Here is a 72,089-nt window from a genome sequence, read left to right on the forward strand (position 1 = left end):
TAATGGATGCCTGGAAGTTAAACTTCATAGTTACACCTGGTAAAGCAGCAATGCTGATCGTTTTATTAAAGATGAAAGAATTTAGACAGTTTTTAACGCTCAGTGATGCTGCAGTGTTCGTTTGAACTGAAGTATAAGGAGTTTAGGACCCAGATTACTCCCAGATTTAAGAGCATCTTAGTCCGACAAATACGACAATAACGACGGCCGCTTGCATGTTCTGCAAAAAAATGTGCTTTGTCGTGTATCTGACGGACAAACACCAAACCAGTTCCACATCACTGAAGTTGCACCATTTTTACAAACCAATTCTGGTTCATCTGTTTCACTCAACAATCGGCCATGTGCGTATGAAAACAAAGGCACTGCGCATGCGCGTTTTACTCATATTCTATCGCGATATTTCATTTTCCTATTGTTGCCTAACATTATACCGGTATTACCGTGAACGGTATAATATGGCCCAGCCCTACTCAGTACATGTTTTACTGTAGTCCATTTGTCTTCAGTTGGCTCAGTAAAGTACTGTGAAAGTTTACTGACTATAAAACTCAAGTCCGGTCTTGTGCATGTAGCCAAATAGATCAGACTACCAACTGCCTCTCTGTACCTTTTGACATCACTCATCTTTTCTGCATCATCAGCATAGTTCCGTTTTTGCTCACAAGGTGTCTGTCTTTCTTTACAATCCTGCATGTTGAATCTTTCAAGTATTTTTTCCACATATTGTTTTTGTGACATTTTTACACAGTTATCACTCTGGTCAAAATCTATACCAATGAAATGTCTCAGTTTACCCAAATCCTTCATTTTGAATTTTGCTGCAAGCATTTTCTTCACAACAGTTAGTTCACTTTCATCACTAGCAGCAATGATCAGGTCATCTACCCATACAATCAGAATCACCTTCTTATTTTCTGTCATTTTTGTGTAAACACAATGGTCAGCGGGGTTTTGCACAAAGTCGTTCTCACTCAGATATTCATGCAACAACTTGTTCCAATTCCGGCCTGATTGTTTTAGCCCATATAGCGACTTTTTCAACTTGCACACCAGTTTTTCATTTGTGTCGGATTTTACCTCATAACCCTCAGGTTGTTCCATGAATACCTCACAATCTATTGGTGCATGAAGATAGGCAGCTTTAACATCCATCTGGTGTAAAAGCATGTTTTCTTGTGCTGCCTTTTGCATCAACACTCTGATACTAGTCAGGTTAGCAGTAGGGGAAAATGTTTCTTCATAATCCACACCTATCCTCTGACTATATCCTTTAGCAACATAACGTGCCTTGTACTTCTCAGATCCATCAACATTGTTTTTGACTGCGTACACCCATCTACCCCCCACTGTCTTCTTACCCTCAGGCAAAGTGGTTAAGGTAAATGTGTCATTTTCTCTTAGTGATTGCATCTCTTCATCCATTGCACTGACCCATTTCTCTGAGTTAGATGAAGTTATTGCTTCCTTGAATGTTTGGGGAATGTTACACATTGCTCTGTAACAATAATCCATGTTTGTAAGTACTTGATCACAATCCTCCTTATCAGTAACATATTCACTTAAATACCCAGGCCTCTTTCTCACTCTGGAAGGATACCTTGCAGCCTCGCAGTCGAGTTCATTCTCCTGTGACTGGCTGCTCATCTCAGACATGCTTACTGGGATCTGTTCCTGAGTATCTGTGTGTTCTGTACTCACATCAGTCTGTTCTCTGGTCTTGGTGAACCTGTTTGGTGTCTCAAAGTCACCCTCATCATCTGGCACCTTGTCAGTCTGTGTTTGTCTCTCTACTCTTGTTTTAGTCTCAAACTTCACCAGTCTATGCTTCTGTACTTTCCCACTGCCCGGGTAGTAGACCATATAAGCTGGACTGTTCTTGTCATATCCAACAAAAATTCCTTTCTCACACCTTGAGTCTAGTTTTCTCTTGTTCTGCCTGTAGGCATAACACACTGACCCAAATGTCTGCATCCTGGAAAGGTTTGGCCTTCTTCCTGTCAGCATTAAATATGGTGTCTGTTCTGTGCGTCTGTTAAAACATCTATTCCTCACTACAGCTGCTGTTTGCACTGCGTAAGTCCACAACTCTTTAGGTAACTGTTTCTCTATTAACATACACCTGGCCATATCAAAAAGAGTACGCCAATTGCGTTCTGCAGTACCATTTTGGTGTGGTGAGTATGGTGCTGAGGTCTCATGCCTGATTCCATTTTTGCTAAGGAGTGCCTGATACTCATTTCCCATAAACTCTGTTCCATTGTCAGACCTGATACATTTAACTTGCCCATACAGGGCTGTATCAGCCAAAAACTTCTGTGTTGCTTTTGCTGTGTCACTCTTATTTTTCAGAAAATACACAAACACTGCACTGGAATAGTCATCAGTGAATGATAGTGCAAATCTATATCCATCTCTGGACTCTGAGTCTACTGGACCAGCTAGATCTGTGTGTACCAGCTCTAAGGCGGTTTTGGCTCGTGCATCAGGGTCCCTGTTTCTAGTTTGAACAAACTTTCCCTGTGTGCACACTTCACAATGCAAGACAGATTTGTCTGTTTTTCCTTTGATTGCCATACCATCAACAACCCCCTGTAATTTCTGAATGTCATCATAATTACAGTGACCAAGAATTTCATGCCATGTTTGCATGTCATAGCAACCCTTACACTAGAACAACATGAAAGCATGGATCCATCCTCCCTCACATTCACAATTCAGGCTGCTGGTGTAATCGTGCGGGGGATATTTTCCTGGTACACTTTGGGACCTTTAAATGCTACAGTCTGAGTATTGTTATGACCACAGTGTACCCTCTTCTGATGGCTGAAAGTAAAAAGGGGTCCAGTACCGGTTCCGGTACCAGGCCTACTGACAATTTAACATAATGTAAAATGGTAACATCGTAAACATAATGTTACAATTTAACATAATGTTACAATTTAACATAATGTAAATGGTAACATTGTAAACATAATGTTACCATTTAACATAATGTAAAATGGTAACATTGTAAACAGAATGTTACCATTTAACATAATGTGAAATGGTAACATTGTAAACAGAATGTTACCATTTAACATAATGTAAAATGGTAACATTGTAAACAGAATGTTACCATTTAACATAATGTGAAATGGTAACATTGTAAACAGAATGTTGCCATTTAACATTATGTTAAATGGTAACATTGTAAACAGAATGTTACCATTTAACATAATGTGAAATGGTAACATTGTAAACAGAATGTTACCATTTAACATAATGTAAAATGGTAACATTGTAAACAGAATGTTACCATTTAACATAATGTGAAATGGTAACATTGTAAACAGAATGTTGCCATTTAACATTATGTTAAATATAACTAACGGATTTACTTTACCAAATGGACCATCCCGGCCTTGCCGTATTGGTCTATTTGATTCACCTTTGTTTTTATTGTTTATTTTATTTTCACTTGCTACACATAGGACAGACATGACTGGGGGAAAGAAAGGGGAGAAAGAAAGAGGGAAAGAAAAACAGCAGGGAAGAGGAATGGTGATAAAGGGCAAAAAACAAAAACCAACAAAACAAACAGATAAAAAATATATATATCAGTCACTTCAACTCAAAGAAGTCCAGACGCTTTTCTTTTCAAGCTCCTTTGACTGACTGTTAGGACAACTTATTTATTGCAAGCATGCAGTACAAGAATAACTCGATGTTTCTGACTTTGCATTACGAATTGTTTACCCACTGACAAACATTTCAAATGAAATTAAATTAAAAAACAATTTGTGGTAACCTGATTTTAATTCAAAAAGAATCATTAACAACACTTCTTGTAATGGTGTCAAAATCAGCCCAACTTTTATTTTCAAATGCAAAAAGTAAAAGAAAATGAGCCAACATACTGGACACATATAATTGTAAATATAATTGTTTATAAACAATTATACTGTCATCATTGTTACAGATATGGAAACTTTATTAACAATTTGTCCAAGTAAAAAAATGCCCTGCTAATTGTTGGGGTTTTCTCTCCTCTAGCCCTTTCCTTTAAGCTCTTCTTTACATCCCCCCAACCCCACCTTTTCTTTTTTCTTAATAATATAACAATAAAAACAATTGGCTGCATTTTAAATGTGTCAGATCAATGTCTTTATTCAAGAATACAAGAAATGGTAATAGCTGCATGTGTGTTTGTGTGTGTGCATAATATGCATACTTTACTTGTTGGATCCAAATCCCACAAGGAATCAAATAAAACAAGAAGACAAACAAAAACAAAACAAAAATATATTTCTCTCCCTTCCCAGGTCAGGTTCACAAAAGCATTGCAGCTCTTTATTCCTCTTGTACAGCTCCAGAGTCTGTCAGCCAAAAAGAAACTACTGAGGTTCCAACACCCAGTGTTTCTGTAAACACAGATGAAAATGAACAGTCATCCACATCTAAAAGATTTGTAGATTCGAGGGACCGGTATAATACATCTAGTACATCTTTGTTTAAACCTCAGAACACAAAAAGGGAACAAACCATTGTATACAGATTTAAAAGTGCGCAAAGCAACGAACAGTCACCCTCTGAAACAGCTGAGGTTATCACAACCATTGTTTCTGTAAATACACAGGAACAGTCACCCACCTCAAAAAGATTAGTATATTCAAGGGACCAGTGTATCTACTCTGGTCAAAAGAATCCATGCTTCGTACTGATGTCCACAATTCTTTTTTATTCCTCTCACAATCATGGAGCACCGTGAAAACTAGAAACGAGTAAAATAATATCAATAGCACATATGACATCCATCTCAGCCACTTATTTCTTTTCACAAGATGCACAAGTGCTTAACAAATAACAGCATAATGTTTTTACCGTGTACGCCTTGTAAAACCAGTAGTAGAAAAGTTGTAGGTTCGTGCTCTTGTGGGGGAGACGTATGTTATCCACCACCTCGATAGCTAGCCGAGAGTTCGAGGGTCACTAGAGCCGCTGAGAACGCATGAACTACTTACGGTAGGACGCTTTGCCAAAGTAAGACGTTTTGTCAGAACACCGAGTCCTCAGGAGGATGCAGCCCATGAATTTGGACACGATCTCAGATGCACTTCTGGTGTTGTCATGGCAACCCACACAAACATTTCAGCGTCAGCTACAATGAGGCGGAGCCCTTACTGAAACACTGAGCTCAGGTAGAGTGAAAGACAACATTTTTCCACATCCAAAACAGCAGCGCTGTTCCTGTGACCTCTAGTAAAGCCTCTACTTGGGAAAAGGGAGTCTTTCATCAAAGCATCCTGCAGAAGTTGAATAAAAATATGCAAATGTTTAAATGATGCAACTTAATGAAGGCTGACAGCAGTTGTACTATTTTACATTGCAGCGAACAGGGGTGACCATTATTTTCAACGTTTTTACAGCATTTTTCACATTGAAAGTGAAATAATATAAATAATGTCTCAATTAAATTGCGTTAATATTTAAAAATACAAAAACTACAGCTTTGTTCACAAGCCAATAAAAATGTACTTGGGCCAGTGGTAAATGAAAATAACACTTATTCAGCACCTGGTTGTTGCGGCTGCATCAGGACACCAGATGTTCAGCCTCCATCCTGTAGGCAGACTTATCCCCGTCTGAGAGGAGTCCAATAATGGTGGTGTCATCTGCAAGCTTAATTAATTTGACAGACTGGTGGTTGGAGGTGCGGCAGTTGGTGTACAGGGAGAAGGGCATAGAAGAAAGAACACAGCCCTGAGGGGAGCTCGCGTTGATGGTCCGGGAGTCCAAGACATTCTTCCCCAGCCTCACTGGTTGCTTCCTGTCCGTCAGGAAGTCAGTGATCCACCGGCAGATGGGATCAGGCACATTCATCTGGGAAAGCAATCCTTGAAGAAGGTCTGAAAGGATGGTGTTGAAGGTAGAGCTGAAGTCCACAAACAGGATCCTAGCATAGATTCTGCAGGACAAAGTGTAGGGCCATGTTGATGGCATCGTCTACAGACCTGTTGGCTCTGTATGCAAACTGCAGGGGGTCCAGGAGGGGGGCCGTGAGGGTCTTAAGATAGGAGAGAACCAGGCGCTCAAAAGACTTCCTGACCAGATGTCAGAGCCACAGGTCTGTAGTCTTTTCGTCCAGTGATCTTTGGCTTCTTGAAAGCTATATATGATATAAAAATTATATAAAAACTGTTAATCAGCAAAAGAAATGATATCATAGTTCTTATAAAGAAAGCCTCTATCAATCAAACACCAGCAGTGTAGCAATGTTGTTCACTTACACTGTATATAAAACACTGATTTTGGCTACATCCAGTTTTTACTGTATTATAAACATTTTTTACCATGAAGAGTAAAGTGTTTGGCATTTTTGTCATTGTTATTGAGCTCAGAGATCAGGCCCAGCCCAGTATCTACCTGGTTATGAGCAAGGAGCTGGAGGTGATAACTCAACAATAACCAGGCCATGCATGCATGCATGGATGCATGGATGGATCAGTTTGTAGGCTGTGTGTGGTCAGCAGCAGGCTGCTGGGTGTGGACCAAGAGGGAAAGCCCAGCATGTGAAACCCATCAGCAGAAGGCCAGAACAAAGGTGCACAGACAAACGCAGCCCAGACACTCAGGCAGGACGAGTAAAATAAATGGCAGCAAACACAGTATGATGTGGTAAAATGTGCTTTCTTTCACAAACAGATAGCACAAACAAGAATCACAAGAATCTCCTTTGTGGTTCTTGTTTTTCTTTTGAGTACATTAATAAAAAGTTGAAATAAAGTGGCAATAAAATTCATGCACTGAAGACCACACGAAACCCTAATTCACCCTACTACCTGTTGCCTTCACATTCCATTTGCATCCCTTGTCCACAGAATCAAAAATGACCCTTCTTCACTAAAGATCGAACATAAAGCAATTGCATTTTAAATGGAAGCCCATTTTGCATTAAGAAACACTATCAGCAATCAGAAATTGTGTATATCAGAGTTCTCTGTTTTTACTGTCCTGAAAACTGCATTAATTCAGTGGATGCGGTTAGGTTCAAAACAACGTAATATAAGAGGGCAACCAATTCAATCTAAGAGGGATCCAATTTTTATCCATTCATGTACCAGCTACTGGCTTTTTGCTGTTATGTTCTCATATCGCGTGAGAGTTTATTTGCCAGGTGTCAGAAGTCTAATAATAAAGCTCCGGCACAACGTGGTCGAAGTTACCCGCATATCGGATCGCATCATGTCAGTGAAGATCGACGCCGACCCGACCGTCCTACGGATTATCTCCTGCTATGCACCACAGACCAACTGCCCCGACGAGGAGAAGACAGAATTCTGGCGCGCCCTCGACGACCACCTGCAAACGATTAGCCCTGAGGAACACGTGGCAGTAGGCGGCGACCTAAACGGACATGTAGGCAAGGGGAGAGACGGATATCACCGATTCCATGGCGGCCAAGGATTTGGGACCAGAAACGACGAGGGTTGCCGGGTACTGGACTACGCAGAGGCCCACGATCTTGCCGTGACCAACACCTTCTTCAAAAAGAAGCCGGCACACCTCATCACGTACTCCAGCGGCGGCAGAGACACCCAAATCGACTACTGGCTAGTCCGAAGACCCCATCTCAGCCTAGTCACGAACGTAAAAGTCATACCATCAACCAATATTGGCCCTCAACATCGGCTACTTGTGATGGATCTCCGACTCAACCTTGGCCAACGACGACGAAGAACACCAACCACGACGGTGGAGAAGATCAAGTGGTGGCGCCTCCCTGAGGGATCCAATTTTTATCCATTCATGTACCAGCTACTGGCTTTTTGCTGTTATGTTCTCATATCGCATGAGAGTTTATTTGCCAGGTGTCAGAAGTCTAATAATGAATAAAGTTCAGGATATGCTTAAAAACTCACCTCAGTATAGCCGTCATCAGAAGGAAGTGCGCTTCACTGACTCATCAACTTGTCTCAGGCTTTCCACAAAGTTTCACAGTTGACCTTAAAGTAAGATGCTGCAAGCTTACCTTGCAGTGTATTACTTTTTAAGGTCTAAAGACCTTAAAGTGCGCTATAGATTGAAGTGATTTGAACTGACAACAGGGCTAATTCAGCACTTCAAGTTAACATCAATAAAAGTTTTTAAATTTATTCTGATTTCCGTTTGTTTTCATTGCCTGTGCTATCTGTTATTTAGTTCAAATTGTGGGTAGATAATGCTGTGCTGTCATGTGACCTGTTCTCTCATGTGTGCCTTTCTCTTGTTTTGTATGTATTTCTCGTTTGTTATTTATTCCTATTTTATTCCTGCAATTGGTATGGAATTCATTTTTTTTTAAATTGATCAGTGTTTTGAAATTAGATGTGATGAAGATGTGACCTTAATTTACAAAATCAACATCATGTTGGATTCAATGAGACATGAAACTAGTGCATGAAACAGGTCTCAGTAAATGTTCTCATAGACTGCAATACACTGCCCCCTGCTGGTCATTATAACGTCTGCAGATGTCATTTGACATGAATGTCATATTTGTGAAACAAAATAAAGGACTCTGTAAAATAAATGAAAATCAAATATTTATATACAGAATATTTATGTACAAATGCTGAAAAAGACATTTGAACAAGATGCACACCCAGTAAAATTAAAAAAAAAAAAGAAAAGTCAGTTTTATCATGTGACTATCATGCTGTCATTTCTGCACAATGCACTTTACACCAGATCAAAATAAAACACTGTGAGGTCGTTCTAACCGGAAGCCCAGAGAGCGTCGACAATGCAGCACAATGCCCTGAAGCATCAGCATCAAAATATACTTCAAGTACCAAAAAGTACTCATTGTGCAGAATGCCCTATTTTTGAATAGCTGGACATTTAATTACTTTATCACCAGCTGTGACTACAGGTGATAATCAACCATGTTTCATAGGGATGTGACTACATTTAGAAATGTCACGCATTTTTAGGTATAAAGCAAAAGATGCAATGAAATAAATAAGCTATCACATATTAATCCAAATGAATTCACTGAAATACATCTGCACATTTCTGCAGCCTGACTTATTACACACGTGAACACAGTACACATTTGTTTACTGCAAGTTTGTTTCAGAGATGTGATGCAGTTAAATCTGTATGCGTCTGTTTCCTTGTAGTGTTAGTAGAGATGGTGAACCTGACACAATCCTGTGTTTGGTGTGAAGGAAACCAGTTAACAGCCGGTTTAGTGAAATTCTCTTGAACTCATGGAAAACTCATCGTCGTCTCGAAGTGAGCAGCTGAAGCGTCCCGTGTGATCAGAGGTCCTCGTCGTCCTCGCTCACCATGACGTCGAGCTCTTTGTCTTTCCGTACGACGCTCTCGGTGATGAACTCCTTCTGCTGCTCCTCCAGCTCACGCAGCTCCGCCTGCAGGCGCTCCAGGTGGAGCACTCGCCGGTTCCTCAGCAGCCGGCTGGGGAATGGGTTCATGTCGTTGAAGGCGATGCTGGTCAGCTTCCTGCATGGACACACGCAGGTGGAAAGGACTCGATCACCAACACAGAGGAACTGGAAACTGATCAGCTTGAGTGTTTCTGTTTTATGCTGCTTGATACTTCAGGTACTGCAGTTTGAGCAGGAAATACTGGACTGACTGGACCACATGTATCCGAGAGCTGCAGATACTTAAAAATCTTTAAATCGTTGTTACTGTGATCAGGGAAATTTAAACTTCCATCCATCCATCCATTCGCTACCGCTTATCCTTTTCAGGGTCGCGGGGGGCGCTGGAGCCTATCCCAGCTGTCATAGGGCAAGAGGCGGGGTACACCATGGACAGGTCGCCAGTCTGTCGCAGGGCTAACACACAAGGACAGACAACCATTCATACTCACATTCACTCGCAAATTTAAACTTCTCACAAAATTTCAGTAAAAAGGGTTTGAAGCTCAAAGATTCAACAGCTACATCCGCTTCACTTCTGAGAGTGTAACAGCTCGTAGATTAAGGCGGGTGGAGGCGAGTGCGTACCTGGCATTGGAGACGGTCTTTGTGAAGAAGCGTAGGTACTGGTAGATCTCCACGCTGTCGTGAATCTTCAGGATGTCGTCCTCTTTGTATTTGAACAGAGCCAGAGTGTATCTGAAGATCACCTGCAGCACAGACACGCATTTCATAACAGGACACTCACGCCACACAATTAATTGGAAACTTTGAGGAGGTGAGTCATAAAATTACTCTTTCAGTTGTGGTGCAGTTGGGCCCTTTACTCATTACAGCTCTGATCGATTTCCAATAAGCCACTTGGTTCCTCAGTTGCCAGATAATATTAACTTACTTGGTAGTTGAGCTTTAAGTTTAAATTAAACTTTTGGGTTGGATCTACGTGGCTGAAGCTGTTGTCAGCATTTATCCCTGTGTGGTATATATTTCTGTGTCTGAACTGTGATTTTATTTCCTGAGACAAACGATGTAAAAGCTGTGCTGCATTTGTCACATTGCAGAAACAAGCCCAAAGCCATTGTCCCGCTCATCGTCTGGATTTACGCTGCTTGTGGTAGACTGTGAGGTCGTTACTAGAATGATCTGCTTTCCCACTCCTATTTCATGTCACATGACAGTTCCCCATGCTTAGTAAACAATGTCTTATTACTCCTAAAATGTAAATAAAGACATCTAAAGGTCAAAACAAAATCATTTTTGTTTCCATGGACACTACTGTGGTGCATTCAAGTGTTGTCTGCATTTCTGTCATGGTGTGTTCGGGTGTATGGTACCTTGGTACCCTCATACAGGAAGGCGTCCCACAGAGGCATCAGGATGTCGCTAGGCAGACTCTCCACAAAAACCACCAGGAACCAGTTGAAGGTGACCAGAGAGACATCAATGTTGTGATCCTCAAAGTGAGATGCCAGGCGAGGAAGCTTCTCCGCCATGAAGTCCTTCAGCACGCGCTGGTCCGCCTGAGCACAAAGACTCACAGAGATCAGCCTCACTGATCACTAAAACAGATCACAGCAGGCAAGCAGGTGAGTGTGTCTGCTGACCTGAGAGGCCACCAGATTCTTGGTGTAGTAGTCCTGAGGCATGATGGCTTCCACCACTGCCACCAGACACCAGAAGGCATCTTCTTCACTTTGGAGGACCAGCAGAGCGAGGGCCGCTAACCTGTGGACATTAATGGAAGGTGAGGTTCTGCCTGGAAGGCGGGTCCACATAAGAACTCAGATATAAAATTTATATTTTTGTTCTGACCTGTTTAGTCCCTGGCAGTAGCCAATGGCAGGGTTATGCCAGGAGAAGGCCAGAAGGATGCGGCGGAGCTGCTGGAGGGCGGGGCTGGACGGCGAAGAGAAGTGCTGATTGGTCGTCAGGGTTCGGTGAAGGTCCAGCTGGATCTGCCTGGAGGCAGGATTAGGAGCTGTCCGACTCTTCTCACACAGCTGGAAACAGAACAGGATTACTGAGTGCTCGCCAGCATTCCCAACAGGAAGAAGGAGGAGCCACCTGTGCTCAGGTGGGGATAAAGCACTCTCTCTCTCTACAGCTGTACCTGCTGATAGCGTTGCGGGTGGCGCTCTTGGCTTGTCAAAGTTCTGGCTCGGACCAAACAGCGCCACACTCTCTGCCGATACTCCCGAGGGACGCCTTCACGCACCAGAATTTTGAGCTCAGGTGTGATGATGAAGTCATCGTTGGACCTGCCTGCAAGGTACTGAGCCCAGCGGCTCAGCAGGGGGTGCTCTAGACACTCCTACAGGGACAAACGAGATCGCCAGTTACTGAACATCGTAGCTCTTGATCAAAACTGGAAAAAGTTTCTTTGTAGGAAACTGCTTTCCGGTTTTGGACTGTCGGTCGGCTCTGAACAGGACATGATGGGCAAATAACATAAAACATAATTAATAAATAGCATTAAACATACAAAATAATGTTGATTATGACTATAAAGACTAAATCTTTAATAGGGGACATGTAACCACGGTAACTTCTGACCCCACTTCCGCCAGTCCCTTTATTGTGGCGGGAATGAACCCTGTATAAGTTCCAGGTCAATCAGCTGCATGTCCCTGCTCCTCTGGCTGCTGTTGTCCCTGTGGTTGGCGTACTTGTGAGATATCGACAAATTTTACACTACAGACCAGTTGACAGCGTGCAATAACCCGGCCGATTCATCCATCTTTACACTACCTTACAATCGACGAGGTCTTCACCTCCTGCCGGACAGGTTTCCACTGACCAGCAAGGGGCACGACCGCGTCAAAGCCAGACTGGACCAACTCCAAGAGTATAACTCACAGCCCATGATCTCAACCCACCACAAATACAAAGGGTTGTTGTTGAGCATGTGGTCCGAAACCCAGACATAGGCACCACAACTTCACTACGTCTCCGTGCTTTTTCAGGAAGGATTCCTAAGCCAAGTAGTGAAGCACATTTTGAATCATGGCGTTCCCAAATTGATCTACTGCTTGCCGACCCCAGTTTGTCAGCTCTATACGTCGCCAGACGTATTATAGAGAGCCTGTTGTCACCTGCTGCTGATTTGGTTAAAGGTCTAAGTCCCAACACATTGCCTTCAGTCATACTAAGTGTACTTGACTCCGCTTTTGGAACAGTTCAAGATGGTGAAGAATTGTATGCTCAATACTTAAATATTCTTCAAAATCCAGGTGAACGACCATCCGCTTACCTCCAAAGATTGCAGCTAACCCTCAGCACTGTTGTAAAGCAAGGAGGACTTGCAGCTGCTGACATGAATAAACATCTGCTGAAGCAGTTTTGTCGTGGGTGTTGGGATAACACTATACTAACCAAGTTACAATTAGAACGGCAAAAGGACAACCCACCACCTTTCTCTGACTTATTGTTGTCGTTACGGACAGAAGAAGACAGACAAATTGCTAAGGAGTCACTTATGAAAAAAATACATCGGTTCATCAAAACAAAAAGCCAACATCCAATCCCAAAGCACTTGTTCTTGTTGGCATTCTACAGCCAATGAAGAGCTAAAAGAAATGAAAAAACAACTCCAAACCCTCCAACAGCAAATGTCCCAACTTTTGTCCCGAAAAAGTCCAACCGAGTCAAAGTTTAAGCCATGACAAAACAAGTCCAGTCATTCTTCACCTCAGTCAAATACCAAACCCAAGCCATGGTACTGTCTTAACTGTGGAGAAGATGGCCATGTTTCTTCCACCTGCAACAACAGAGCAAACTCCAGTCTTGTTGAACAGAAAAAGAACCAATTAAGGAAAAAACAGCAAGAGTGGGACGCTAGAAATACTTCATCTTTAAAGTAGAAGGAGCTTCTGCGGTGGGACACACAGGAGCTGCGTGCACTAACAGTCCCAGAAACCACAAAAAATTTCCATTGCTGCCAAAAGGGCTTGTGGGGACCAAAAGCACAGGACAAATTCAAATCAAGGGCAACCATTTCAACTGTCTTCTTGATTCTGGCTCTCAGGTTACTACCATTCCTTATTCCTTCTATAACACCTATCTTTCAGACCATCCAATCAAACCACTGAATGATCTGTTGGAAGTAGAAGGAGCAAATGGACAAGCCGTACCTTACCCGGGATACATTGAGATTAACATGACGTTCCCAGCTGATTTTCTTGGTTCATCCATTAATGTTGATACACTTGCTCTTGTCGTGCCTGACGTCCAGCAATCACCCCCAATGATACTTGTTGGTACCAATACTCTTGACGTTGCGTACAGCAAACACTGTGATACCCTCTCTGAGCAGTCATTCCTGCCAACTGGTTCCGGTTACATTGCAGTTTATAAAATCCTCGCCACGTCCAGAATTCGAATGACCAGTATGCTCCTTGAAGTCAGACCAACCACATACCATTACTGCCGGCCAAACCACTGTCCTTGAGGGATGCCTGGTCACAAGGCTATTCCAAGGTGAGAAAGCAGTTATTCTGGAACACCCCACCTCCAGTTCTCTGCCTGGTGGACTCCTAGTAAAAACCTGCCTTGTGGACTTACCTAAACATCAGCCATGTTTTCTGCCTGTTGTAGTGAGTAATGAGTCTGACCATGAAATCCACAATCCAGCTCGAGCTATTATTGCAGAAATCAGTGCCTTCCAGGAAGTCATTTCCAAAGAGCAACATATCCAGTATTCAGACCAGTCTATAGAGTCGTTACCTCCATCTCAACCACAATACAACTTTGGAGATTCCCCTTTAACTCCAGACTGGAAAGAACGCATTGTTCAAAAACTCAACAGTATTCCTGAAGTATTTGCCAAACACGATCTGGATTTCGGCAGGACCGACAAAGTTAAACACCAAATCAAATTGTCCGATCCAACTCCTTTCAAGCAAAGACCCCGACCAATTCACCCTCAAGATCTTGATGCTGTAAGGAAACACCTGCAAGAACTTCTTGACTCTGGCATTATCAGAGAATCCGACTCACCATTTGCCTCTCCAATTGTGGTTGCACGCAAAAAGAACGGGAGTGTACGTCTTTGTATTGACTACCGCAAACTCAATCTGCAAACAATCAAAGATGCTTATGCTCTGCCTAAACTGGAAGACATCTTCTCCGCACTTGTAGGATCAAAGTGGTTCACGGTGCTAGACCGCAAGTCAGGTTACTACCAAATTGAAATGGAGGAGAAGGATAAGACAAAGACTGCCTTTGTCTGCCCATTAGGATTTTGGGAATTTAATCGGATGCCACAAGGGATTACCAATGCACCAAGCACATTCCAACGGCTGATGCATGGGAGAATTAAATCTAAAAGAAGTCCTGGTTTTCATTGACGATCTCATTGTTTTTGCACCAACTCTTGAGGAACATGAAGCTCGCCTGCTGAAAGTTCTCACCAGACTCAAAGAGTTTGGCTTGAAGCTTTCACTTGAGAAATGCATGTTCTTCCAGACATCTGTGAAGTATCTGGGCCATGTAGTGTCCCAGGCTGGTGTTGAAACTGATCCGGACAAGAGTTCCACACTCACTTCTTGGCCAGTGCCAAAAAACTTGAAGGAATTAAGATCTTTCCTTGGTTTTGCTGGGTACTACAGACGTTTTGTCCAGGGATATTCGGCCATTGTCAAGCCGTTGCATGATCTCACTGCTGGTTATCCACCTTCCCAGAGGAAACTGAGACGAACTGCAAAGCCAGAGAATTACCTCAACCCCAAAGAGCCATTTGGAGGACGATGGGCGCAAATGTGTCAACAAGCTTTTGAGTCCATTATTGACAAACTTACTTCTGCGCCAGTTCTGGCATTTGCTGATCCCCGGAAACCATACACACTCCACACTGATGCCAGTGCCACAGGTCTTGGTGCGGTGCTGTATCAAGAGCAGGATGGAAAAAACAGAGTCGTAGCATATGCCAGTAGAGGTCTTTCCCGGAGTGAGTCAAAGTATCCCGCCCACAAATTGGAGTTTCTTGCTTTGAAATGGGCGGTGACTGAAAAATTCCACGACTATCTTTATGGTGCTCAGTTTACAGTTGTGACAGACAGCAACCCATTAACATACCTCTTATCATCAGCAAAACTTGATGCTACCGGTTACAGATGGCTTTCAGCTTTGTCCACTTTCACCTTCAAATTAATCTACAGAGCAGGAAAGCAGAACTCGGATGCTGATGGTTTGTCTCGCCGACCTCATGGTGAACTGTCTGATGATCCTCTGTCACAGAAAGAACGTGAGCGAATCTGGAGATCTGCATGGCGACATCTCAATGAACCAGATCATGTCTCTATTGACCAGCATACCATCAAAGCAGTTTGTGACTGTCATCTGGTGTACAGTTCAAGCACTGATCCTGATCTTGCTCTGGTGTTATCCATGTCTGTCAATGTCAACAGTCTGCCTGACAGTTTCACGGACGACATCCAGTTCACCTCCATGGTACTCCCCCAAATCTCAACAGCTGACCTTGCAGCCAAACAACGCCTTGACCCTGTCATCCGGCATGTCATAGCTCAGGATGAGCAAGGAGAGTCACCACCACCATTCCTGAGGGAAGAACTTCCCGATCTACCTCTATTACTGCGAGAAGTAAATAAACTGGAGCTCCATAACACCCTTCTCGTCAGGAAGAGACAAGTGGGAAGTGACTTCACATACCAGCTAGTGCTACCCGAGGAATATCGACCAGTTGTACTACACCACCTACATGATCAAATGGGTCACATGGGAATTGACAGAACGCTGGACTTGGTCCGTTCCCGGTTTTATTGGCCTAAGATGACGAGTGATGTGGTCAATAAAATAAGACACTGTGAAAGATGCGTGAGATGCAAATCTCTATCTGAACGAGCCGCACCTCTCATCCCATGGAACTGGTGTGTGTGGATTTTCTCTCTGTGGAACCAGATCGTGGAGTCAAAGACATACTTGTCATAACTGACCATTTCACAAAATATGCCATTGCTGTGCCAACACCAAACCAGAAAGCCAGGACTGTTGCCAAATGTTTATGGGACAACTTTCTTGTGCATTATGGTATCCCAGAACGCTTGCACAGTGACCAAGGCCCTGACTTTGAATCCAGAATCATCCGAGAGCTTTGTGAAATGGCTGGGATCCACAAAATAAGAACCACTCCATACCATCCAAGAAGCAATCCTGTTGAACGGTTTAACCGAACATTACTGGATATGCTAGGAACACTCACAGCTCAACAGAAATCCCATTGGAAAGATTTCGTAAAACCCCTGGTGCATGCATACAATTGCACAAGAAATGATGTTACAGGTTTCTCACCATATGAGCTTATGTTTGGCCGCCAACCTCGCTTACCGGTGGACTTGGCCTTTGGACTACCCCTTGCCAAAGAAGGATCAACATCCCACAGACAATATGTGGAAAAACTAAAGTCCCACCTAGAAGAAAGTTACAAGCTGGCCATCGAAAACTCTGAAAAGGTGATGAAACGTAACAAAAACAGATTTGATAAAAATGCCACTGCATCACAGCTGAATGTTGGAGACAGAGTTCTTGTGAGGAACGTGCGGCTAAGAGGCAAACACAAGCTTGCAGATAAATGGGAGTCATCTGTGTACATTGTAGTGAAGAAAGCCGGCACTCTTCCTGTGTATACAGTTCGACCCGAAGGCCAAGACAAGCCCCTGAGAACTTTACATCGAGACCTCCTATTGCCCTGTGGGTATTTACCACCTTCTGAAAAGGAAAGGCTTACTAAGCAGAAGAGAAAAATGCTTGTCTTACCCGTGTCTCCTGTACGTGCTGATGATGCTGATGACAATGACGAAGAGGAACTCGTCTCATACCTACCTGTTCCTTTCTCTGCTGAACCGGTCACCTTCACAACAACCATTGACTTACCCAATACTCCGCAACCTGTTCCACTTATCAACCAGCCAGATGTCCCCGTAGTATTGGCTACAGAGTAAGAGAATGCTATTCTCCCAGAGGAACCTGTACCTGTTGAAGAGGAACAAGTTATTGCTAACGGAACCTTGGAAGCTGGCTTTGAGCCAGTTGATCTTGCAGAAACTTCTCACGATGAAGAAAGTCTGTCTTCTGATTCGGAAGCATCCAGAGGTAACTTGTCACAACACTCACCTACTGAATCAGAGCCTCTCAGTCCTGAGGCAGAACCACTCTTGAGGCATTCAACCCGCGCCAGGAATCCTCCTGATCGGCTGCAATACATCAAGCCTGGTAAGCTTCTGTTAAAGAGCGTTCAGACCTTTCTGCATGGGTTAAGTTCTGTCTTCTCCTTCGCTCTTCAAGACGATGAAGAAGAGGAGACGATGCCTTCACACCTCAGCCAACCAGTCATTCGGTGCCAGCCTAGTCCATGTACGAGGACGTCCATGAGATTTGGGGGGAGAGTGTAACCACGGTAACTTCTGACCCCACTTCCGCCAGTCCCTTAATTGTGGCGGGAATGAACCCTGTATAAGTTCCGGGTCAATCAGCTGCATGTCCCTGCTCCTCTGGCTGCTGTTGTCCCTGTGGTTGGCGTACTTGTCAGATATCGACAAATTTTACACTACAGACCAGTTGACAGCGTGCAATAACCCGGCCGATTCATTCATCTTTACACTACCTCACAATCGACTCAACGGTGAGTTATTTGTTTGTTTTGTCACAATTAATGAAAATGCGGAGCCGCGATCGCACATCCTAAAACGCCGGTAAGCTAATGCTAGGCTAGCGACAGTAAGTGCAATTACTAGTTTTATTTATTGAATATTGTTGTTTTTGTTTATTCCATTATGGCCGAATGTTGACTTAACGTATCTAGAGTTGAACGAGTGATTTGATTTTTGTAGTTTTGTCCGTTTTGGATGTTTTTTGTTACTTTTCTGATGAAATGCCAAAGCGGCCTATGAGATTTTGCATTGAGGTAAATTCCATTTAGATTATTGAATCTGTTGCGCAACACCTGTGATTAAATGAGTTTTGTAAATATATTTGATTAACTTTGGATAATGTTTATTAGCTTTATGGCTGATATACTTTGATGGGACCCATGAGAATGTTTTTCTATAATAGTATTTTGAATGAAATTCATTATAAGAGATGATGGTTTGTTGATTGTTGTGTGGAACATGGCATTAATTACTTGTCTTTGTTATTTATGGATATATGTATTTATTTTGTCACAGCAGTAGAATGCTGTTTCATTTTCTTCTGTGAATGATAATTTATGTTTTTGACCTTGTTTAGGTCAGGTTTTTTTTTTTTTCTCCCGCGATCAGCCCTGATCAGCGCAAGATGGCGAGCCACCCGACCACCGCTACGTTGCGGTAGGAATTGTGAACCTATGGACTGAATCACTGAATCAAACTGTTGACACATGACCTATCACAGGTCCATGGAACTAAAATAAATCACATACTGGACTACACCTCATTCAACCTCCTTTTGGAACCTAATAAGCTGTTTTGTATTGTCAACATTATTTTTGGTTGTGATATATATGCATATTCTTTTTTTTTTTTTTGTACATCCGTCTATACATTTCTCATAACAAACATTATATATATATATATATATATACACACACACACACACCCAGCACGCCCATGCGGGCGGTTTTATCCTTCAAGCTCGGGTCCTCTACCAGAGGCCTGGGAGCTTGAGGGTCCTGCGCAGTATCTTAGCTGTTCCCAGGACTGCGCTCTTCTGGACAGAGATCTCCGATGTTGTTCCCGGGATCTGCTGGAGCCACTCGCCTAGCTTGGGAGTCACCGCACCTAGTGCTCCGATTACCACGGGGACCACCGTTACCTTCACCCTCCACATCCTCTCGAGCTCTTCTCTGAGCCCTTGGTATTTCTCCAGCTTCTCGTGTTCCTTCTTCCTGATATTGCTGTCATTCGGAACTGCTACATCGATCACTACGGCCGTCTTCTTCTGTTTGTCTACCACCACTATGTCCGGTTGGTTAGCCACCACCATTTTGTCCGTCTGTATCTGGAAGTCCCACAGGATCTTAGCTCGGTCATTCTCCACCACCCTTGGGGGCATCTCCCATTTTGACCTCGGGACTTCCAGGTTATACTCGGCACAGATGTTCCTGTACACTATGCCGGCCACTTGGTTATGGCGTTCCATGTATGCCTTGCCTGCTAGCATCTTGCACCCTGCTGTTATGTGCTGGATTGTCTCTGGGGCATCTTTACACAGCCTGCACCTGGGGTCTTGCCTGGTGTGATAGACCCCAGCCTCTATGGATCTTGTGCTCAGAGCTTGTTCTTGTGCTGCCATGATTAGTGCCTCTGTGCTGTCTTTCAGTCCAGCTTTGTCCAGCCACTGGTAGGATTTCTGGATATCAGCCACCTCCTCTATCTGCCGGTGGCACATACCGTGCAAGGGCCTGTCCTTCCATGATGGTTCCTCGTCTCCCTCCTCTTTCTTGGGTTTCTGTTGCCTGAGGTATTCACTGAGCACTCGGTCAGTTGGGGCCATCTTCCCAATGTATTCTTGGATGTTCGTTGTCTCATCCTGGACTGTGGTGCTGACACTCACCAGTCCCCGGCCCCCTTCCTTCCGCTTAGCGTACAGCCTCAGGGTGCTGGACTTGGGGTGAAACCCTCCATGCATGGTAAGGAGCTTTCTTGTCTTTATGTCAGTGGCTTCTATCTCCTCCTTTGGCCAGCCTATTACCCCAGCAGGGTACCTGATCATGGGCAGGGCGTACGTGTTGATGGCCCAGATCTTGTTCTTACCATTCAGCTGACTCCTCAGGACATATATATATATATATATATATATATATATATATATATATATATATATATATATATATATATATATTTTTTTTTTTTTTTTTTTTTTTTTGAGCTCAACTTTGATTTCCTGTGTTTTATTCACACCCCCTCAGGCTCCACAGTCGAACCTTATTCTGATAGCTCATTGTCTATGAGGCTGCAGTCAGGCGCCCTGGTCCTTTAACCGCATTACAGACAGGTGGAGACAGATGATTGGCTCTGGCAACCCCCTTAAAGGGAGCAGCTGAAAGAAGGTTTGGGCTGATTTATTTATTTTTTAGCCCTGATTAGTGACAGCAGGCCCTGCTAGCCTGCTGGGGGGGTGTCGCACTGAGTTTATTTAACCTCCCCCGGATGAGCGGCTGTAAGCTTTGATTTCTCGGACCTGGTGCAGCAGGTTGTGGGAGCGAATCTCCAGTGCCTGGATCTTTGCCAACAGCTTCATGTCCTCTACCTCGTAGTCTGGGATGATCTTAAAGCCGTACTCATCATGATCCCTGAGGACACAGCAGATGTTTAACACATTCATCAGGTCTGGAGTAAACAGTGAAAAATTTGATCTATTTAGAGTTTCTTCTTCTGAGTTTTTAATTGTCATGTCAAGTGACTCTTGAATGAGAAAGAAGCAGGTTGTGTCTGTTATTTTGTCTACCCTGCTGTTCAGGTGCTCGTACCGGTGCACACTGAGCTTCGTGACTCTCTTCAGCTCTCCCTTCAGAGCGTCCTCGATCATTTTCTGCACAGCCTCCCGCTGGGCCGGATGCAGAGATTTGATCTCCTGCAGCCTCCGCAGGACTCCCAGGTAACGGCTCTCCACCTGACAGTTAGTGGCCTCCAGGAAAGCACACTGCAGCCAATCAGAGGGCAGGAAAAGGCATTAATCACTGTGCTGTAGGCTGTGGGCTGTAGCTGGCCCATAGCAGCTCTGTGTGGTGGTGGAGTGTTTAAATGAACAGAAATGGCATCAGACCGACCTTCACCATCAGGGTTTTCTCCTGCTCTGAGCTTTTCCTCCACAGTTTGGTCAGCTGGTAGATCTCAGAGTTCAGAAACTTGTTCTGAGTCTTATATGCCTCGATGTCATCCTGCAGACACAAACACAGACAACCTGGGAGGTTTAAGAGGTTTTAGACTCAGTAACGTAATATCGGCTGTTTCTTTACTGTTGATAGCTTCAGCTCATTTTGGAAGGTTTTTAAACTTTCTTTAAAACACAATCACTTACACTCTGTACCTTCAAGTAAAACTGTAATTCGCTGTAAGTTATCACTGTGCTTCACCTTGAGGTTGTTGTTCTCCTGCCGAAGCTGTCTGAGAGTCTGAGAGTTGATGCGGCCGGCAGAGGACGAGTCGGGGCGCCGCGGTTCTGACAGACACGCTGTCACCTGATCGGACAGCTTTATGATCACCTGACAGGAAACAGTCGCACAGTGAGTACAGCTGCAGATAGACTTCATGTTTTACTGTCACACAAAGCTCACAGGAAGCAAGAAAAAGTAAATGAGTACATTTACTCAAGTAGAAGTGCTTGTAACTCTAAGCACTTTCTATTTGTCTGCCAGCTGCAGGCGGTGATTCAACAACACAAAACTAGAATAAAGAATCGTTCAACTTCATTTCAGCCGTTCTCATGTTGCGTGGGTGCGTCCTGTTTTGGTTCAGGCAGGAAGAAGAAGCTGAGTCACAGAGCCAGTTACTGCCTAGATACGATACGTGACCACTGGGTGGAACAGTTGATTGAGCTATATGGTCATAATGCACGCCACACATAAAACAGAATTAAAATGAAACCCTGACAGAGTCAAATATGCAGCCCGGAGGCCGGATTAGGCCCACCAAAGGTCCCAGTGCAGTCTTGGGTGGCTTTGAATGAAGTGAAAATTTAAAAGTTCAGATATCTGGAAAATAAAATCATCTCCTACTCGCGGTGTGAGAAAGCCAGCACAGGAGCAGAAGACTGCTCCTGTGCTTGAATGATAACGAAATGCTATTTAAACCTGCGACAGCAGAAAACTGAGTGAAGTTGTCTGTTTTAGACTTCGTAAGCAGCTCGCAGCATATTAAACATGAACCTTTTCAGAATGTGTTTGGACTTAAAAAGACATAATTTCTTTCTAAATATTTGTCTTGGATTCAGAAATCTGCAGTAAACTAATTTCACGAATTTGAGATCAAACTGCAGTGTATGTGGCACTCAAACTGACACAGCTGATCATTTTAAATAACTGAAACAACTCATGATTATGAAGGACGAGCTACCTAAAGAACCCTACTCTCAGCACGTTTTTTTTTTATTTTTTTTATCGTCAGTCATAACTCCTGCAGCCTCCTCTCTCCTCCTGATGAATTTTAGGAATTGAGATGTTTCAGTGTGGCGTACAACAATTCAAATCCAGGTCAAAGGTAGGCGGCCGGTCCAAATAAGGAGGCACAAACTTGAAGAATCAGAAAATATTAAAAAAAAAAAAAAAAAAAAAAAAAACACCTCCTGAAGAGACCTAAGTAACATCACAGAACACCAACCTGCCAACCGCTCTTTAAAAGTGAAGACACGGAGCTCGCTCAATGAGCATTTTGCTCTGTGATCTTCCTTAAACGTTCCCCTTTTTTGTTCTTTTGGCTACAATTCTCAGTTTTCCAACGAATCACATGGCACATCCATCATCTGGGCTGGTCATTTAGGTGAAGCGTTGAATGCACAGGAGAGGCCCTCTGTCTGATCTAATCAACATCCACCCACATTCGGTTTGTTTTGTGCTTTTTTTTTTTTTTTTTTTTTTTTTTTTTCCTGAGCCAGCAGCAGCTCCAGGAACAGCTCCAGATCTCAGAGAAACTTTCAGTCATGGAAACAAACGTGCAGTTTATTTTAACGTGACCAACCAGAGGTCAGTCTGACAGCAACCTCTGGTTTGTCCTCACCTCCTGTTTGGCGTTGTTCTTCTCCTTCAGCATCCTGTTGTTGTGCTGCAGCTCGGCGACCTGCATGGCCTTCTCAGCCAGACTCTTCTTCACCACCTCCACCTCCATCTTGGCCTCGTCGAGCCGCCCCCGGAGGTCGGCCGCCTGCCGCTCGCGGTGTCGGAGCAGCTCCAGACGTTCCTGCTCATCCTCCTCTGCCAAAAACTCGGCACAGGTTCGCTTCTCCAGCTGAGAAGCCTCCAGCGCTTTGTGGAGGATCCACACCAGCTCCTGCAGGAGGCGCTGTGTTTGTCACTTTTTTCAGTGGCAGCAGAGATCAATAAAACTTTATGATTACTGAACGACTGATCACCTTCTGAGCTTTGACCTCCTCCATCAGCATCTCTTTCTCCTGCTGCAAGCGGCCTATCCGGTCTGAGGACTGAGACGCCATGTCTCTGCGGCGGACAGGCAAGGTGGACGCGCTGCGAGCCTTCACCCTGCGGCTGCAACTCTCAAACAGTGATGGTGACTCCCTGCCATCTGTAGGGGGCGCCTGATCAGCGGCATTGAGCAATGGTAGGGGAGGGGAGAGGCTCGGGGATTCAGAGGGAGTGCTGAGGGTTGGAGAAGCTGAGAAGTGACAGAGAAGGATTAAAAGAAGTCACACGCCTGGATGCTGAAGCGGGTAAACTTCTTCACAAATAAAATTTTTATCATTAGAGAAAAAATTACCAATAATCATCCTACAGATGTAATATTATCTACAGCTACTTTTAGTACCATTGATGTTAAGTTAGACTCTTTTTCTCCAATTGATCTTTCTGAGTTAACTTCAATAATTACTTCCTCCAAACCATCAATGTGTCTTTTAGACCCGATTCCTACAAAACTGCTCAAAGAAGTCCTGCCATTTATTAATTATTCAGTCTTAAATATGATCAACCTATCTCTAATAATCGGCTGTGTACCACAGGCCTTCAAGCTGGCTGTAGTTAAACCTTTACTCAAAAAGCCATCTCTAGACCCAGCAGTCTTAGCTAATTATAGGGCAATCTCCAACCTTCCTTTCATATCAAACATCCTTGAAAGAGTAGTTGTCAAACAGCTAACCAATCATCTGCAGAGGAATGGTTTATTTGAAGAGTTTCAGTCAGGTTTCAGAGTTCATCACAGCGCAGAAACAGCTTTAGTGAAGGTTACAAATGATCTTCTTATGGCCTCTGACAGTGAACTCATCTCTGTGCTTGTCCTGCTAGACCTTAGTGCCACAGGGTTCAGTGCTAGGACCAATTCTGTTTACATTATACATGCTTCCCTTAGGCAGCATCATTAGAAGACATAGCATACATTTTCACTGCTATGCAGATGACACCCAGCTCTATCTATCCATGAAGCCAGATAACACACACCAATTAGTTAAACTGCAGGAATGTCTTAAAGACATAAAGACCTGGATGGCCGCTAACTTTCTGCTTCTTAATTCAGATAAAACTGAGGTTATTGTACTCGGCCCTGAAAATCTTAGAAATATGGTATCTAACCAGATTCTTACTCTGGATGGCATTACCTTGGCCTCCAGTAACGCTGTGAGGAACCTTGGAGTCATTTTTGACCAGGACATGTCCTTCAACGCACATATTAAACAAATATGTAAGACTGCATTCTTCCATTTGCGCAACATCTCTAAAATTAGAAATATCTTGTCTCAGAGTGACACTGAAAAACTAGTTATTACTTCCAGGCTGGACTACTGCAATTCATTATTATCAGGAAGTCCTAAAAACTCGCTGAAAAGCCTTCAGCTGATCCAAAATGCTGCAGCAAGAGTCCTGACAGGGACTAGAAAGAGAGAGCATATTTCTCCTGTTTTGGCTTCCCTTCATTGGCTTCCTGTTAAATCCAGAATTGAATTCAAAATCCTGCTCCTCACATACAAGGTCTTAAATAATCAGGCCCCATCTTATCTTAATGACCTTGTAGTACCATATCACCCTATTAGAGGACTTCGCTCTCGCTCTGCAGGCTTACTTGTTGTTCCTAGAGTATTTAAAAGTAGAATGGGAGGGAGAGCCTTCAGTTTTCAGGCCCCTCTTCTGTGGAACCAGCCTTCAGTTTGGATTCGGGAGACAGACACTATCTCTACTTTTAAGATTAAGCTTCAAACTTTCCTTTTTGCTAAAGCATATAGTTAGGGCTGGACCAGGTGACCCTGAATCCTCCCTTAGTTATGCTGCAATAGACGTAGGCTGCCGGGGATTCCCATGATGCATTGAGTTTTTCCTTTCCAGTCACCTTTCTCACTCACTATGTATTAACAGACCTCTCTGCATTGAGTCATCCGTTATTAACCTCTGTCTCTCTTCCACAGCATGTCTTTTATTCAGTCTTCCTTCTCTCACCCCAACTGGTCGCAGCAGATGGCCCCGCCCCTCCCTGAGCCTGGTTCTGCCGGAGGTTTCTTCTTGTTAGAAGGGAGTTTTTCCTTCCCACTGTCGCCAAAGTGCTTGCTCATAGGGGGTCATATGATTGTTGGGTTTTTCTCTGTATCTATGAAGCGCCTTGAGGCGACTTTTGTTGTGATTTGGCGCTATATAAATAAAATTGAATTGTAAAGAAACTGATGGTGGTAATTTACAGGACAAACACAGACTAACAAGCTCTTAATAAAAACCCGAGGACTGAAGCGGACCATGGCCCAAATCAGGTACAAAATACTCAGTACAGGTGAGTCACAGTTCAGGCTGATGTTTATGTGTTTAGTCTGAAGTCAAAATGAAAAAGTCCCAGTTCAAGTCCAATTTAAAGTCACAGGTAACTATAGATGCATCTTCTTCCTTCCACATCTGATGGGCACCGCAGGCCTCAACTTTATTTCTATATAACCCCAAATCACAAAAATGCTGCCTTATTATCTCAAAGTAAAGGCCTTACAGTATTAGAGAGACTTCAGTGATTACATGATCCTCCATGTGGAGCACTTTATGACAGAAGATGCCTTCAACAGAAGCAGGATCAGAGTGGGGCAGCAATCTGTCTCGACCAAATATGGGTGGAAACATTCATAACATGGTTTGGTTCACTGTCACCTGTCACCTACACAACACTAACTACAAGGTTTATTAAAAAGAGAAATCTAATAGGAAAAGTAGAGAGTGTTCCTGAATCCAAACTGGGGAGCTCGTCTGTTATATTCTGCAGAATTTCAAACAGCTGAAGGCTTTTCAACGAGCTTTAAGAACAACCTGACAATGAATTCCAACAGTCCAGCCTAGAAGTAGGAAATCTGTGAACTAATATTTCAGCATCACTTTGAGGCCATGTTCTTAATTTTGTTGATGTTGCATATATGAAACAAAAAAGGCCTACATATTTGTCTAATGTGCGCACTGACGGACATAAGTGACTCCGAGACTCCTCACAGGGCTGCTGGAGGCAAAGGTAACACCATTCAGAATAAGGATCTGGTTGGACACCAAGTTTCTGAGGTTTTTAGGGCCGCGTACAATAAAAAACTTCAGTTTGTGTGAATTTAAAAGGAGAAAATTTAACATCATTCAAGTCTTTAAGTTATGACTGTAGTTTAACTGATTTGCGTCATGTGGTTTCATAGATGAATAAAAATGGTATTACTGGTGTACTCTAAGCTCTAGCTAGTTACTGTAGTACTGCTGTAGTACTGTATATACATACTGGGGGTGTTGACTGTGTCGGCAATGTTCGGGGGAATCCAGGGAGGAGCTTCTACATGAAACACGCTCTGACTCCAGTCCTGGGATGACCTCTTACGCAGACAGTGGACTGAGTTTCTGTACTCAGAAAGAAGAAACATGAAGACCAACAACAAAACAAGTGGAAGACATCAGACTGTCTGAGCCGTTTAAATGTCTCAGATTTGTGGCCGAGGGGACTCACTGGATCTCGATGAGCGGATGCTTGAGCGACACGTTGGCGAGGGGAATTCGCGTCATCGGCACACTGGCGGCCCCCTCCCCGACCAGACCGATGGGGCTCTTCAACACTGGCAGGAAGTCATCTGCACAAACACACACAGACATTCAACACCTCAGACACACACACAAAGCCTGTGTGTTTTCTTCTAGCTGCTTATTTTCAATGAATGTGTGTTTGATGTTTAAATACTTTTTATTTGACCTTTACTTATACACTCTCTTATATAGTCTCATTAAGACTCGGTGTCTCATTTACAAGAGTGACCTGTGTCAGACAAACATTAAAATCGCAGCAATAGAAGAAACAATAGAATAGCTAAAATTGTCTAACGTTTACACATTCATGTCAAAAACAGGAACAAGTTCCCAGGGATGATTTCACAAAGTCATTTGTACGTCTTTTAAAGTCTACAAGTGACATCAGCTGATGTCATATCGTGTATCCCACAAAGATGGGGCAGAAAAAGAGGAATGCCTTCTTTCTGAGTTCTGTATGAACTGATGGTGACTGTAATAAAATCCTGAGACTGCAGACTATGACTAAACTGTTTGCATGATGTGTACTCTGATAAATAAGAAGGGAGTAAACCATACATAGATTTACAGATAAAATTATACCAATGAACCATCCTGCATATGGCCAGTGAGAGCCAGTCAACCAGAGAATATAAGTACAGTGGCGTGCCAAAGGTTTACAGCTGCTTGTAAATCTTAGTGCCCTGTGATAAACAGTCCATGAAATGGAGAGAAAGAGCAGAGGCATTCATCTAAATTTTATCGCTGTAATCCAGGAGGGGTTAACAGGTGGTAACAACGAGCCTTTTCCTTGCTGTGAAAGAGAAACACGATTGATTTTTGGAAAAAAGAAGCCCAACTTCAGCCTCAGTTTCAGTAATTTTCACATAAACTAGTTTTTTTTTCCTGCATTCAAAAGCAGTCTGAGCTGACACAGCTGTGACTGTATAAATTCAAAACACAATAAATAATTGTATCATCTGTGTAAAAATTAACCGAAGCATTAAGATTTTGTCCACAGCCATTAACATAAATAGTAAATAGTGCAGGCCCCACTACATAACCCTGGGGCACTCTCTGGAAGAGAGGCCACTGAGCTACATGCACTGCTGATGGTCAGAAAAGTCATTAGTAATACACCAAACTGCTTGGTCTGAAAGGCCTACGACCAGTAGCCTCTGGCATAAAATGCCATGGTCAATAGTGCTAAAGGCTTTTGAAAAACCAATAAAAAGAGCAGCGCAGTAGTTCTTTGAAGGCTTTCAAGGCTCAATAAACATCATTAAGAACTTTTAAGAAAGCAGTTTCAAAGCATTGAAATTTCCTAAAGCCAGACAGAGAAGGAGATAAAGAAAAACTACTATAATCCAAGAAACTCTAAGTTGATTATTTACCAGACTAAGATCCAGAGTTTGGAAACTGGTCTGTACTGTAGTTATTGACCATTGAAGAATCACCAGTTTTCAGTAGGGGAGTAAAAAAAAAGGCACACTTCCAAATCTCTGGTAAAGGGTTCTGTTGTATGGAAAGATCAAAACACATCAACACTGGCTCAGCTATGACTCTTGCGTCCAGGCAAAAAAAGAAAGGTGACAGGAATATAAAGATGTTCACTCTTTTTAAAACTGTTGAAAAAAAGCTCAGGCTAATTGTTTTACGAGTCTGAACCTTAGCACACTTCACTGACGGGTCTTAAATTGTTTAATTATTACACTGAACAAAAATATAAACGCAACACTTTTGTTGCTCCCATTTTTCATGAGCTGAACTTAAAGATCCGAAACATTTGCTACATACACAAAGGACCCATTACTATCAAATATTGTTCACAAATCTGTCTGAGGCTACGTCCACACGTACCCGGGTATTTTTGAAAACGCAGATTTTGCTGTGCGTTTACACCTTTCGTCCACACGTAAACGGCGTTTTCGGTCACTGAAAACGGAGATTTTTTAAAAACGCCTGCCAGGGTGGATATTTTCGAAAGCTCCATTTTTGCATTTACTTGTGGATGAGGAAAACTGAGAAAACGCAGCGTCAAAGGTGTGCGCCATGTTATTGTTTCGGTGAAATTAATTTCTACAGTGGGGGACAAAATACTGTTAACTGTACTCTCTGCAGTGTTTAAATGCTTACACATACACACACAGTTACTATCCCTGCACACATAGGTTCTGCTTCTTTGTGCCATCTTTGTTTACTATTTCCCACCGAGGCTTCTAGACTTCTGATTGGCCAACATTTCTACACGTTTAGGAATATATCGCCACCTGTTGCTTTGGCATGTTCCTAGCAGCGTTTTCCTTCACTTTTGCGTTTACGTGTGGACGGGATTATTTTTTAAAACGGAAACGGAAAATCTCCGTTTTCAAAAATATCCGTGTACGTGTGGACGTAGCCTAAATCTGTGTTAGTGAGAACTTCTCGTTTGCCGAGATAATCCATCCCACCTCACAGGTGTGGCATGTCAAGGTGCTGATTAGACAGCATAAATATTGCACATGTGTGCCTTAGATTGCCCACAATAAAAGGACACTCTGAAATATGCAGTTTGATCACACAGCACAATGATACAGAAGTCGCAGCTTTTGAGGGAGTGTGCAATTGGCATGCTGACTGCAGGAATGTCTACCAGAACTCTTGCCTGTGAAATGAATGTTAATTTCTCTGCCATAAGCCGTCCTCAAAGGCGTTTCAGAGAATTTGGCAGTACATCCAACCGGCTTCACAATCGCAGACCACATGTAACCACACCAGCCCAGAACCTCCACATCCAGCACGTTCACCTCTAGGATGGTCGACCAGGTGGAGACCAGCCACCCAGACAGCTGCAGCAACAATCAGTTTGCATAAAAAAGAATTTTTGCTAAAACTGTCCGAAACCATCTCAGGGAAGCTCATCTGCATGCCCGTCGTCCTTATCGGGGACTGGACCTGACTGCAGGTCGTCACATGACAGCAGTTTGTCACATGAAAGCGTGTTCCAGTTCCTGCTAATGTTCAGCAACTTTACACAAGTATTGAAGAAGAGTGGACCAACAGCCCACAATCAACAACCTGATCAACTCTATGCCCATTGCGCACCATTTGCCTCACACAGTGCAACACATCTATATGTTGCACTGTGTGAGACAAATGGTGGCCACACCAGATACTGACGGGTTTTGCGACTTCTGTATCATTGTGCTGTGTGATTAAACTGCATATTTCAGAGTGGCTTTTTATTGTGGGCAGTCTAAGGCACACCTGTGCAATATTCATGCTGTCTAATCAGCACCTTGACATGCCACACCTGTGAGGTGGGATGGATTATCTGAGCAAACGAGATGTTCTCACTAACACAGTTTAGACAGATTTGTGAACAATATTTGATAGTAATGGGTCCTTTGTGTATGTAGAAAATATTTCAGATCTTTAAGTTCAGCTCATGAAAAATTGGAGCAAAAACAAAAGTGTTGCATTTATATTTTTGTTCAGTGTATTTTTTGTCCCCCTTATGTAAAATTATTTGCACTTCTACCTCCATTATCTTTTTCTTTTAAAATTTTCCATACTAGATGTCCAATAATGTGATTAATGTGAATTCTAGATAGTTAGCTAGATTGCTAGATAGATAAAACGATAGCTAGTTAGTTAGATGGATAAGATAGCTCGACAAATAGGTATTATATGCACAACAGTGATAAAACAAAACAAAAAAATAAAAATACGTTTAAGTTAAAGAAAAGTAGAAAGCAAGACTAAAATTGTGAAAGAGTTGCAGATTGTAGTAATAAATAATGTTTAGACTATAAATAAAAGAAACAGCTACAAAAAGGTATAATCCAGAAATGTGTGTGCCTGAAAGATGTTTTATAATATAATAGGAATGATTTACTGAAGTAGTTGAGTAATTCTGATGCCTAAACAACACAAACGTAGATAAAAACAATTTTAAAAAATGATTCTTTTAAAAATTAAGAAATTTTGCGATTTTCACTGTATATATTGGGATGAGTCTGGGAGGATCTCCAGGCCATGTCATAAAGACCCTGCAGGGGGCACTGAAAGATCTCCACGCTGTCAGATTAGGCTCTGAACACCTACATGAAGGATAATTAAAAACAAACAAACAATGGAGCCGTCTCTGTGAGCTGAGCTGAGACGTAAAAGTGCTGAACAAGCTGGGACATGTACTGAATACCTGAGAGCCAGGTGAGCTGCTCCAGTAGTCAGACTGATAAACAGAGGAGGTTCAATGCTTGTTTTATACAAATTTTATCTCACGATAAAAAAATGAAAGAATGAAGCTCTGAGCTGTACCACTCTGTTTTTTTCTCCTTCCAGCAGGTGTTTGCTCGCCAGTTTATATTTAGTCTGTGGGGGTTTCCTCTCATTCAGTCGCATGCAGCTGATCTGCAGTCAGAATCGCTTCCTGTCCAGATGATGATGTAACTGAACCATAACAGGAAATGATCCTCAGCTCCACAGGGCGACATCACAGAGCATATCGAGCACCACCAATATTTGGTGAAATGAGCCGTGATGGCCTCTTAAAAGTCAAATATTTTCAGAGGTGAAGTATTTGACTGCATGCTACATGAAGTACTTGGACTGATAACACTTTTTAGTACAAGCTTCATTCATGATTTCATTTAATGACATTTGCATAATTTTTGCTAAGTGAAGATTAAATTTTTAACCTTTTTAACCCTCTAATGCGCTTACTTGTTAATAGACAACAGTAGAGGCACACAACAGAAGTAAAATCACACTTTTTACTTCATCCGCAAAAGTATAATTTAAGATTAAGCCATGGGCGATTGTGGCTCAAGAGTTGGGAGTTCGTTTTGTAATCGGAAGATTGCCAGTTCGAGCCCCGGCTTGGACAGTCTCGGTCGTTGTGTCCTTGGGCAAGACACTTCATCCGTTGCCTACTGGTGATCTCAGAGGGCCTGGTGGCGCCAGTGTCCGGCAGCCTCACCTCTGTCAGTGCGCCCCAGGGCAGCTGTGGCTACAATGTAGCTTGCCATTGTGAATGTGTGTGTGAATGGGTGAATGACTGAATGTAGTGTAAAGCGCTTTGGGATCCTTAGGGACTAAGTAAAGCGCTATACAAATGCAGGCCATTTAAAAATGGTTTATTTGATCAAACACAGAAACTCAAAAGGCTGAAAGAGCTCATCAGAGTGCTTAATATTTTCAATTAGTTTGAGTCAGTGAACACTGTCACCAATTTTAACCTCATCTGTCAGTTGGAGGCTGTCCAGCATTGCACCTAAACACAGCATGACTGTGTTTACCACTGCTGTCATAGGAATGCTGTGCTTAGCTTCAGCTAGTCTCTGCCTGCTTAACACTGACGGATAACTGACCGTAGGCTGTCTGTACAAGAGGATGTTCAACTAAAAGCTGATCAGTGAATCCCGACATAATGCACAGAGAAATAAAACCAGACTGGATTCATGTTTAGTGCCTTTCAGTGGGGAGGGAGCGGTGAATTTCCCCACCTGCTCCTCTGCTTAATTTTTAATGGCCCTGCTGGGATTTTGATGATCTCCATCTCCAAACTCAGGTCCTAATTAGGATGATAAGGGTGTAAGAAGCACAGAGAGAGACCCTGTAAACTCCTTCATGCTGACCTAAACAAAAGAAAAACAGCCACATATATGAAGACACAATGAAAGGAAAAGCAGCTTCTTCTCTGTGACAAAAGTATAACCTGAAATATTTCTATGAAAAGAGGGACAAAACCAGTCAGTGCATGCTAAATGACTCGCTCGATCCTTTATTCTGACGCAATTTTAGACTTTCAGGGAACAGTGAGTCAGTCTGAGCCCCTCCCATGCCTCATGGAAGGATTTCCCAATTCTTGCTGGGACACAAAGGAGGAAGAGGAAGATAAACCACAGCAGTCACTCACTTCCTGAACATGAGAGACCAAACATGAACATGAGAGGGCCGATAAAGACAAAAGGTCTGAAGAAGCTTCTGGTGAGAGTCACGGGAAAAGCAAGTTAGAGACTGAAAGTCTGTTTCAACCACAGACTGGGTATAAAAATGAGATGGGAAACTCACAGCTTTGTAGCTTCTGCATTCTGAAGCCTCAACATTAATAGAGCTAGAAGTGACCACGTGTGGATGAGAGGCATACACTGTACAGGTGCATCACACAGACACAGAGATCAGACTTCTTCTGGGACCACAACTCATTTGGACAGCAAATGCTGAAAGTTTAGTTTTAGTTAGTGATGTGACGTTCTGTATCGAGGCTTCGAAGCTTGTGTCGAGTAATGGAGGGAGCGTTTCCGCGATGCGCGTATCGAGGCTTGCTTCATTTATGGGAGGAGCTGAAAATGATGACGTCCGAAGCCTCGCTGCCCGGCTGTACCACGTGACTGGTTCATGAAGTGGTTCGAACTTTGCCGCGAGATATGACAGCGATATAAACCCCTCAGACTTCATTCAAAATGTGGGTGTTTGATGGAGAGTTGCAGTTAGTGAGAGTTTGGAGACAGTTTGGAGGTTTATGAGAGTGAGGAGAGAAAGTCAGGAGAGAATGGAGCCAGCTAAGAAGAGGAGGATGTCCTCCCCTGTGTGGGAACATTTTGATCTTATTCCTCCCAACAAGGTATGTAAATTTCTACAGAAGATGTATTTTCATAATACTGATGGTGCAATACAATCAATATATGTTAAGCTGTCTTTACTTTTGTACAAGGTGAAGTGTTTGCTCTGTGCCAGGGAGCTGGGATATAACAACAACACCTCATCCATGCTTAGGCACAACAGAGCTTTGCATGAGAATAAGGGGGACACCGATTGTGGAGCAAGACCAGGTGAGCCATCAAATGTCATGATAATATAGCATGCAGTAATGTTACTAAATGATATAACAATATTATACAGCTGTAATAAGTTACGTGTGTGATATTTATATTTGTGCTTTGTCTTTATTGTCTTTCCTCAGGAGAACAATCTCCAATAGATGAAGACCTGGTTAGCATGGTGATTGAGGACTCCCAGCCATTTAGCATTGTGGAGGACAAAGGATTCAAAAGATTTGTTAAATCATTAAATCCTAGCTATGTTCTCCCCACTAAAGGTTATAAAAGCAGTGAAAATTTAGTTTTTACTGAATAAAATATGGGCAGGACTGAGGCCTCAGTGTGTAGCTGTCCATACCTCAACGTTACAAAAGCACAACCACTGTCCACACCCCAACCACACCTCACCTCACAGTAAATGATCATTTCCATTTTAAGCATTTCCAAATGATCATTTTCCATACTGCCAGTATAAATATACACAGTATACTGCCATCAATACAATATACATGTTTTACACACTCCTTCTGTTGTTGACATTTACAGGCTGTGTGCAAAAGGCCACACTCTTCAAATTCATGCCAACTAATATTTTTACGTCCAGTAGGTGTCCTACTAGAGCAAATGAAGCTTCAAGAAGCTTTGCGCTGGGGTGAACCAATTGGATGAAAAGCTTCAATGCTTCATGAGGCTTCATCTGCCCATCACTAGTTTTAGTCAACTGAACATCATCAGACTAGGAGACTAAATCAAAAGTTGATTCAGATTGGATCGCTGCCAAATTCGTCCTGACGAAAGTTATGATGCAAATTATGAGTTAACGAAATTAATAATATCTGTTAGCATTAAAAAGGCTCCCACAGCACAAACGCAGTCCACAGGTCCAGTTCAGGGACTCCAATTAGCTGAGGTGAATACTACTAGCTACAGCCACCTGGCAGTCATAAACGGATACGCCCCCTTTTTAAAAATCAGGCTGTAAACATGTTTTTCTTTCAGGAGTGACTCACTATGGCAGGGGTGGGCAATTCCAGGCCCCGAGGGCCGGTGTCCTGCAGGTTTTAGATCTCACCTTGGGTCAACACACCTGAATCACATGATTAGTTCATTACCAGGCCTCTGGAGAACTGCAGGAGCTAATTTAGCCATTTAAATCAGCTGTGTTGGTTCAAGGACACATCTAAAACCTGCAGGGACACCGGCCCTCAAGGCCTGGAGTTGCCCACCCCTGCACTATGGGGTCTGCTGGAGCCTCTAGTGGACGGTGGTTGAAGCTCACCAAACTGTAATTTACTGATATTTTCAAAATAAGATTAGACGAAGCAGATCTTCTGTCAGTGTTCAGGGCTTTTGTTTTAAATAAACTTTTATTGTTGCTCGCTGTAACTACATCCTGGAGAAACTTTAAAACAGTTAAGTTCATGTCTCAGCGTTCCATGTAGAAGCTCGAGCAGCAGCTCGCGCTGGTTTCTCACCTGCAGTGTTGTTGTTGTTGTTTGTTGGGTCTGAGCACATGGACATCATTCGGTGCTGCCAGCGCTTCACCTGTAGTTGCTGCAGCCAATAGAGCATCAGCTCCTCGGTCACAGCCTGGAGAGGGTGCAGGTGGATTAAGAGACTCCAAACACTTGCAACTCAAATCCAAAAATGCTTTAAGCAACATTTGGCCTCCTACCTTCAGTATGAAAGTCCGTTCAGGTGTCTTAATTTGGAAGGTACCCGGCTCTGACTTCAGTGGGTAGGTGAAGGTGGCACCGCTGAGCTCCACCCACCCGAGCGGCATCACGTCGTTTGGTGTGCGGTAGTAGAACAGCTGGTTCTTCTTCTCCTCGTAAGTGAACCAGCGCTGCTTCCAGGCCCTCAGAGGCCCACCCTGCTTCATCAGGAAGCCGCACAGTTTGGGCTCCCCGGAAGGAAAACCTGCAGGGCCGGGCTGCATCTGGTCACAGAAAGCCTCAATGGTGAGAGGTGGAGCTGGTGGAGCCAGGGCGGATCTTTTAGCTGGAGGATCCAAGTGTCTTTTCTGGTCTGCAGGAGAAGGGGGAGGAGACTTGTGGGTGTTTAGGTGAGGAGGATCTTGGAAATGCTGAAGCCTCTCAGGTTTTTTCTCCTCTATGGACTCAGAAATATGGAGCTTATTCTGGACATCCTTTTCATCTGTTAGCAAAGTTATAAATGAGTTTCTTTTCTCATCTTTAGTTTTCTGATCTGCACAAAAAAGATCTTTGTGGTTTTGACAGTCCTGAGAGTCACCCGGTTCTTGTTCATGTTTTGGTCTGACAGAATCTCCAAGGTTCCTCTGATCTGCCCCCAAACCAGAATCTGTTGATTCAGGAAGAGGATCTAGTTCGGTTTGGTCTGGAAAGAGGTTTTCTGGTTGTGGTCGATCTGGTTTTGATTCATTTTTTGAAGAAGTTGAATCTTTAGCCTTTAGCCTGTTTGTCTCTGGAGTATTTTCTGAGGTTTTCTCCGTGTGAGGATCCCGCCGGTCTGTTTTCTCTTTAGCCTGTTTGTTCCCTCCTGGCCTCTGGTTCTTCTGTGACCCAGGCACACTGGCAGACTCTGTGCTCTGGTGGTCCTTCTTCGGAGACTCTGTCTTCAGCGTCCCCTCGTTAGCGTGGGCAGGAAGTGAGCAAGACGAGGCAGAGCTGGGATTTCCTGCTGAGCCGCTTCCATTCATCCTGCAAAAAGAAAGACGGAGGAAGGAAATTGAGTTTAATGATGTTTGTGAGGAGACGTTTGGCGGTAAACCATCAAACTGGATTCTGAGAATTTCAAATCCAGGCTAAGTGCCTTTTTCCAGACAAGGAGTATAAATAAAGGCTGCATTTGGAAAAAAGAAAATATAGCCAGCAGGAGAAGAAATGCAGGGACACAAATTCAAAGTAAACCAGTTACACATTCAGATACACATCAGTTTGTGTTGAAATATGCAATATCACCTGTATGCAGTAAAATCATGTGGACAGCCAAGGTTCCTCAAACTCATTTATTTATTAAATGATTTTTTAAAATTGATTTGCTTACTTTCTGAGTGTTTACCTTATATAGACTGTAAATAAAAGATGACTATACCCACCTTAATGCCACTCATTAGTTTTAGTATCTGTCTTCAACCTCAGAGATAGCATATAGACCATATCTGTATGACAGGGTGGAGTGTTATGTTATGCTAGCTAGCTTGACTGTCAAGCTGCATTCACAAACAGTACAACAGCATCACACAGACACATACCTGCTAATTACTGCACAGTAACATCTAAATAAAAGTTTAAGTTTAGAAATGGACTTACTGAATGGTCTGTTAGTACGATTACGCACACAGCAGCCATATTGTTGGCTAGATAATAATAATAATTATTAAAATGACAACAAAAGGCTCTAACAGCACAAACATGGCCCTGAGGTCTCCAATTAGCTGAGGTGAAGCCTAGCAGACAGCTAGCAGCTGCAGCCACTTCTGTGAACTATGGCTGTATCTCATTTAAGGGACGCATTTCGAGCAGCCTTCGAATTGGGACTTGGGAGAAATAAAAATCAAATAGGACCAAACCTGTAAATAATTATTTTTCCATTCTTTCTTCTTTTACTGAAGTCACGTGTTTGTATATAGTCTAAAATGTGTGTTCGACTCTTTATTCACCCGTTGGTGGTCCAGGAGCAGAGCACCATGATGCGTGAAGCTCTAAAAACACGTTTTAGTGTTTTTTTCCCGCAGTGGAGGACCTGAATCCTTCTTCTACTGAAGAAAAGCACCAAAATAAGCACAAATCTGATGAGTTCTAAAGTAATGGGACCTAATTACAGGAAGTGGTTCAGGTCCAGGGAAGCAAAACATCTAAATGACAATCCATATCTCTGCATCTCTATACACACAGATATGAAGGGGGAAAGCCAAACTAGAGTAGCGGCTCTTGACTGGTAAGCGTGGCATGACCTTCTCATGTGGCAGGTCAGCCCACACGTATTTGTGGAATATCCAGTTCAGCTTAACTGCAGACCTGTGCTGTGCAGATCATGCATGTTACTGACTGCTGTTATATTCATGGATTTTTCCAGACAGCCTTCAATGAGTTTGGAAGGAGGCCGCGTCCTGTATGGACTGTTGGCTTTCAGTTAAACGGGTTTCAGATAGGAAAACCAGCTGCCCTTTAATTTTCTATTGACTACTAGACTCATTTTATTCAAACAGCTGAAAGGGGAAGATGGTAAAGGTTCCCCACATTCTGCCTTTGTCTGACAGTGTTTGTAGAGCATGTGCTTCCAGTTCGAGGTATTTGACATTTAGTTTGTGTAAGCAGTGGTGCGGCATTTGGTGTCAGCGCTGATTCACACTCCAGAGACTTGAATTCATTCAAAGAAGCACTAAGTTCGGAGATTTTCCTTTCCTTTAATTTAGTCTGACCGATCCCATCATTTAATGCCTTCCCTTTCCTCTGTAGGTGTTTCAGCTACCTGGAGGGCAGGGCTGACTGGGTTTTCCAGTCTATAAAGCTGTTGCTAGTACTTGCTCTGAGTTAGTTCTTTGTTTTTCTTCCTTGCACCTCTCACAATCCTGATTCTCCCAACTTTCACTTTTGTTGACTTACCATTCATTTAAGTTACTTCACTTTATTTAATGTGTAATATTTTTAAAATGCTTCAGAATAGTGTGTTTGTTTTTTATCATAACTTTCTGAGAATCACTGTGACAGACTGAAGATCTTTTTTTAAAACAAATTCTATTGTGTTGTCACACTTAGTGTCAGCTGTTTGTGAACACCTGCTTGGGATTTTGTGGGTCATTGTACGGAAACTGATCTAACTGCGCTGATTCAGAGTGTGCTTGATGCAATCGTCATCATGGGACAATGGCTAACACTAAAGTGTGAGATAGGTTGGAAACCCTTAAAAACCACAGATTTAAAGCAAGAGTGCTCTGTGGCCATTTTAAAAGACATTTAGCTTCTGGGGGGAGCTTTTCCCTCAATGCTGTTTTGTACATGTCAGGTTTTGGATCCAGTTCCAGATGAAACTACCAGGCTAATATTAGACTGGCAGGAAGAGTAAGAAAGCTGAAAAGGTTAGATCTGCATGACACTAAAGGGTGAGAAAAGAAAATTGCTTGAAATCAAATTAAGTGTTCAACAGGGGGGGAAAGGATCCAAGCAATGCTAAAGAAGACGTTTATGGGAAATTCTTCACCTAGGACAAATTCCTTTCAGCAGTGGTGTGTCTCATGCCTGTATTTCCTCTCATGCTATTTAAGTATTGGTGTGTGTTCAGAGCGTGCTAACTGGAAAAGCTGAGACAGTGCTGATTTAAAAGCCTAAGCGCTGCTTCCAGGAACGTAATGCAAGCATTTTAAGTGCTGAAGAAAAAACAAGCGATGGTCTGCACGTGACTTGTTTCAGTTGGGGCTGCTCCGCTGCAGGTGTGACCGCTTTTAGAGTTCACCGTGTCGGTCCCACAGCATACTGCTTGTCATCTGAGTGAGCATGAAATGATTCATGTTTGCGGCAGCAGCTTTGGCCAATATGTCTTGTTATCTAAATGTTTGTTTGACTTGGAAAAGTTTTGGCATTCTCACAGCTCACTGCACTGCCCCCGAAGGCCCAACCCAAAGCCAAACCCTCAAGCACGTCAGAGGTTTATGACAGTTTGAGCCTACTACTCATTAAGCTTATTTTACTCCTGTTGCTCTATCCTTTGGTAATGACTTACAACTGTGAGATATTTATGAGTGACTCCATGTTATTTCATCTAACAGAAACAACAGACACTGTCACCTCTCTGTGTGGAAGTCATGTATATGATGTTTATCCATCAGCGTGAACAGTTACGCCATGGCAATCCCAGGCTGCAAAGGAAAAATCAATATTCTCTGATTGATTTACAAGTGGTTGCAGAAAGTTGCTGTTGCAAGGTGAAACTGCTTTGGTTGCTGACAGATTGCTGCAGTTGCCTGTAGTTTGGGTGGAAGATGCCATCTTGTTTGCAAACATTTGACAGCTGCTAGCTAAGTTAGTTAAAACAAAGACTGTGCCTTCAAAGTAAAAGTCATTCATGTCTTGTGGAATGTGTCTGGCAATGAGGCCCAACCTTTACTTTGAAAGTTATCTGTTTCCTGTTTGGTTTGCACTACTGCTAGTGGTTAGTTAGTGAGTGTTTGCAGACAAGTGGCAACCTTGCACGCAAAATATGGGTGACTATGGCAACTTCCTAGTAACCACAGCAATTAAAAGGAGTTTTTCTGGTGCAGCACCCTGTTTGCAACCAATATCACCCCAAAACGGCCAGCAACCTCTAGCAACCACTGTAAGGCACCAGGAAGAAGTGCTAGTGGCTCTTGTCTAATTTAATGCAAAACTACAAACTTAGCCAACCTATAGAGCACCCTCTGCTGGTTGATTTATTAATATAATTCTGCCTGTTTACTGGTTTTTAGCCATGCTCAACTGAGATGCTCTGCAGACAGGTGTTGTGCCAAAAACTGATTTCCAATGTTTCCGTGTGTTTTTTTTTTTTATGTGTAATATCATTATATATGTTGCTAAATAGACTTTGGTGAACAGGTATTACAAAGGGGTGTATATAAAATAAAAAAAAATACCTGTGTTATTGTACTTACATTATAATCAATCAGCTCCCTTTTGTCCACTTAAAATATGTTTACAGAACTATTTTTGCATTTGTTGCAATTTCAGCTGTCCCCTTGGCCCGATTACTCTTGAAAGAGATCTTTTTAAAGTCAACAAGAATTTTTTTAACTGCATAAATAAAGGATACAAAAAAGTCACTGCCAAAAACTGATTGCGGCTTCTACCTTGTTACAGGAATGTTGTTTGTTGCTTAAGATGACTTGATATCATTCATGAGGGATACATTTGACATATGTTTCACATATTATAGACCAACAAGTTATTTATAGCAGTTTAAATACAAACAATCAGTTTTTGGCAGACAATCACTTTTTGACACAACACTGGCTCTGACTTCGGGACATTTGTTTCATTTGTCTTCTAGAAAGACTTTTTGTTTTATGACGTTAGTACAAACAGCTCGTCATAACTGAAATCAGATGTGTTTTTCTTGTTCGTTTTGGAGGTGGATCTCTGACTGATGAAGAGCATCACTGACTTTGCTTTTTGAGCATGAAGTGATGGAAACATGAGCAGCAGGCAGGAACGCAGTTGATCCGGTCACAGAATGCAGCACAACACCGGCAGCCTGATAGGAAGTGAGCAAATACTTCATGCTTTTAGGAAAGCTGCTTATGCTCACTGATCCCATTCTCTCTCTCTCTCTCTCTCTCTCACACACAAACACACACACACACACACACACACACACACACACACACTCACTGGTAATTACTGCAGTACTTCATACAAAACTGTAAAAAATACTTTTAAATCGTCCTTCCTCTCAGTACAAAGTCTCTACACGTGTCTACTCCCGCTCATACTTACACACTCATTAAAGTAATTTTTCCACTCAGCGGAACTCCACTGTTACTTTGATTACTTATTATTACTTTGATATTTAAGGACTTCTGTAACAGCAGAAACAGTTGAGGGTTTACCTGAAGGGGCGGGGCCTGAGCCCACCTGGCGGGTCTGTTCGTGTTTGACTGACAGCCGCTGCAGCTGTTAAAGAAATCACACTGAGTCACTCCACCAGCTCCTCACTTCTTCTCCTCTTCTGGACTTCTCCCTCTCCTCGTTCCTCTCCTCCTCCTAGTCTTCTTCTTCTTTTCTGCTTTACGTCCTTTTATTCTGACTTCTCTTTCTTCCGGCTCCTTGCCATCCACCCCTGCGGCTGGGAGCGCTCCTTTCAGCGCCACGGCCCAACAACACGGAGCGAAGACGTAACTTCCGGTAAGACATTTCAAAATAAGACCAGTTTTGGAAAAGTTCCTGTGATCTTCAAAATAATGTGTACTTTTGTAACATCAAAAGAATTCACGCTACTTAATAGCTAGACGAGGAACTTTTTAGGAACACTTGCACTTGAAATATTTTATTTCACTTTTTTAACTTCACTAATTACAGAACTGTTTAAAAAGTTTTAAGCCGCCCATCATTTTTTTTATTTTTTGCTTCCAAGCGTCCAGACCTTCTTGAGCAGTATTTCTTCATACTTTCTGAAGAACTGTCAATGCTTTTCTTTGGACATTGGCTCCTCTTTCATTCATTTTCAGTACACCTCCTGTACTAGACCATTTTAGAGCAATGTTTTTGGTTTGTTTATAAGCAACTTCAATGCTCACCTATGAGTCATTCAAACATAAAAAAGGCAGATAACGAGATGAATCAGTGTTGTGTCTACACACAACTTAGCAAAGAGCTAATTTTAAACTGTGTCTTTAGGCAGCCTGTCATAAAATATATCATTTGTTCCATTCCTTTGGTTACATCTATGAAAAATATCAAAGATTAGACAGTTTGACAGCATAAAATTGTATTTTTGAAACGACAAGGCGAATCCTAAAAAACTATTAGCTGGCTGTAAGGAAGAGGACACCCTTACTATATTTATTGGTCCATCTCACTGTGTTTCCAGCCGCTAAGGGCCGCCCTGTTACACTGGCATATCTCAGCATGGTGTGCAGTGTGTCTTTAAAAAGACTGACACAGGACTTGAGAGAAGCATCTTGACCTTCAGGTAATCCATCTACTGATCACTGAAGTCTCATCAGGCTGTCAGGAAGTCATTCTTAATGAAAGGGAAAAGGGAGAAGGGGCTGCAGTATGTCAAATTCCACAACAAACTCATCTGAAGATCAGTGGCAACGGGTCTGATGGAGCAATGAATCCAATTTTAAAAAATTTTGTTCAAATCACCAGTAAGTATGGAGTGGGTTAGGAGAGAGGTACAACATGAACACTGTTTAATTTATTTTACCGAACGAATCATATGTGCATACATGTCATAGTCATAGCATATTATCACACTTATTATTTCCACTACAGAAACTAAGCCTGACTAAAAACAGAGAACATGAAGTTAAAGTTTGTCTCCATCTGCTGGCAGCAGGAAAAACAACAGTGTGGGGGATCGCATCCACAAAGCAGTCTTATCTAGATCCCATTTTCCCAGTAGAGGATGGGGAGCCAGGCATAATTTTATGGAACACAAGAAAACTTAAGAAACAAACATGTGAATGATAAAATAAAATAGTCTGGAATCAGGATCCAGTTCTGGCAGTAACTGAGACACCTGTGATCTCCTTTCAATCTGCTGGTTTTAAAGGAGGTCCTACAAGCTACTGAATCAGGAGATGTTTTTAGTTTGTCTGTATAAAGACCTGTGACAAAGTGAGAAGTGATCTCATCTGCACCAAAGCTGCATGAATTTATTTTGTTCTTCATTGTAAGTGTGTTTTCTTAGATATGAGCCTTAAGCATAAACAGCTCTTCTCCTCTGCATGGAAGCTGTTAGATGATTTGTTTCTATTTGGTTTTGATGATGATGGATGAAGGATGCATGAGCAGCTCATTCTGTTCTACAGAGGGCACAGAGGAGGGAGTCCATGACTAACTATCCATGACTTCTGTCCATGTCCGAGCCCCACATTCAGATCACTCCACCTTCATCATTCACAGCCAAAGTTTTAGTGTGTTGTGTTGAAGAATAAAAGCGGTGGCACACTTTTCAGTCTGCTGGACCTGGAATTAAAGCACCAGCACCAGTGTGGCCATGAAGAATCAGTGGGAAGAATAATTTGGTTATTCACATTTCTAGTTCTTGTCTCGTCTCTGTCTTGTCATCAGCATCTCTTTTGGAAGTCAGTTGTGTTCCCGGGATCATTTCTCTGTGTGTCATACCTTTGTCTGTCATGTCTGTTTGTTGTCGGTCCCTGTGTCAAGTTCACACGCCTCAGTGTGTGTGTGCTACTTTTTACAATCCCTCGGCTCGTGTGTGTGATGTTCAGCTCTGCCTCCCCTATCTCATCAGTTAGTTGTGTTCAGCTGTGCTCCCAGGTGCGTCCATTCTGCTCTAGTCTCCGTCTGTGTCTCGCTCTGTTCTTTGTCACGTCCTCCCTCATGCATTTTACTGCCTTTGTCATAAAACTAATTACTGTAGTCCAAGTGATGCATGAGCTGGTTTTGCAGCATCACTCTGAGACAGGATTCTGATTTCAGTCTGAACAGCGCCACATTAACACACCTACATCAGGAAAATCAAGAGTAACAAACTACAATTTTGTTTCAGTAGCATTAGAAATTTAATGAAGACATACAAAATTTTACCTTTATCTTCATTTTACATGAAAACACAATTATTTTTTATTAAAAATCAGCAAGAAAGTAAATTTTGCATTCATTCCAAGACAAAATGCTCACTTTTTCTGTACTCTGTACTCCAGATGTTTGATCTATTTTCTGATGATTTACTGAAGAAAACTTCAGAAAGTGCATTTTCAGGTAAATGTTCTATGCTCATATCAACATGTGAGATATATGGCAGCTCAAAACAAGTCAGAGCATATGATGGGTCTCCTTTTTACACGAGGATTATCTTTTAGCTCTGAGTCATATTTTCATCCATCCATCTTCGTCTGCTTATGCGGGGCCAGGTCGTGGGGGCAGCAGCCTAAGCAGAGAAGCGCAGACCTCCTTCTTCCCGGCCACCTCCTTCAGTTTGTCTGGGGGAACACCAAGGCGTTCCCAGGCCAGCCGAGAGATGCTCTCCACCGTGTCCTGTGGGACATGCCCGGAACACTTCACCCAGGAGGCATCCTTGTCAGATGCCTGAACCACCTCAACTGGCTCCTTTCGATGTGAAGGAGCAGCGGCTCTACTCTGAGCCCCTCCCGGATGGCTGAACTCACCCTATCTCTAAGGGAGAGGCTAGCCATCCTTTGGAGGAAGCCATTTCTGCCTCTTGTATCCGTGATCTCATTCTTTTGGTCACTACCCACAGCTCGTGACCATAGGTGAGGGTAGGGACGTAGATCAACTGGTAAATTGAGAGCTTTGCTTTTACACTCTGCTCTCTCTTCACCATAACAGACCGGTACAGCGTCTGCCTCACTGCAGCCGCTGCACCAATCTGTCTGTTGATCTCCCGCTCCCTTCTCCCGTCACTTGTGAACAAGACCCTGAGATTCTTAAACTTCTCCACTTGGGGCACTCCACCCTTTTCTAGATACATGCAAATCTTATTATTATTGTGAAATAGAGAAACACCAGAGATATTCACATGTTCTGTATAATATTCTGGACAGATCATATTGATCAAACAACCTTTGCATGCAAGAATGTTTTCCAACTACTTGAAGGGCATGGATCATTTGGATTTGCTTCAAATAAGTTTGGCTGTAGTTTTTAATAGAGCTATCTCCTGTGCTTTTGTAGTTATGATGGAATTACCTGATTTTCTAACAAATGAAAAGTAATTCGGCAGCACGGTGGCACGGTGGTTAGCACTGTTGCCGCACAGCAAGAAGGTCCTGAGTTCAATTCCACCATCAGGCCGGGGTCTTTCTGTGTGGAGTTTGCATGTTCTCCCCGTGTTTGTGTGGGTTCCCTCCGGGTACTCTGGCTTCCTCCCACCATCCAAAGACATGCAGCTTGTGGGGATAGGTTAATCGGATAATCCAAATTGCCACTAGGTGTGAATGTGCGAGTGAATGTGAGTATGAATGGTTGTCTGTCCTTGTGTGTTAGCCCTGCGACAGACTGGCGACCTGTCCAGGGTGTACCCCGCCTCTCGCCCCATGACAGCTGGGATTGGCTCCAGCACCCCCCGCGACCCTGAAAAGGATAAGCGGTAGCGAATGGATGAATGGATGAAAAGTAATTTAAAATTGCACTAAGGGCGACCATGGTTCAGGGGCTTGGGATGCTCATCTTGTAACCGGAAGGTTGCCGGTTTGATCCCCAACTCTGTCTGTCTTGGTCATTGTGTCCTTGGGCAAGACACTTCACCTACAGCCTACTGGTGTTGGCTGATGGCGTGATATGGCAGCCTCACTTCTGTCAGTCTGCCCCTGGGCAGCTGTGGCTACAACTGTAGCCTCCACCAATGTGAGAGTGAATGAATAGTGGAATTGTAAAGCGCTTTGAGGGTCCTGAAAAGTGCTATATAAATACAACCCATTATTATAAAACAGTGTGAAAATCTTCAATTAACTTAAATAAAATAGAAAAAAGAAAATGTAAGGATTTTTAAGAATGGGATTTTACGTTGTCTCAAATGTTTTTACAGAACACTTAAACTCGTAACAAACAAATAAAACAAATAAAGAAACAAATAAAAACTGAACTAAAACTCATTCTGGAAACTAAACTAAACATACAACCATTTAGTGATAACTGTTTTGTATTAACGGTTATTTATATGTTGTGAAACCATGACATCTCCCTGTAAGAGATATTACAGGATGCGATGCTCTGAGTGAACAACAGGTGGCAGCAGACTTTTACGTTTCTCTGCAGAGCGTCTTTAGGTTTGCTTCTCCAGAACAACAGACGATCCTGTCCACAGGTGCAAGAATAACAACCTCAGTACTTTAAACAGGAGTATGAGAATTAAAAGTCAAACATCTAAAATCTTCACAGTAAAAACAAAAACCCCAACAAGAAGTAAAACTGAAGAAATCAACTTTCTCTCTGCAGGGCAGGAAAAGTCTCCTGTATTGGTTACCTGTGTCCTCTGGGCTTCGCTGCATGTATTTACTGATCTCATGCGAACATGAGGATCAATTATTGTCCCGTGTAGGCCCCTGTAGCTTACTGAAGCAGAGAAAAACGAATTAAAGAGGCGAGAAGAAGCTGCCAACAGGAACAGAGCCGGCGGGGCGATGAGGCCAAACAAAGAGGATGGATTTCGGACTGAAGCCTAAACCTTCCTAAATCAGTTAGTCCTGAGCCCATCCTGACCTCTAATCTGCTCATCCGGCCTTTGAAGCGTGCACTTCAGGGGGAGGAAAACCGATCAGCCAAATGTCCCACTCTTAAGTGACAAAATGCCCTGAGGTGACACACACACACACTGTGAGGCAGCTGGATGAGGTAGAAACACTCCTGACTTTGTCTGTGATGTGTGGACAGCTGCAGCGAAGAGCAGCGCTGTGTCTGATCAGACCACCTCAGTCGAGTTCAACACAAGTCCAAGAGCAAGTATGATGACCGAGTGTCAGCAAAGTCAGGAGGCTGGAACGCACGTTTACAGGCTTTTCATTTCAAATGTCAAACACAGACAGACTGAGTTTCAGCTTTTACGAGACTAAAACAGAGTAAGGACATGTTGGGAAACCAATGGTGGTCCATCAGAACTCAGTGCCACCCACCAGACCCCCTCACAGTCAGCTGAGTAGTAAATTTAATGAAACCATACAATAAATGTTTCCACCACACTTTCAGTAATTTCAACAGTAACAACGTTAATTTAGAGTTTTTTAACTCAAATCATTTTTCCATCATTTTTTTAGCCTTGAGATGTATGCGTGTCATTTTCAGGACTGACATTTTAGCTCTTGAAGATGATCCTGGTTTATAAATGTAGGTAAAAATTCAAAGCTTTGTGTCTTTTCTCCAAAAGTGAGGAAGAACATATTTAATGAATGAATGTGTGAAATTTTTACTGACAGTGTGCTTCATTAGTTTTCCCTTCTAATCAGATCCTGGAAATCAGCTAACAGGTCTCAGAAACACAGGCACACATGTGCTACACATTTCTATCCCCGCAGGTAGTTAGTTAAATGTACCTCCTAAGAACCTAAAAGTGATAATGCCTTTGTTTTTGAGGACCAAAAGAGTTAAAATCTGCACTGTTTCTCCTAGATTTAAAGTTGTAGGATCGGAAGACATTGTGTATTTGGGCAAATACAAAAATAAAACAGGTAAAACATTAATTTGATCTTTAGATTTTAGTGTATGCTGAAGTTACCAGACGATCAGTACTGGACAAACACGGTCTGCCCCTATGATGGGGGTTGCAGAGGAACCGCCACTTCTGCACCTCTCTGGACCAGTTTTCCTGGCTCTGCTCAGACTCCAGCAGGTCTTGTTTGGGTTCAGGGAGGATGGTAGTGGTTTATTTTTCTCCAGAAGAGTCCAAAGAGATGAAATTACATTTGCATTAAAGCAAAAGCTGATCTCTTTCTAACCAAACCAGCAGTAACAGGGTTACAGCCTTTACAAGGTGTTAGAGTGTTATTACTATAAGTATGAACCACTTTGCACTTAACTTGCTTGCATTTAAACTGAGGCTTCAAAATAACCTCCTGGATTTGTTCCAAGATGGCTGCCAAACAGGACTTTGTGGACATCCATAACTTTAAGTTCAGTGCTACTGAAGGTGCAACATTTCCTTTTCGAGTCTTCTTTCACGCCTTCAGTAAACAGCCTGTAACTCAGAAAGTTGTGGAAATGTTTTGGGGATTTTGTTTTTAAAGTTTCACTGCTTTAGTTTTTTTTTCTCTTCTTGCTTTATTGAAGAGAACGAGGACAAGCCCCAACAAGAGCTTAGAGGATTAAGTTCATTCTCACTGCCAGCCTGAATGAAAAAGCATCTGCACAAACACACTTCGCTCACGCGCACATTAATTCAAACACACACATACATGGGGGGGGGGGGCCTCAGGACTGAGCCCAGTCAATGGAAAGACCTCATAAGGATGGAGATCCTGCACTCGTGTGTGTGTGTGTGTGTGTGTGTGTGTGTGTGTGTGTGTGTGTGTGTGTGTGTGTGTGTGTGTGTGTGTGTGTGTGAGAGAGAGAGAGAGAGAGATCCAGTCCAGTGAACCCTGAAACATCCTGAGGCGTCAGACTGCAGCCAAAACTGAAACTGAATCTGCTTCGTCTTCACGTCCACACCCGGCTGCGTTCACAGGTTCAGCAGAGTTTGCAGCAGGTTCACTGAAGATGGAGAAGCGCTACTGGACCTTCTGCTCTACTCTTATATGGGAGAAAAGTATGGAAACTTGTTTCCACCTCTGAAAAAAAAAACATGTTTTTGCCATCCATAACTCAAAATTTCAACCAGAACCAGAAAAAGTAGGTGCACTGTTCCCACAGACTGTATATCAAAGATGGACACTTCACATTCAGAACCCTTGACTATGGAGCTTGTGACATCACCATGTAAGATTTTTGTTGTCAGAAGTGATGCAAGGGTGGAGTGATGCTGTTACTAAGCGTCAGTAACATCCAAATAAAATCCTAGAATTTCACTCACCAAAGCAAGTGGTGAGAAAATCAAGCTGGAGGTGGTGGAGGGGTAAAAGGCAGAAATATAGAAAATAGTGGGAGGCAAACAGGGAAATACCAGAGGTACCAGGAAAAAATGAACAAGGAAACACGAGAAAGAATATTAATTAAAATCTAAAATCTAAATAAATTTCTCTATAAACTCTACCAAAGAACCCAAAACTGTGACAGCTACAGACTTTCTGTGCTGTGTGTCACATGTGAGAAAGGAAAACTGTGAAAATATCCCAAAAGTAGTCATTTGAATACCTATGTAGCCACCATAACACCATCCACTATTTTTCTATATTTTTAGCCTTAGCGTTACCATTTTACACCATGCTAAGTGCTGAGTAACCTCCAAGTAAAATCCTGGAATTTCACCAAAACTGGAGCCCAGACTTCTTAAACGTTTATTTGTACAATTAACTGCCCAGCAGGCACATTATTGGTCAGATAATCGCATCAAAAGGCTCCAACAGCACAAACACGGTTCAGAGGTCCAGTTCAGGGACTCCAATTGGCTTAGTTGAAGCCAAGCAGCTACAGCCGCTTGCGTGACCATCCAGCTGTCAGCCAAAGAGGCCACTCCTCCGTTATATAACAACATATTTAGAATGTAATTATAATGTATTCACTGTCTTTAAAAGTAGGATCAGTGCGAGTGCTTAAAGTTCATCAGCAGTGTCTTTGCTTTCTGATGGATTTGAGGTTTATTTGTCTTTATTTTTCTTCATGTTCTCGTCTGCTACACACCAGATTTCTGTGATTTCAAAAATCCTCCAAGAATGAGCTAAATGAAGATCAAATATACGTAAACCTGAATCATTTCTTATCTTAATGTTATTTGGTTTTCTGGTAAATGTCTTTCTTTCTTTGATTCCATCAGTTGTCCAAGCACCTGAAGCTCATCAGTGACCTCAGCTGTTTGCCGTCTGAGGAGCATGACTTTGAAAATGTTCTTTAAGCCATCAGAGTTTTGCTTCGACGTGATGCTACTCTTTGTCTCTGCTGTAGAACCTGTTCAGTTTTTCCTGGTCATAAAAAAAATGGTTTCTCAGTGAGACGGTCTTGGCCTCTTGAACCCGGCTCCGTGTCCTCGGACCACCCTTCAGCACAATACGCCGACTCTCCACCAGCAGCCTCCATCTCATTAACAGCTCTTCACTCCCAATCAGGCCGGTCCTTTCTGTGTGCCGTTTGCCCTCGGTATTATCTCCGAGCTGAGAGCAGATCATCACGCCGGAGCCTCCTTCTTGAACAAACAGAGCTTGTTAAAACCTCCTCGCTCCCACCGGCTCCTTTACAAGTGTGAAAGGATCCCAGAAGGATTCATTAAAGCTGCTGCTGAGCAGAGTGAAGCTGATTTAGCTTCCAGAAAGTCCCCTCATCTCTTTAAACCACAGCACATTTCTGCAGAGACCTCGTTGGTGGTAAAACACCTGCTTGGTTTATCAGTTTTCCTCTCCCGGGCTTTAACATGTCAAACTGGTAATTTACAGTTAATTTGGGGCAAAAGCTTTGTTCATATGACGAAAAAATGCTTTGAGAATTGAAAATGGAAAAGGTTTGTTCTCAATACAGGTAGAAGAATGAGGTGTAAAGTTTAAAAAAACTGAAACTTAGGGATCAGTATAAAAAACTGACCTTCAGAGAGTTAACATATAAAAGCATCCATTTATATATAGGTAGACTGATTTATCAAATATCAAATAAAGAATAAACACACAAAGAAACCAGTTGATCAATTAGTTCATCAAAAAGTTTAATTATCAAGAAATCGACCGAGAAGGCGATGAAGAAATCTATCAAGATCGAGATGTCTATCAAGATGCATGAAGGGATCTATTGTCAAATCAAGCTAGTTAAAAAACCTGTTGTAAAATCACCTATGAAGAAATCTATTTAAGTGTATTGATCAAGGAGTCTATGAAGTTTTTTAATAAATCAGTCAATTGAATCTATCAAGAATTTTGTATTTTTTATTAATCAATAAGTCTAGCATTAAAAAATGTATTAAGAAATCTAGCAAACTATTTAAGCACTGAGAAATCTACAGCAGAATACAAACATTTTGTAGTTTAATCTGTTGAAATTATTTATTTAGTGGATAGATTATCAATCACCATGAAGTAAGCTAATTACTGAGTGCATCCGGTGCTGGACTGAAATATTTAGCAATGAGATTTAATCGTAAACAGGAATGAAGCCTTTTAATTTGTGTTAGCAGATGATTTTTCATTACCTGCTGCACTATCAAACTCACAGGTGTAACTAATAAAAAGGTTAAAGGCATTCGGGGCTCATGTGTTTCCTGAACTCAGAAGTGAACCACCGGATTTGGTTGCACTCGGCTCGCTCTTATTCCAGATCTTTCTCTGTGATTCTGGATTAATGGCACAGTGTCTGGAGAGAGAAGTGATCCTAGCTCGGAGAGTTAATATCACCTCTGAGTCCGTTCACAAAAGCTTCCTGTGAGGCAACACGGAGATAACAAAGGGCTCTTATCTCTGGACTGAGGAGGAATTCTCTCCTTTCTTTCTGTCTCTCTCGACACCCTTTTGACTCCAGGGTTTGTGTTTTGTGTCCCCACGCTCGGAGGTGACTGACCTGCTGGGAAAAGATGTGTCAGACGAGGTGCTCAAGCCACCAGATTGGAAGAGAGAAGGGGGGCGCTTGGTATCGTGATCCAGATCATGCGAAGGAAGTTCTGGATATCTGCAAACATTCATCACTTTCCAGCTGCAGCCTTTTCAGGAAGTACGAATGGCAGAGTATCATGCACCATTTTCACATTTCACTTGTGTCTGATCAACAACTGAAAGCTTTGGGCTACTCTGTATGTGACAGTTACAGATAACAGAGTTTGAGGGTAAAGCAGAGCTCCCCGGGAGGGTATTGTGGCAAAGATGGGGCCGTTGGGTATGTGCATGGGTGGCAGGAGCGCGAACAAAAACTAAAGCCACGGTTCATCTGAATCAGTGATGAGCAGAAACCTGGTCGAGGCTCTTGACTTGGATGATAACTTTTCATAAGGATGTGTCTCAAAAGTGTTTAAGAGTGCAGAGAGGGTTTACAAGAATGTGGGAGGGGTTTAATGGTTTAAAATATTTAAAAATAATGTAAAAAACATGGTTTTTACTTATGGATTGTCACCTATCATTGGGGTACACTACAGGGATACGGTAGTGTTTCTGGCTTCCTCGTGTCTTTGAATCTTTGCTTATCAGATTTATGTCTGGCTCTTCTTTTTTGGAAACTGTCCGTCCTGCACTTTGTCTCTTTCTTATCTCACAATCCAAACACACTGCAGTTTGTGACTCTCGTTACATTCAGCTCTGTCACTGTTTGATGATCTAATGAAGGAGACGGGGAAATTGCTTCAATTTGTTACTGGATTAAAAAGAAAAAACATTTACTGACTACATATGAGTTAACAGCCGATTATAACCCGATTTTTGTGCATCACCATCTGAATGCGTTCAGATTTCCTCAACAGAATGAGGCATTTTGAGATGCCGTAACTTCACAGCTGGGCTTCATTTGGTTGTTTTAATAAAATGAAGGGCAACAGGTTGCAAATATAGCATGCTTCCTGCAGCAGAGAGTCTATATCACACTTACAGGCCATGTTAAAAATGAAAAGTCAAAGAGTCATTCAAAATGTGACCCTTACAGCCAGTGTAACTAGATTACATGTTCAGATTGATGGTAAAAATCCCATTAGGAGAGCAACATTGTGAAAACTCAGCACCTAATAAAGCTGGGGCATGCTGTAGTTGATGATTTACAGTGTTTTTAGAAGTGAGTGTGTGTGCGTGTTTAGACATTCTGGGGGTGGAGGGGGCTGTTGTATTGTTGCTCTGCTGACAGTGAATGAAGAGGCTCAGGCCTTGTTTGGGATTAACGATTCAGCAGCAGAGATTCAGTCTTTGTTCACGCTCGTGTGTCAGTCTGCAAACCTACATATGAAACAAAGGAGAATTCATGAGTTCAGACTGTCGGACCCACTTTACAACAAAAACAGTGTCATTACAAAACACGCAGAATAACTGATGGCTTAAACTTTATTTTGAAGATTACCCTATGGCTAAGGTTTTCTTCTTCTTCCGCTGCTGCTGCAGCTCCAAACGGTCCAATAAGAGCAGCGTCTGACGGCTGTAATCCTGCCGATGACCTTGCTTTGTCACACAAGGTCTCCAAGTGTGTGCGCCAGTGGAACAAACAAAACAAGCAGAGACAAAAAGGGAAGAAAGCTCACATTAAATCCAGCACACTGCTCGCCTATGCTGCGACTGATCGCTGCAGAGAGCTGAGCTGCTCCTCTCTTCCATCACTCTCCTCCTGCCTCTTCTGCTTTTCTTTTCACAAGACATGCAGGTTGATTCATTTAGCTTTGCAGCTCTTTTTTTAGTAGTTTGGTCATCTTTTCTGACACAAAACAGGAAGTTCAACAGGAAAGAGTCACAAGAACTCACAAGAAGGTCAGGAACAAACCAGCAGGTCTAACCACATGACTTTAAAGGGAAATTAAACCATCACTAACTTCCTGCTTCAGCTCTGCTGCACTTACTGTAGCTGGAAGAGTCCAATTAATGGTTGCAATATTAGGGGCGTGGCCTCTTTGACTGACAGCCAGCTGTAGCTGCTAGCTGTCTGCTGGCTTCACCTCAGCTAATTGCAGTCCCTGAACTGGACCTCTGGACCCCTTTGTGCTGTTGGAGCCTTTTATCTGACCAGTAATACGGCTGCTGGGAGGTTAATTGTATTGACAAATCATTCAAAAAGTCTGAGCTCCAGTTTTTGTGGTTGAAATTCTGGGATTTTATTGGGATGCTACTTAGCACGGTTAAAAATGTTAACTCTGTTGCTGGACAGCATTGTGGCGGTTTTCCTGTCTCACACCTGACACACAGCAGACAAACTTCTGTAGTCACTGTGATCTCAAGGTCTTGTCGTTGAAATTTGATTGGTATTTTTATTTTTAGTAATTCTTTTCTTGTGTTGTCTTGTGTTTCATTTTTGCCAGGTGCTTTGGTGTATCACTTTCCTTGCTTCCCTTTTTCTCGTCTCCCATTGTCTTCTGGAGTTCCGCTCTCCACCACTTCCAGCTTGTTTTTTTTGACCACTTATTTTACTCCATTTATTTTCTGGGTGATAGAGTTAACTTGAAAGTTATTTTAAGGTCCTTTAAAATTATGAATTATAATCATACCTCATCAAGGTCATCTTTAGATGCACCTCCAGAAGGCTCTGAGGCCAGCTGCAACTTTGTATCTCTCAGTGGACATCCTGTTTTCACCAGCTTTACCCCAAATTTGAGATCAGAGCTTCAGAAAAAGTTAAAAGGAAAGTTTTCACAAATTTCCTGCTGTACGCTCTGAGAATTTCTTTTTAGAGACCGACTTGGTTGCGGATTTACGCTGAGCTTAAACCTCCTGCAGGTTTTTAATTTATCAAATCTGCTCAAAAGGTGCCATGGTTTCACACGTTTATACATTCAAGATTTATAAAATGTAACTCAAGATTTCAGCTTGTGATGCTTTCTTCTTGGAAGCAAAGCTTGTGTGTTTGTGAAAACTGAAATGAAATGAATGAATCTGAATCCTTTCACTGGATTGAGCTGGAGGAGATGCTGTTGCTCCCGGCCAATCACAGAGCAGGATTTTCTGTTGCTGTGGTTTAAAAAAAGGACATGCAGACATTACGCAAGAACAACGTCAACAAGTGTGAGAGATGCAGAGATTCAATCAGGCTCACATTACAATGGAGGAGTGTGTGTGTGTGCGCACGCACCAAGAACACAAAGGGGCAGAAAAGCATTGCATCTAATATCAAAATGATCGAGTTATTATAATAATACATTTAATCATAAAGCACCTTTAAAATCTGAGTTTCAAGTTTCATGGTTATTAAATTTAATGCAATTAAAAGTGAAAAATTATACAAGAAACTTTTAAAAATGATACACAAATGATTAAAAGATTGTTAGATGTGATGAAAAGGACGATGCCACATAAAAAAGTGTGTGATCTGAAGGAAGTCGTTTAAGGTGATCTCTGAAGTTTTCCCATTAGTTGGACGTTTTACTCTAAACTCTTTTTATTCTGGACTCTTTGAAGAAGAAAGCTGCACACACACTAATGAATTCCATTTCAGACTTTGCTAAATGAGTTATTTGGACAGCGAGGAAAACTGCGAAGGGTCAAAGGCAGCTAAGCTCAGAGTCACTCTCAAATAAGGCATTTTCAGAATTGTCAGGGCTGTTTTTTAAATTTTTGCATAAATTTGCTGTTTTCTTGTTTCAGGGTTTGACTGTGAACTGAACGTATTCTCACTTGTGGAACGGACTCTCTCTCCTCTGTCTTAATTGCCTTGGTCGGCCACTCCGTCTCTCTGCAGATGTCTCGCTCCTTAATTTGCGTAAAGAGCAACAATCAGCCCCATCTGTCCCAGTTTTTACTTTCGTCCTCCTCCTCCCCCTGAAAAATCACCTCTGTGCCCCCCTTGCCCTTCACTAAATCTCCTTAGTAAGCCCACCACACACACACACACACACACACACACACACACACACACTCCTCCCATACAGAACCTTGTCAGTGGTGTGGGGATTGAAAGCCAATCAAAAAGCTATAGAAGAGTGCTTTGGTGCACAGGAACACAATCGGGGGTCTGCGGGGTGGGGTTTGGTGGGATGAGGTGTGTATATGTGTGTGTGTGTGTTTGTGTGTGTATGGGGGGGTGGGGGGGGGGGGGTGGAAGAGAGGTGAGGTGGACCCCCCTCCTGTCAGTCGCAGTGAAAGAGGCTGAGGCCAGCAGAAACGGGGACAGATGGGAGGACTCTGAGGGAGGAATAATCACTGCTTCGTCCTTCTCCTCCGTCCGTCCGTCCTTGCTGACAGGACGCACAAGAAAAATGTGCTGTTTGTTTCCAAAACAAACGACCGCTGCTTCTGCAAGCGGTGGACATCAACATACTTCAGGCTGGAGCAGAGCAATCTCCAAGAGTCCCTCAGATTCGCGTTCTTTCAGATAATTACACACAAAACGTTTTGTGCTGAACTAAAATGATCTCTCAGGTCTTATCCATGCGTTTTGCTGTGCCTGTGTTTGCAGGTTTATCACACACTCTCATTCCCTCATGCCGACTCATGGTCTGACCTCTTTACGAATGAGTTTCTGGGTTTTTGTTAAAAATTTAAAATGTGGTCCTGGTTTTGATTTTACTCTTTTTTTTCCTGGCTTTGAGTTTTGGGATCTTATTCTCTCCTCTACCCAGTGTCCCTCTGTCTCTGTGCTTCTATTACTTGTTATACTCTCAAAGTTGGTTTTCTCTTGTGCATCTTCTTTCAGTTTTTACTTCCTGTCTGTTGGATCGATGTGCGCCTGTGTCTCTGTTTATAATTTCTATTTAGTCCTCTGTCCTCAATTTACTCCTCAGTGTGTTTTTACTAATATGTCTTAGTTTATTAGTTTTACTTTATATTCATTCCAGTCTTCGGTATGACGGGTTTGTCACAAGGCTACTCAGAAATGTTCACATTTTTTATTATTATAATTATCAGTGTCTGATTAATATTCAAAACCTGATTCACCTGTTCAGGACTGAAACCACATGGATGTGTTCAGTAAGTCTCACTGCAAAGCATCATTATATCAGCAGCAGTGAGGAGGATAGTCACATGGTGCCTTCACAACTAAAGCAAAATAAATAAATAAAAACTTTAAATTCTTTTCTGTTTTCAAATATATTATAATTGTGGATAGGATGTCATACATACAACGCCTAATTAATGTAAGTTTACATACACCACAGAAGAAGAGAAAAGTGTAGCTCACGGGTTGTTGCATGCCACATGAAACGTAGTAAAACCTGGAAAAACGTTTTGCACCATTTTCACACTAACTTCAGCACAACATGGTCGAGTTGGTCTCACCACAGCACACCGGTCAAATGTTTGAACTTCAATAGTGAACCATGCGCTCGGTTAAAGTGCGCTTGGCTTCACATCACTTAACAGACACAGCTCCAGTAGCAAACTAACAAAACTAACAGACCAAAGCATGTGGGATTTAAGTGTCACCAATTAATTCACAAATTTCATGTAACTTAGCCAAAATTTAGCTGAATTTAAAATTTTAAGATTCTTCTTTAGTTTAACTGGACATTTTCTTTTAAAAGTTTATTCCTGAACCACTTTTCTTTGACTGTCGGCCAGTGTGTCACAGGTTAGCTTCCTCTGTGTTTGTGAGGCGCGTCTTTTACCTGCAGTATTTGAAGATCGGCACATGTGCTCACTGAACACAGGCAACACTTTTCTTTCCTCCTGGCTCTACTCGTGCTCCTCGTTTGTCTGTCTGCAGGTTTCCACCCAGCCCCTCCTCTGCCTGCTCGCTCTCCACTCATCATGTCAGCTTTTTGAGTGGGACTGCTCCGGAAATAAAACGAAAGCCACTGCATTAGAGATCTACCCAAAGCAGGGATATCTCATCTCAGTCTGGGTTCAAACACATGCAGAAACATGTAACTTTTTGGTCAACTTTCATAGGTTAAACTCAGACACTGAATGATCCATAAAACGACTCTATTAGAAAATTGCTTTGAGCTAGAAGGATTTAGATGATCTTGGTGTCTAAATGTAGGTGAAAGGGAGGCCTTTCATATGCTCTAACCTCTTGTGGGCAACTACTTATGCAACATGATAATACGAGCCTTGAAAATTTACCCAAAATGCACTTTTTAAAGTTTTCTTCAGAGAACGATCAGAAACAGATCAAACTTGCAGGATATCAATGTTTGTTTCTGTTCAACGACACCACAGACATTAAACTGGAGCATTTAACTGAAGCTATGATAGATCCTGTAATACTGACACTCAGAGCTGATTGTTTAAAAAAAGCTTGAAAGCCTGAGTGACAGAGGAGGATGCTGGGATATGGTGAGCTGGATGACCCACTGTAGCGACCTCTAAAGAGAGTAGCCAACAGAAGAAGAAGACGACTTGGAGTGGGTGTAAAATTGATTTGGTTTGAGTTTCAAACGGAGCTTAAATGTGTTCTTCAGCCCTGAAATTTCCATGTGCATGTCTCCTGTGCTTATGAAGTCATCAGGGCTCTGCTGGAAAACATAAGGAGATAAGAAATACCACCCTTATCTATTGTGATTGTATTTTTTTTAAAATACTGTCATTTATCCTGTCAGATTTGTAATTTTCATGCACAACAGGTCTAACCAAGCCGTCTCCTGCAAATACTGACCAAGACTCAAAGTGTGGGATTTGTTTTCATCCTGAACGACATGTCCGCTTCGCTCCTGACAACATTTTAGCGCCTAAACGCACCACAACCTCATGATGCTAAGTGAAGGTGGCAGGTCAGGTGAGGTAAACTTTCCCTCTCAGCTTTTTGGGAACACTTCTGCAGGTTTGGGATGATTGATGCTTCTGTGTGAACATGTAAATCAAGTCAGCCGGAGCACGACTGATGGGGTGATTGATGGCGTCTTTAACAGAGAGCACAATCCCAGATGAGTCCCTCAGATTCGAGTGGTGCTTCTCTTTTGGAGCCTCTATCTGTGTTTTTTACGCCTTTGTCTGAGCTCCCAAAGTGAACCATTGAGACGAGTGAGTCTTGTGTTCCCCTGCAGCCGCCTTTGTGAACCTCACAATGACCATTCAGCTCTGTTGGTGGTGGAGCGGCTTTTCATCTCACACGCCAAACATTGCAGCAGTGGAGCATGAGGCTAGAGAGAAGATCCTCCACAAAAACATGGGTAAAAGGACAGCAAGGAGCTGGAGAGGAACGGGTAAAAATGCAGAAGGGTCACTGCAAGACTGCAGGGAATCAAACCTGTGGAACATTCACCTGTTGAATAATACAATCCTGCAGTCACACAAGTGTCCAAACACAGGTTAAATTTACCCTTTTCCCCAAATGAACAGTAAGAAGAATTAGCCAGATACCCTTGATGTTGAGTCTAGTTTGTAAAAGAGCTAAAACAACAATTTATCATGATTCCGATTCAGGCATTAAATTCAATATTGTTATTTTCAGAGCTACAAATATTCTCTATACAATTACAAATGTGTTTTTAAGGTTCAAAAAGAGTCATATTTAATTTCAGGAACCCAAATTATTCTGGACACACATTCCAGAAAACTGTTTTATTTTCAGCACACTCCCAGTCGAGGAAAAAATCATCAAAATAAAACCACCTTGTGTTTTTGTTTTTTAAAATCCAGAGTTATTTTGTTCTTGGACAACGTTCAAACAAAAACTATGGCAGGCTCTAAAAATCACTGAGGGTTTTTCATGTATGACCTTCACTATCGACTTGAAACTACTTCCTTTAATGAGGATGAGCTGCAGATGTGCAGAGTCGCTCTGATTTCAGGACCCTGCAGAGATGCATGCTCCCTCCTTTTCCTAAGACCTCACACTTATCTGTATCCACGTCCTTTCAGCCTCTCCTCCTCCTCCTCCTCTTCACGCTTGACAGTCGGCTGAGTTTGGACTGTGTCTGCTCTGAAAGGCCTTTGTGTCGGGCCGCTGCGCGTGTTATCCTCCGTGGCCTCTTGTGTCAGTCACAAGAGGTCCGAGGAGCCCGAAGGGGCCGAGGCCCGGCGATAGACTGAGCCCGGGGCCTCCGGAGCTGGCCTGCGGCCCGGAGCGGCCCCCTCTCCGGTCACGGTCTCGTCTCTTTCACTGACAGTTTGTTCTCAATTAGATAGCTTTTGTCCCAGAGTGAAAGCCTTCAGCCGACGGACTCTGCGCTGCCAGCTGGGGAGGGCTTTCTGTGCGGCTCAGGAGATGGCATCCGTGCCATAATGCCGATGTTTCGCTTCTCCACAAACCCCCGCCGCGACGCTCTTTACACTCTCGTTTTGGCTTTTTCAATGCTTTCCCTTTGAGGGCAGCTGAATAGCACTTAACTAGCTTTTTAAAACTTCCTCGATATCTAAATCTCATTGAGAAGCCATGCAGACAGTCAGGAACAGAGGCGCTGGCGCAAAGTGTCAATTGAAACTTTATTATATACAAACTTGGAGCTGGTATCAACAAGGCATTCAGTGCATTCAGTTTTCCATTGTGTTGAGTTGCTGATCAGAAATCTCAGAAAAGCTTATGCTAGTTAGAGATAAATAAAGCCGTTTTCTTGGGCTGTGAATTTAGTCGTGTTTGTATCAAAACACTAAGGCATAGGCTTAAAAATGCAGAGGAGAGAAACTACTGGGTGGTGTCTATGGTTTTGTTTCATATTTAATTGTGATGTATCGAGCTGAAACTTATATTTAACTTTAAGTTTTGTGATTTGTTCTGTTGGTTGCCTGTTTGTTAACATTTATCTACAACATAAGGACAGATTTGCATGAAAATGCTCCCAGGGGTGGGGCTTGGCACAACCTTGGAAGTCAGTCCAGATCTGGGTCCAGGAATGTCAGGAAGAATGTCTGTTTACTGTTTTAAGACCAGGCAAAATTTGCATCACATCTTCATAAGTACAAAACAATTTTATGAGAAAAACTGAAAATATTACAAACTAATCTGGGTCCACATGTCCTTCTGGTCCAGGGCTTGGTGTGGAGGCAGTTTTAAACCTTTTGTGTGTTTGTTATTGTTACTGTTTTTTATATCAGTTTTTGTTATGATGATGACATTTCTAATCTGCTCATGACTGAAAATGAGTCTTTTTGTGTTTTTGGTTCTTTCTTAAATTCACTCAGCCAAAACAAAGGAAGTCTCTTTCCAACAAGGCTATTAATTCTTCTTCGAATGATTCTCTCATGCGGTTTTGTATTTTAGCATCACCGTTGTGTGTTTTGTTGTGTGAAGGACCCCAGGCAGCCCTCAGCGGGGCCTCGTGTGGCCCTCCGACCACATTTGGAAACAGTGCTGATGTATCTGAGCGGCAGATGGCTCAGTGTGTGCAGTTTGTCATCATGGTGTTTTTCAGGTCAAATGTGTGTGTGTGTGTGTGTGTGTGTGTGTGTGTGTGTGTGTGTGTGTGTGTGTGTGTGTGTGTGTGTAACCATTCATTTGTTGTGATAATTCTCTGGTTAAATCTATTGAACAAAACATGCTCACTGCTCATTACTCTGCAGCATTGACTCAACTCTGCTGCAGAGAAACAACACATCAGACAGAGCATCACTTAAACTGTCATTCACACCTCATCTAGACGTATAAATGCCCCATTATGGATTAAAGCAGACACAGTTAAATGAATGTGCAACATGTGCAAATGGGAGGGGGTGAACCCCAGCAGGTCACATGATTTTAATCATAGGAAATGTTCTCTTGAATGAAAACGAAGGATAAAGAAAAAAAGTACAGCACTCAAGGATTATTAAAAAACAACAAAATCACAGAGCCCATTTGATAATTAGAGTTAATTACATCAATGTTTTAAAAATAAAAATACATTAATTGTGGTTTGAATCTTTAATTTTTGTGTCACATGCACTTTGGATTTGCATTTCAGTTTCATACGCCTTTGATAACATGAAGAGTCCTGAAGTCGGTCTGTAATTATAATATCCTCACATCAACACAAACTTCTTCAACTTAAAGCACTTATTCCATGTCTTAATCAGAACATCCTGCAGAAGTGAAACATCGACTCGGCGCAGCTCAACATGATGGCTTCTGTAGATTAATTACAGGGGTTAAAGTGGGAGATGAGGGAACCCATAGGATCAAGTGTTACGGTGCATTGTGGAGAAAAGAATCGCCAAGAAATAGTCACAAAAACTGTCACGGCTGGCTTAAAAAAAGGATAAAAGGAAGACTTTGGTGAGTAAAGCTAATCAGCATCATGAGCTTCATTGTAAACTGATGTGTGTTACCCCTGGTGTAACCTAACACTGACCATGGACACCATGTCTGCTCTGCACCAGTCCAACATAGTGGATCACAGTAAACTTACACCTGAACCATGAATGCATCATTATGAAATATCTCCATACTGTCCGCTGAAAGCAACACCAAGCTGCAGTATGCAAAAAATAAACTCAGCTGATTATAACATATATTGATGTTATTTTTAATGGCAGGTCTTCAATTTCCGATTAAATATGAGAGTGGCCTTTTTTGGAGATGACACTTTCTTGTCCGTACATGACTCTTAGTATTTAGTATTTGTCATGGTCCTGGGTCATTTTGACCCAGTGTTCTTAGTTTTTCTGTAGTTTTGTATTTTGTTTCTTATGTCCATTGGATTGTTTGGTTTGGTATTTGGATTCCCCCTGTGTCCATGTTTTTATTGTGGTGTTTGCTCTGGTACCGTGTTCCCATCCTATGTGTTCTGTGTTCTCCTCATCCCCTCGTATTCATCCTTCTTCTCTGCCTCTCTCTCTGCCTCTCTCTCTCCGTGCTCATCTCTGTGTACTGTGTTGTGTTTAAGGTCCACATCTTGGTGTCAGTATCGTCAGTTTCGTGTCCTCCCTGCTCGGTCATGAGTAATTGTCTTCAGCTGTGTTCCCCGTGTGTTCCCACTTCCCTCGTTACCTTCTGTGTATTTATGTCAGAGTGTCCCTTTGTTCTGTGTTGCGTCGTCCCTCTAGGTTGTGTGCATTTTCCGTGTCTTCCCAGCGCCTCAGCTTATAGTTGCTCCCAGTATAGTTTTGTATGACTTCTTATGTTCCTGTTAATAAAGACCGGCCTTTGAGTTCATCCCCGTGTGTCTAGAGCCGTGCATTTGGGTCCTCTCTTGCCTTCACACAGCCGCCGCATGACAGTATTAGTATTTATTTATTTATTGTCATTGTCAAGAACAATGAAATTGCGTTTGGGGCTTCCATACAACCCAAAAAAAAGAAGAAAATAATAAATACCCCTTAAAACCCAAGTGTACATATTTAACCCAGTGTGACTCCAATGCAATAAGACAATCCTTAGCAATAATGTTCGTAGAAATTCAGACAAAGACCTGAGAAACATGACAAAATACAACAATGCAACCCATTCAATATTATTGTACTCTTCTGCATTCATGCATGTGCTGAATTGAAACAGTTCTTTGGTGTAATCTCTGTTTTGTTTTGACTGAATGTTCTGAGCCTGAAGATGAATGAATGTTGTCTAAAGTTCACTTAGTGTAACAGAATAACAGCTGCAGGACAAAGGTGCTCATAAAACATTTTTTACACAGTATTAATGCAGTTTTGTTGTTGTTATTAGCCAAATAATATAAATGTACCAGTTAACTTTCAATAGTATGTATTAGAGATGGCACGATACCACTTTTTTATGTCCGATACCGATATCATAAATTTGGATATCTGCCGATACCGATATGAATCCGATATAGTGTTTTTTTAATCAACAAAACTGTTTTTTAAATATCTTGCTGCATTTTGTATAAGTTCATACTCAAGTTTAAAACAACAACTACACTAAAGCTATTCTGTTATACCTGTATGCAAAAAGAAATTTCATAGTTCAGCAATACTGATCAATCTAATAAACTTAAACCTACACCATCCTCACTATTCTGGTATTTTAAAGAGTACTTAGTGTAAATATTAAGCAACCTAACTAATAGGGTTCCAACTCCCAGCAACAAAAATAAATAAATAAAAAATAGGGAACCACCCCTCACGCTCCACCTCATGATGCTTAATCGACGTAATCAACCTTAATTTGATGCAGTGTGAAAAAAAATGCACAGAAATCAATTATTTTTCAATATATTAAAATATTAAATAGATTCAACATCTTTCTTCAACAAAATTGCAGACTGCACAGATGGTACCTTCCCAAAGGAAAAAGTACAATAGCTTACATATTAGTACTATAGCTTATATATTAATTAGGTATATATATTAGACTTAATAGTTACTATATACAGTAATGGACTTCTATATATTTTACATCAAATTAAAACTTTGGGTGTCAGATAATTATTTATTAAAAGCTCGACATTTTAAATGAGAATAAGAAAGAAAAGTATGTCTTTGTGCCCCCTTTTCCCTGTTAATGCCCTATCGGCCCCCCTGGCTAAACTTTGCTAGATCCGCCCCTGCACAGTTACAGCCGTCAGCTACGTAGAAAAAGATCCTGGTGTAGAAATTAATATTAAATAAATGCTAATAACAGCTTATCAAGCTTAAACGTGCTGCTGTTGTTTATCCACTGGTTTCCTCTTTCTGGTGCAAAGTGGGCCAAAAACAAACAAGACAGACGGACTCGCGACAGAAAAGCTGATCAGCTGATCATTAAGCAGTTTCATGAATGAAGTAGCTGCAAGAAGAGGCAGTCGCTCCATATATCGTTTGTTAAGCTTAACGCAGGAATGCTTTACAAACATTCAGAGATGGACTTACACACTTGCTTTACTTCTCTCGGGATAACTTTGTCGGAGATGAAATGCCGGGCTGCTAGCGAAGCTCCACATGCTATCCAGACCACCTACAGGTCCCGCATACCACAGCCGCTCTATCACGTGATGCATACTGCTCCGACGTGCTAACGTTCTGAGGCGAGTTACGGCGTGTTGCAAGTTTTGTGAGGTGCTTTCGTGATATTTAATGGATCGGATTACATTTTTTATTTTTCTCCGATATCCGATCCAGTAATTTAGGTCAGTATCGGACCCATACCGATACGTAATATCGGATCGGTCCATCTCTAGTATGTACTCTGTGATGAATTAAGAGATCAGAAACTCATCATTTGGACACAAACCACTGAAATGTTCGTGTCACAAGCTTATATTTGTTTACCTGTCTTTGATTTAGGCACATTATGTATATGCCACATACAATAGCTTACATAATCATGAGTGTGGGAATCATTTTTGGTCATTATTATCTTTGTTTTAATTCATCATAGGTGCCACATACTATTAGTTTGGAATACACCTGGTTTTGAAACAACTCCCATCTAAAACTGAGACATTAATACCCAAGAGATACATGCAGTGAAATGTGAAATAGTTATTTCCATTGCTGTTCTACCCGATGACTCTGAAAGAGTCTCAGCACTCACCAGCTGCCTGACGTGCCTCATGTGAATGTCTTTAAATCAGTTTTTTTTTTTTAAATATATTTCTTTGTCTTTTTTCCAAACATGTTTATCTGCAGTTAATTTTATTCAGCAGACACAAATATGTCAGGGGCTGGGACACAGCAGTTTCAGTTTGTTTTGTATTTCTGTTTCCTGATATTGTTGGAAATATGTTGAGTTCTTGTGTTGCCACTGTTAGTTTCATTCTAATTTTACTACTTTTATAACTCCTGATTTATAAGTCTTTCTCTTGTCTTCTCAGTGTCAATATGTCGTGTTTCTTGTCTGCGTGTTTCATGTTATCAAACTTGTTTGTCGTGTCTTCATCGCTCCATGTTTCCTGTTATATTTTGAAAGTCTTGTGTTTCTGTGTTTAGTTTTACTCTTCCCCGGTGACGTTTTCATGTTCATTTGTGTCAGCTGTTTCACCATGTGTTTCTACTTCCGCTGATCACCTCCTGTGTGTACAGTGGGGCAAAAAAGTATTTAGTCAGCCACCGATTGTGCAAGTTCCCCCACCTAAAATGATGACAGAGGTCGGTAATTTGCACCAGAGGTACACTTCAACTGTGAGAGACAGAATGTGAAAAAAAAATCCATGAATCCACATGGTAGGATTTGTAAAGAATTTATTCGTAAATCAGGGTGGAAAATAAGTATTTGGTCAATAACAAAAATACAACTCAATACTTTGTAACATAACCTTTGTTGGCAATAACAGAGGTCAAACGTTTACTATAGGTCTTTACCAGGTTTGCACACACAGTAGCTGGTATTTTGGCCCATTCCTCCATGCAGATCTTCTTGAGAGCAGTGATGCTTTGGGGCTGTCGCCGAGCAACACGGACTTTCAACTCCCGCCACAGATTTTCTATGGGGTTGAGGTCTGGAGACTGGCTAGGCCACTCCAGGACTTTCAAATGCTTCTTACGGAGCCACTCCTTTGTTGCCCGGGCGGTGTGTTTTGGATCATTGTCATGTTGGAAGACCCAGCCTCGTTTCATCTTCAAAGTTCTCACTGATGGAAGGAGGTTTTGGCTCAAAATCTCACGATACATGGCCCCATTCATTCTGTCCTTAACACGGATCAGTCGTCCTGTCCCCTTGGCAGAAAAACAGCCCCATAGCATGATGTTTCCACCCCCATGCTTCACAGTAGGTATGGTGTTCTTGGGATGCAACTCAGTATTCTTCTTCCTCCAAACACGACGAGTTGAGTTTATACCAAAAAGTTCTACTTTGGTTTCATCTGACCACATGACATTCTCCCAATCCTCTGCTGTATCATCCATGTGCTCTCTGGCAAACTTCAGACGGGCCTGGACATGCACTGGCTTCAGCAGCGGAACACGTCTGGCACTGCGGGATTTGATTCCCTGCCGTTGTAGTGTGTTACTGATGGTGACCTTTGTTACTTTGGTCCCAGCTCTCTGCAGGTCATTCACCAGGTCCCCCCGTGTGGTTCTGGGATCTTTGCTCACCGTTCTCATGATCATTTTGACCCCACGGGATGAGATCTTGCGTGGAGCCCCAGATCGAGGGAGATTATCAGTGGTCTTGTATGTCTTCCATTTTCTGATGATTGCTCCCACAGTTGATTTTTTCACACCAAGCTGCTTGCCTATTGTAGATTCACTCTTCCCAGTCTGGTGCAGGTCTACAATACTTTTCCTGGTGTCCTTCGAAAGCTCTTTGGTCTTGGCCATGGCGGAGTTTGGAGTCTGACTGTTTGAGGCTGTGGACAGGTGTCTTTTATACAGATGATGAGTTCAAACAGGTGCCATTCATACAGGTAACGAGTGGGGGACAGAAAAGCTTCTTACAGAAGACGTTACAGGTCTGTGAGAGCCAGAGATTTTCCTTGTTTGAGGTGACCAAATACTTATTTTCCACCCTAATTTACGAATAAATTCTTTACAAATCCTACCATGTGGATTCATGGATTTTTTTTTCACATTCTGTCTCTCACAGTTGAAGTGTACCACAGGTGCAAATTACTGACCTCTGTCATCATTTTAAGTGGGGGAACTTGCACAATCGTTGGCTGACTAAATACTTTTTTGCCCCACTGTATTTAGTCTGTTTTCATTCATTCCTTGTCAGGTTGTCTGTTGTTTCTTGCCATGTTTCCAAGTTTCATGTCCAGGTTCGTCCAGGTTCTTCATATTGTTTTTTTAGTTCTCCCAGTTTAGGTTAATGTTTAGTTTTGCATCAGTTTGCTTGCCTTTTGTTTGCACTTTTTAAAAATCTGCCTCATTACCTCATGCTGCCTCATTCTTTTGTGTCTGCATTTGGGTCTACTATTCACAATTCATACAGTCTGCTTCTGCATACTGTGACACAAACCAACAATAATAAACATCAAATATCACATCTGTACAGAAGTGAGACGGGGGGGGGGGAAGGAAATACTAGTTTGTGTTACAAAAGTCAGCGTCACAGCTGTGAAGAAAAACAATCACACAAGACAAGCACATACATTTGAGACAAATAGTTTCCTCCAGTTACAAACAACACGACAACTAATATTTGAATTGCCAGATAATTTTCATCAATATTTCTGCTACTTTACATTCTTTGAAAGTGAAGTCACGTTTGATGAAAATGTTATTAATCCCAGCACACATAAATGAAACTTTCCTCTTCCAAATTAATCAGAGTTACAATAAATAGTTCCCAGCAGCAAGACCCAAAAGTCAGCAATTACTCAATGAAAGAAAATGTATTCTGTTGGCTACAGAAGGTGAAGGTGTCGAATCAGGATACTTTAAATGTCTTTAACCTTTCAAACATAGAAATGTGACTTGTTGAATTAAACACACGATCCAACAGCAAAGCTGCAGTTTGGTCACACGACGGCAGCGATGGCTCATCATCACACCGCTAATCTGATCCGATCCCCAAAGAGTAAGCGAGGCTGAGAAAGAATAGAGTTAAAGAGAGGGAGTGTGGGGAGACTATAGAGAGGGGATTAAAGGCATGTAGGGGTGAGAAGAGAGGGTGAGGGGGGCGAATCTGGTTTTAAATACACAGAATGAGAAAGAAATTAGATGTCTGGGAAAGTTTGGAAAGATTCAACAGGGAAAAAAAGATGCAACGAATGAGAAAAAAATGTAAAAACTAAACTAAAGATGCTGTAAAATGTGCTCAGGTGAAGCAAAGTCCACAGAGAGACTGGTTAGTTCAACATGTTAAATATTTTTTTAATGAGCAGGTGAAGAAGTAAACAAAGAAAAGCAGGAAAACAACAAAAAAGACAGAAGGAGAGAGAAAAAGGAGATAAAGTCTTGCCAGGATTTGAGTTAATCCTCTCAAACTCTTTAGATCCATGGATCCCAGCTTTGGGGTCAGGACCCCCCTGAAGGTCCCACAATAATCCCAGGGGTCAAATGATGATTAAAAACGAGAAAAAGCCCAAACCAAAGTGACAGGTTCAAGTTTTTAAAGCAGCTATCAACATACTAGAAAGCAGGCAGGACCCTTTTTGTTTATCAGCTGACCCCAAGTTGGGTCGTAACCCTTTGGTTGAAACACTGTGAGAAGCTGAATGCCTGGTAATTAAAAATTAAATTTAAGTCTAAATGTTTTCATTGAATTAGAAACTATTTTGTGAACTTTGAATCTAAAGTGTCTACAACAAACTGGTTTGTAGTAACAATGTATGAACGAAACATTGATTTATAATGAAGTTAAGCTCTGAGTGTGTTATTGTTGCCAGGAAGAGTAAGGCAGACAGATGGAGGAGAAGGTTTGGGGGGTAAAGACAGAGAGGTGTCACTAAGGAGATTCATCAGGTGGGCATCAGGTGCTTTCCCGCAGAGCTGGTCTGCCTCTTCTCTCCCTCTCTGTAACTGTAGCTAGTTTCTCTCATTTCTCAGTTCATACATCCTCCATTTGTGTCCTTGCCTCCTCTCTTCACGTTTGTTCCTCCTAAAGATCTGAAAGGAGGACGAGCCACGAGAAGAGAGGAGATGAGGCAACAGGCATTTTAACCAACTGAGACCTCCTCACCTCATTTCAAAGTGATATCAGTTAAACATGTGTGACTCTGATAGTCAAAGTCCAGAAGAGGTGATGCAGAGGCAGTTTGAAGGCTTAAGTCTTTCCTGCAAACAGGACTGTTTTAGCAGAACGTGCTAAGTGGAGGTTGTGCTGACATCAGAGCGCTGCTCGGCTTCACAACAAAGACTCGATAAGCAGGAATCCAAAGACGGCCGTTGAGCTTTGTGTTTTCTACCTTTAAAAGGATTCAAAATGAACAAAGGAGAGAAACAGAACTTCTGAAAGTAGACTCAAGGGAACTCGTAGCCATGGGGGGCTCCCTCAGTGGCGGCTGGGCTCTGAAGCTCCGCCTTTTGTTTGCCATTTGTTTACCTTTGGCCGGCCGAGGTGTGGAGGAGAGGACAATGAGCTGGTAGATCAACAGCTCGGCCTGAATGAGGCGGCACTCCTTTATCTGCTGCCCCCTGAACGCAGCGCACCTCAGAGGGCCGGTGATTAAGAGCCCAACAGGCCACCTCAGGCTCCAAGGCACAAAGGAAGCCGCTCCACTTATCCAATAAAAAAAAGTGTCCCACACAATGAGCGCAGGCGACGTCCTGCTGACATCACACTCCAGTGATCAGTGGAAGGACGGAGGATAAAGAGGGAGCACTCGAACCGACAGACTCTCCTCCTTTCAGGCCGAGGAGGGTGGGGGGTCAGCTTGTTAACTCCTCACTGAGGATACTGAGAAGCTTCAAGTGTGTCGAAGCTTTTTAACTGGCTGTTAGAGGACGAGAAGCAGAGTCAGAGCGGTTTACAGACCGAGGAGGAGGAGGAGGATACGCACCCATGTAACTAACATGTTAGCTCATTTAAATCCTCAATTTAACAATCACTCCCACCATTAAAATGCATCTTAATGGCATCGTTACTGTCCCTGTGAGAGGAAGAAGAACTTTAGGGAAGCATTAAAAGGACAAGGAATCACAAGAGGGAAAGAAGGGGTCATGAGCACAGACTGTATATAAAAGATGGATGAAGCCATCCATTGGTTTGTGAAGCTTGAATTGTGACGTTGGCCACCTCTGAACTGCTTTCTTTTTTAAGGCAGAAGTGACCATGTCCACAACAAGATGGAGTGCAAAGTTAAAAACACCTGCTAATTATGCAAAGAATCCAATCCAAAGAAAATCCTACAATTCACTGCACAGAAACCAGAAATCCATCCACCTGTTCACCTGTCTTCCCACCTGGGTCCTGCACTACCAGGACAGTTTTTCCTCGTCAGTCAGGCAGTTGCATGAAGGATGTTATCCTCTCTATAACTCAAGTCTTTATTTCTAAATCTAGCTACAAGTGCATTAATATGAAAGTTGATCAATGTGGATGGGTCGAAGCTTTACAAAGGAAACAAAAATCCAGAGAGCTTAAACACTTAAAATTAAAAAACACTTTTGGATTGTAGCTGTGATGCTTTCAGTGGATGGATTTGTGACAGGAAAAGAGACTTTCAAAAAACGAGACCTTCTGTGGTCAGGAAGAAACGATCGGCAGTGATGCAACCAGAGACTGTGACACGTCAGTGAAGTTTAGCGACTTCAAGAGCTGGCAAGCCAAGTAACCGTTGGGAACATGAAAAATTCAAACAGGTAAGTCATCTTCAGTGGCAGGCTGGCCAATCAGGACATTTCCTGGTGGCTTGAGGGTAATTTTGGATTGTCACGAATTTGAGCAGCAATGTTATAAAAGCAGGGATGAACAGAAGGACGCTCATCTCCGATAGACTCTGAGCTCTCAACACAGTATCCCCAACACCTTCAGCTCAGGCCAGGATTATACTTTCCAGCATCTGCAAGTCTGCGGATGTCCATGTGCCTGCCTGTTTTTAGTGTATAATTGAGGCCTTAGAGCTACACCTGCTGGTGTGGGATGATCAGACTAACTGGTATTTAAGGCACGATGGCCACATTCAACTACACCCAAGATGCTACATCCCTTTGTTGAGTTTACTTAAGTTTATCCTCCCAAACAACCTTCACAATGCTAACACACCCACATTTACACCGCTGCTATTACACACAAACACGTTATATTTAAAATAATGTTTCTGTTTTAAATCAAAGTTTTCACAATAAATGTTCAAATTATGCTGCTGTGTCTTCTTCTATTTTTCTCACAGCCTGTGGGAAAAATTTCTGGAAGTTTTTAACCACGTAGGGAAAATCAGTAGAGTATTTAACTATTCGCATAAAATAATTTAGAGAAAAGAGAAAGAAAATGTATCATCAACAAGTTAAAAAGTCAGAAAAATATTTTTCCATGCTAACCTGTAAGTTTAGAAATTATAGGAAATTATAGGAAACATAAAACGATGAACGATCACATGCTGACAGTCCTAAGAAACATACAGAGTTAATTTGGCCCGAGTTGTGTGGAACAAATGAAGTTTAAAACAACAGGGCTTTCTTTGCATTACCTGGCTCAACAAAACCTGAAGCCCCAGTCAGAGATAACGGTATCACAATGGTGGTTATTAACTTTCTGTTAACCCAGGTTCTCTGCTTCAGGCTCGGTGCACACTCACATAAAAGAGAGTGTTTCACGATCCCTATGAGTGCCACCTACTCCAATCAGAGACACAGTCAGATGATAATGATAAAATTGTGACTAAACTCTATTTAAAAAATAAATAAATAAAGTAAAATGCAGCACTGTTGCAAATAAGATGATAATAAAAATGCATTAAGCATAAAAAAATTAATAATTTGTCGATTTTGCACAAACAGCTGCAAAATAAACATTTTAACTCCAGTTAATTAATCCCTGAGTTCACTCTCTACCTTTCTAACATGATGGTTGCACTTCAGTGCTCTCAAACTTTAAACTGGACCCATTTAAACATTAAAGCTTTCGGTCTCACAGCCTCATAACAGGGACGTGGAAATCTTCAACAAGTTTCATGTCTAGTCACCTATGTTCCTACGTCTTCCCAGTTACTGTGTTAAGCTTGTGTGTCCTGAGTTTCCGTCTGTGTTTCCTGTTTTACTTT

The 72,089-nt window shown here is 42.3% G+C and overlaps 1 protein-coding gene across 1 annotated transcript; it reads right to left on the minus strand.

Annotated features, from left to right (window-relative positions):
• Positions 1-8,623: 8,623 nt before the first annotated feature.
• On the minus strand, positions 8,624-41,712 carry LOC146581710 (TBC1 domain family member 2A-like). The gene is made up of 17 exons (XM_085285977.1): positions 41,434-41,712; positions 35,545-36,550; positions 35,345-35,459; positions 27,011-27,131; positions 26,789-26,904; positions 23,469-23,728; positions 23,117-23,386; positions 21,478-21,606; positions 21,172-21,282; positions 20,872-21,044; positions 20,583-20,694; positions 11,521-11,721; positions 11,223-11,410; positions 11,015-11,135; positions 10,745-10,930; positions 9,999-10,120; positions 8,624-9,486 (listed from the first exon to the last, which is right to left on the minus strand). The coding sequence occupies exons 2-17, from the start codon at positions 36,547-36,549 to the stop codon at positions 9,285-9,287; spliced, it is 3,432 nt and encodes a 1,143-aa protein (XP_085142103.1). The 5' UTR covers position 36,550; positions 41,434-41,712; the 3' UTR covers positions 8,624-9,284.
• Between the last annotated feature and the right edge of the window lie 30,377 nt (positions 41,713-72,089).

Source organism: Mchenga conophoros, linkage group LG2 (assembly GCF_057382185.1).
Source record: "Mchenga conophoros isolate Kocher_MC1m ecotype Shallow Benthic linkage group LG2, M_conophoros_male_GT1.1, whole genome shotgun sequence".
In the NCBI taxonomy this organism is placed as follows: Eukaryota; Metazoa; Chordata; class Actinopteri; order Cichliformes; family Cichlidae; genus Mchenga; species Mchenga conophoros.

Coding starts and splice junctions, on each gene's coding strand:
- LOC146581710 (XM_085285977.1), bottom strand. CDS start 36,549: ATGAATGGAAGCGGCTCAGCAGGAAATCCCAGCTCTGCCTCGTCTTGC. Junction 23,729..26,788: donor CGACACAGTCAACACCCCCA/GTATGTATATAC, acceptor GTCACTTCTCAG/CTTCTCCAACCCTCAGCACT. Junction 21,283..21,477: donor AGGAGAACAACAACCTCAAG/GTGAAGCACAGT, acceptor TTGTGTCTGCAG/GATGACATCGAGGCATATAA.